The 55473-nt window shown below is 40.9% G+C and overlaps 3 protein-coding genes across 5 annotated transcripts; 1 reads left to right on the top strand and 2 right to left on the bottom strand.

Annotated features, from left to right (window-relative positions):
* Positions 1-9229: 9229 nt before the first annotated feature.
* On the bottom strand, positions 9230-18794 carry wasb (WASP actin nucleation promoting factor b). Its single transcript, XM_083675677.1, has 10 exons — positions 18586-18794; positions 16608-16748; positions 15760-15846; positions 15427-15523; positions 13102-13261; positions 12556-12598; positions 12233-12383; positions 10634-11019; positions 9876-9981; positions 9230-9671 (listed from the first exon to the last, which is right to left on the bottom strand). The coding sequence occupies exons 1-10, from the start codon at positions 18688-18690 to the stop codon at positions 9616-9618; spliced, it is 1332 nt and encodes a 443-aa protein (XP_083531803.1). The 5' UTR covers positions 18691-18794; the 3' UTR covers positions 9230-9615.
* A 676-nt stretch (positions 18795-19470) lies between these two features.
* slc38a5b (solute carrier family 38 member 5b) lies at positions 19471-42793 on the bottom strand. 3 transcript variants are annotated; one of them, XM_083674617.1, is made up of 17 exons: positions 42629-42793; positions 38295-38395; positions 36668-36839; positions 35758-35827; positions 35510-35625; positions 33287-33360; positions 32736-32828; positions 32135-32216; positions 31900-31982; positions 28056-28114; positions 24380-24499; positions 23965-24044; positions 23619-23719; positions 23369-23493; positions 22288-22432; positions 21432-21535; positions 19471-21262 (listed from the first exon to the last, which is right to left on the bottom strand). In XM_083674617.1, exons 3-17 carry the CDS (start codon positions 36724-36726, stop codon positions 21158-21160), a joined length of 1416 nt encoding a protein of 471 aa, XP_083530743.1. In that variant the 5' UTR covers positions 36727-36839; positions 38295-38395; positions 42629-42793; the 3' UTR covers positions 19471-21157. The 3 variants fall into 3 exon arrangements, with proteins under 3 accessions (XP_083530743.1, XP_083530742.1, XP_083530744.1); XM_083674616.1 differs by lacking the exon at positions 38295-38395; XM_083674618.1 differs by lacking the exons at positions 38295-38395; positions 42629-42793 and adding an exon at positions 40112-40245.
* Positions 42794-44440: 1647 nt separating this feature from the next.
* ccdc22 (CCC complex scaffolding subunit CCDC22) lies at positions 44441-55146 on the top strand. Its single transcript, XM_083674336.1, has 16 exons — positions 44441-44860; positions 45356-45533; positions 47369-47501; positions 48484-48590; positions 48909-48993; positions 49417-49586; positions 50089-50304; positions 50807-50998; positions 51480-51599; positions 51890-52006; positions 52103-52204; positions 52312-52419; positions 52556-52651; positions 53322-53381; positions 53553-53627; positions 53780-55146. Exons 1-16 carry the CDS (start codon positions 44811-44813, stop codon positions 53891-53893), a joined length of 1923 nt encoding a protein of 640 aa, XP_083530462.1. The 5' UTR covers positions 44441-44810; the 3' UTR covers positions 53894-55146.
* Positions 55147-55473: the final 327 nt, after the last annotated feature.

Raw genomic sequence — 55473 nt, 5'->3', positions numbered from 1 at the left:
AAAACTGGGCATTGTGAATTGGATCACTCAGTTTGTTGTGTGACATTTTATTTTCATGACCAGTATTGGTCAGCTTTAGTCATTGAAGGGGAATTTATTAGTGTACACAGAAGGTGCTTATCCACCATCATAGTAGTTAAATATGGGATATAATATGGAGATACTGTATTAAAGGGATAGTTCACCCAAATTACAAAATCACATATCCTTACCTTCAAAGGAGTCTATGGACAAGGACAAACTTGAATCCACACTTCTGTGTATCTGGGCAATGTCACTAACAATGAACTGTTTGCATTTTCAACCAAAAAACAATCAAAGTCAATGGACTAAATTTGCATGTCTCAAAAATAAGATTTTATTGAAATGACTTTGAGATGTTTCGGGCATGAAATTTCAAACATGCTAATTTAGGGTCCATTGACTGCCATTGGTTTTTGGTAAATATAATTGTGTGGATTGAAGTCTGTCCTTGTCCATAGACTCCTTTCAAGGTAAGGAACCAAATATAACATGATTTGACAGTATAACATAAAACATTTTTAAATTTATTTGCACCCCCTGAATTCCTCACTTTCAAAAGCAGTGTTTCAAATGTATATTTTAAAGAATTGATGGCACATGGGCAACAGCATTGTCTTACGTCAGGTGTCGTCATTCTAGCATGACGCCGCTTCTCCTGAACTACCTGTCTTATAAATCGTGGACCGATTCTTGATTTTTAAAGATTTTCTGCATCTGCGAAAACATAGTGCCATCACATCAGGAAATCAATCTGCCGCCCATTGCTTTCAGTGGCATTACAACCTAGTTTACAAACTTTCAAAACTCAATTAAAACTGTTGTATCGGATGTAAGGATGATGAGCACCTGTTTCGTATGAAATGTGACTAGCTAAAACAGCTGGCTAGCTGACCAATCTATGCTAGTTCTTGTCCTCATTGCCAAACTTAACAAATACACACATACTGCACACTCAACTTCAAAACTTTGGTTTACGGTATGTAACCCCGGTTCTCTGAAGGAGATGAGGGAGACATCTCAGTCTGTGATATGCATCCCTGCGTACCCTATTCGCTGAAACCCGATTCAACTATGCCTGGAACAGGTCGGGAGCGCTTTGCATGGCTGACCCCGCCCAACTGGGGGAGCCCAACTGGCTGCAGCACAAATCTCAGAAACAGATGCCCTTGATCAGAGCCCAAGATGTAGCAATTCCTCTAGTGGAATGCACCCGGACTCCCAAAGGAGGCTGCAGGCTTTTAGAACTGTACACCGCCACTATACAGTGAGAAAGCGTTGTTTGGATAGTGCCCTACCCGTATGAGGTCGGCGAAACACACACACAGTCGATCACACCCCCTGAATGCCTCAGATCTGTCCTTGTAAATGCGTAGTGTGCGCACCAGGCAGAGTGTTCAGACACCTATTCTAGGACGTATCGTCACCCTAGAGTCGCCTGGTGCAAACTGAGTGCGTGAAGGATTGAACAGAGAGCACACCGCTCTTGACCATGGTCAAGGCTAGCAACAAAGCCGTCTCATATGACAACGGCGACGGTCACCAAAGGCTTAATTGAGCGCTCGTAAGCACACCCATTCCCTGACCTGCCTGTGAGAGTTCAACAAGCTCCTCTCACCAATGTTCCGTGCAACTTTGGTGTGCACCCACCCACTCAGGGCCTAACAGGGCTTGGGGGCTTGCAAATTACACCTGGAACAAACAGTGTGGCTGTGTCACAGGATGTGCTAGGCGTGTGGCTCCTTCCTCCGAGAACCCCACAATGGGACAGGGGAGGTCCCAGCGGAGCGACACCCATGTCCCAGTGTGTCCTGGCGTGGCTGCTGGGTGGTCTGGGCCAGTCCCTGTGCCGCTGCCATCAGAGGTGGCTACGGCGCCTGGGTGATTTTGAAGTTAAGGGGAGGGCTTCATAGTCACCACCTGTGCAGCGCAAGGCATACAAGGTTGTTGAAAGGCTTCCCTTCCCCTCTTCCTGGATTCAACCCTGGTCTATATGTTGACTATGACCTGCCTGAACTGTCCTGAGGGGTCAATGGGTCATCAAGAATACGTTTCCTCTCCTTCTCTGACGGTTTAGTTTTGTCAAGCCAGAGCACTCTCTGACCAATCACCGCCTGGGCAGCATCTCTGTAAATCCTGTCGTAGGTGACAGCATTGCAGCTGTCAAGCTTCAGGGTGGCCATGGCGGAGGAGGAGAAACTTGTCACCTAGGGGTCGAGGTTCTCAGCCAAGGTCTCCACCGGAGGGAGTTCCAGCCCACTTACTCTGCATCATTCATGTCTATGACAATGGTGGTGGAGAGAGGCTTTAACCCTGTAGACTGAACCAATGATTGGCAATCTGGGCAGCCAGGCATATACATCCATGGAGGGCGGCTCACCATCCAGCCTGTTTTTGTATTATTATTGTTTTTGTGGGCGGAGAGGGGGGGGGGGGGGGGAGCAGGAAGCTTGACATAGAGTTTCACTGCGGCCCGTCTGTAATTATGTTGAGCATCCTGCCCCCCCCCCTCTCTGAAACCACTCTGTTGTTAGTTAGCTCTCGTAGTGAATGCTAGCGAGCCAGGTTAATAACAGTGAAGGGAGGGGAGCAGGCTAACGGTTGTTTTTCAATGCTGCAACCAAGTGTTCACTCATGCGGAAAACACAAAGGGGCAAACTAGACTCTTCCTTTGTGTGAGGAAGAATAAGCAACACCCCGGGGGAAAGCTGAGAACTTTCCAGTGGAACAGTTAAGCTAGGTAGCTAGGTTCTATCGTAACACTGCAGACAGGCTTGAGAATAAGCGAATGAAGAGTGAAGCCTGTATTGGCTGGGCTGAGGCGGGGTCAGCCATGCAAAGCGCTCCCAACCTGTTCCAGGCTTGTGATTGAATAGGGTTTCAGTGAATAGGGTAAACAGGGATGCATATCCCAGAGTGAGATGTCAAACCGAGTCAACTGAAAGACAACTCCTTTGCATACAATCATGTATTGCTTGCGAGTTATCAGACAGATCAGTGTGGACGGAGTTGCGTTATCTGTCGTAAGACAGTGGGGCACAGTGATAGTATTCACTGTGTATTGTGTTCAACTGTCAATAGTATAACAGTATCATCCTGCCAATGCCAAGATTCTATTATCAAAATCTTAATAATAATAATTTTTGAAAATCTGCATGGATGTTTTGAATAACGTTGTGCCATGGAAAACATGGACAGATGCTCCTGCTTTATTTGACCAAGCGTATTATTTTCAGCAGGAACTGACCAAATGAGTCTTTGCTTCTTTTTAGTTGTTGAACACTTGGGGTTATGCCTTGAAGTGCTGAGGGCAATTGACTGGTTTAAACCCATTATGGAACCATACAGAACAGTAAACATTCGCTACTAAGATTGCTCAGACCGTTCACCATGTGCTTCTTTCTGCTCAGCACTTCAGTAGTGTATTAAGCTGAGATACATTTTTGGACCAAACACCTTTTTCCAGCCAAGATAATAGGGATTTTCAAAAGGATAAAGAGCAAGTTTGAATAACTATTCACTCAGAAAAATAGATCCAGTAGCTGTTATTTATTGCAGTGAGATTTCTTCTTTTTTGTTTTTTACATGAGACAATTAGTACAGGGGTTTGATATTGTGTTTATTTTGCTTTGGATTTGCTGTTCATATTTCCTCTTAAGGAAACATCCTGACAGCATTTGAGAAACAGCTACAACAGAAACCGCTTCCTAACTGTACAAAAAGGCCCAACCCTGATTTATAGTCCTGGTCATGAATATGTGGGTGATGTTTAATGTTGTTAAGGCCTGTGTACTAAAAGTAGAACATGTAATGCACTATACAATGGAACTAATAGAATATTCTCAGAAGAGCAAAAACTGCAAAGCAACCTAAATCAAGCACAACTCAACTTTTATCAGCCCCTCTCCCCAAAAACTACTGATTAATAGGCACTCACCTGGCTCTATAAACCATGTTGCTTATAAACATTTGTTGACCTCGTTCATAACCTGTGGTCATTTCAACCTTTTATCATGTGTTTTGGTTGGATACCATGCCTGTACAGTGTATTCATATGGTATGCATTTATTAATGTGCATTTAATGGACTCTTGATCTCCCAGATCTATGTGAGGTTTTAAGTTGTTTTCCTGAACCCACTGCTCTCTCTCACCCACCCCATGAAACATATATTTATTTTGAGACTGTACATATTTCTGTAAGTTTGGCACTTTGGTGGTGGGGGTGTGAGGGCTGGGTTGGGATGGAGGAGGGGATATTATTATGTGTATTAATTAACAGGACCAGTATTGACAGAACGAGGGTCTGAGAAGAGAGGTAGACCTTTCTGGAAACTGAAAATACAATTATCCAATCTGTATGGATAGAAATCCAAAATAGTAAAGTTATTACAGAAGCATGCTGAAGGTGAAGGATCCTCCATTGTGATGACAATGTTTGATTTGTACACACTTTTCAAATTTTTAAATACAGATTTTCAGATTTGGCAGTATGTACTGTCAACAACAGAATCTGGTGTTAGTTATTGTATTTAATTATGAGTGTTGTTATAATGTTACAAAAGATATACAATATACTGTATATTGCTTCTTAGCTATAGAAGCTTTACTTCAGAAAGGTTTACCCCTCTGGGCTGTTTCTGTGGAATAATATCATTTGTACCAAAACAGAAATCACTCAAACAAAACAATGAAACGCTTGGTGCCATATTCCTTCCAGAGGAGGTTGGTAATTTCAGCAGTTTCAGATTACTAAAGTGACATTATTCACATTATTAGTTTATGGGAGTCACAGAGAACATACAAAGCTATTTCAATACTTAAACCAGCACTCCTTAATATCTATTTCTGCCCACAGTGAGACATTTGTATTTGTCAACAGTGAAGGTTAGGTCCCTGCAAATTTAACTTCCACCAAAATGTAAGGTTGTTACTTTACTCAATTAAATTATGTCATTCCTAAAAACTTGAATTGGTGTCAGCCATTTTGGCCTTTTACAAAAACATTATTTTACACTCCATACTTAACCAACCAGAGTGGCATACATCCAAACTGTAATGGCTGACTCCAGCTGGAAATGGCATTGTGGCCTCAGCACAAGCCACAACCCCTCTCAGAAGGAATACTGTGTACTAAGCTTTTCGCTGTCTCTCTGTTTTTTTGGGCTTGTGTGTTTGTCGTCAAGCTATATCAGTGGTGATTGTTTTTTTCCTTTGTATTCGTAGTTGTGTTTGTGTTAGCTTAAATTGATATGGTTGTTTGTAATAAATATTATTTTATTATTATATGTTTTGGTCTGAGGTCAATGTTTGAGGTCAATGTAATGTTTTATCAAGTTTAAAATGTGTAAAAAGACAAATCAAATAAGGTAACCTAACATCCTATCATCCCATTGGCCCTAACATCCCAAGGGCCCTAACATCCCGGGGGCCCTAGCATCCCAGGGGCCCTAGCATCCCGGGGGCCCTAGGTGAGAATGTTCTTTTTTTGCTAGGCATATGGCCTGCCACCCACCAAGTTCGCTAGCGAACTAAACCACTTGGTGATAAGAATATCCCACCCTCGCTCTAAACCACGCCCCTAGCCCCATTTGGCCTCATAAAGACCAGGAGGGTAGAGGAGCCTAAATCCCAGAGTTTTAAGCACCGATTCGGCCTGGAGTAAGCCCTGTTGAAGCCCGGGAGTGACTTGGCACACACTGGAATAATAGCAAAACCTTCAGCTTTCCAATGTTGTACGCAACAACAAGTTTTTGGACTTACAGGAACATTTCACAGATTGTCACCACAACTCGACAGCATGTTAGAAGTGTTTTGTAGCCAGGAAATATTAACAATTTCGAGCAAATACTGTAAACTAGAAAATAGCCTTTTAAGTACAACATCCATAGTGCTTTGCACCTTCCAGCCAGCAACAGAGTCGCATCTAAGCTAAGATGCACTTTAGTAAACACAAGTGATAGATGTTTGCACTAGCATGTGCTTATGGATGTAAACAAACCAGGCAGTAGCAAATTTGGAAAAGATAACCTCACTCCTCCCTAAAGCTCCTTGTAGTTTTCAAAACCATTTGATTACCCCCAAATACGTCACTTAGGGTGAAATCCTCAAACTAGTGATACCTATAACATTTGATCTACAGAACGCATTTGGAAGCTGTTATTACATGCCAAAAAAAAAAAGTCACATAGTTGACAAGGGCCTGAGAATACCTATCATACACATGTTAAGCTGCGTAGTTGAACAATAGTGTGAAATCCTTGGAGGTCTTGATAGAAATGCTACAACTTTGTGAGGTGTTACAGGGTGAAACACAAAGACACTTTGGAGCTTTCAAATTTCTAAATGTTTTTTTCCTCTGAAGATCAAATCTGTCAATCTGAAATTGATGACTTGTTCTTTCAATTCTTGTAATATTTATTTTTCCCATAGTCAAGTAAAACCACAGAATGGTTTTGGACACAGTACAACCCTGTTCCAGCTACAAGGTGGAACTCCCCTCACAGACAGATGCATCACATTTTTTAGAATACGGTTTGTGTGTGCAGTGCAGGCAGTAGTATAAACAAACACCCTGGCTGTGTCTGAATATACATCCTGCAACCTATTTAGTAGGCATTTTCTGGATGCAAGACAAGAAAGTTTTGCAGTATGCCCAATTTACTGAAATTGAGTATGTATAAAATGCCAGGATGTCATACTAGCTTTGCCTTCCATGTATTATGAATTCACTGCACACTATTTAGGAAGTTCTTTCTGATTTTTAGTTCCACAAGTCAATGGAGCAGGTAATGAAGACAGGCAGTAGCAAAACTGAACCAATTACCATGAACATGGTTGAGTTACAGATTACAAATTATCAGTATGAATGAGTAGTATGTTGAAATTTGTCACTTAATGCATACATTTTTCCAAAACAATAAGGCCTAAATAGTATGTAGTATGGTTAGTGTGCAGTACATTTATTATATATTACTGGCCTAGTAGAGTGCCCACCACAGGTAGATTTACCCTCCTTATTAAGTCTCACTGCAATCCATGCAAGGAATTACTGCACACTAATTCTGGTAAAGCACTGCAAAACTCACTCCAACACTGCAACTCAATGGAGAAAAGGAAGGCACTGCTATATCACTTGTGAAGCACTCAATTTCACCCCTCAATATAAGACCCACCTTATAGCCCCGCTCTACTCTACCAGCCTAAAGTAAAGTACCCTTTATTAAGGCCTACTCCTGGGGTTAACAGGGAGGGGGGATAGACAGACAAGACAACATGTAAAGAGGATGGGGACAGGTTCTCGATTCCCAGGGCCCGACGAGAACCATATCCCCAAAAGAAAATAGTCTCTGGTTTGGCTCGGCACACTCCAGCCTCTGGTCTGGCACGGCGAGTCTGATCCTCCCACCTCTGGTCATGAAACTTGTTTTGATGTATCCAGGGAGGCATAAAGAGCAACCGTATATTGACAAGCCTTTCCATCACATTAATTATCAGCCACTGTAAATTGCAAATAAACTTTAAACACAGATGGTAAAAGGGCTGACCAGGGCTCCTTTCCATTCCTTTAGTGCATTCCGTTCCCTTCACTCATGGGGGGAATCCCTGTTTTACCTGGATGTAAGATGGCAGGGCTATCAGCAGGGCAATTCCATTCCGTTGTAAGCAAGGGAAGGGGGAGTTCTGTCCCATTCAAATATCCCCTTCACCAAGTCAATAAAAAACATCCCTTCAGCACGAAAAGGGTATCCCACAATTAGTTGCAATTCATTCAACACATCCGAACAGCCGTTAGTGGTTGTTGTTTCATATAAGTCTTTTGACGTACCCAGACAGGCATGAAAGCGACCACTAACACTGTTGGGGCTATCCCTCACTCAATCTCCCTTTGTTCAGGTAGGGCTCACTCACAAAAGATCCCATGTCATCAAAATGTCACTGAAGGGCTCACTCGATATGATTGAGTAAGGAAGGGCACATTTTGTTTGATAAAGAAAGTAAAGAAAATTACTTCTTCATAAACCATGGAGCTAATTCCTATTATTGCGCTTATTGCGCCAAATTTGAGGCTGACACAAGTTAAGTTAGAGTGAAAAAGTAAATATTTCTGTTTAAAAGGCCCTCAGAAATTAACAAGATCTATTAGCTGCCTGCTGCCCTCAGAATACACAGAAGCAGGCAAGTTTGTATTGCTGCCCTGAGGGATGCTTTTTTTTTTAGCTAGCTGAACATTTAGCTATCTAAGTGACTTATCTTATCTTGGTAAAATTTGGCAATCTAGTTAGCCTGTTGTCTTAAATTGGTTGCGAGCTGGCTGGCTGGCTAACTAACCGTTGTAACTTAAGGCTAACATTGTTCGGTAGCTAGTTAACATTAGCTAGAGAAAATTGATTATTAAATGATTAGATAGCTAGGATTAGCTAACCACTACTACTTCCCCCTGTCAATTACATCTGGTTAAGGTTTTGGATCAAGTTGGGGGCCTTTCACAAAGACATTATTTTCCACTCCATACTTAACTAGTCAGAGTGGCTAAGATCTAGTGGCTAAGATCCAACCATGGTGGTTGACTCCAGCTGGAAATGCCATTCTGGCCTTAGTACAAGCCACAAGCCACAAGGAATACTGTGTACTTAGCTTTTCGTTCTCTCTGGGGTTTTTTAGCTTGTGTTTGTGTTTGTCGTCAAGCTATTACATATGTGTTGGGTTTTTTCCCATTGTATTCATAGCTGTGTTTGTGTTAGCTTAAATTGATACGGTTGTTGATGTGGAATTTCAGTAGTGGTCAATATAATGTTTATTATGTTTGGAATTGAACTAAAATAAAACAAAAGGTCTGTCAATTAATATGGCAACCTCACTTCTCATGTACTTTGCTTGTTTTCTCCACAATTACAGTCGCTCTGCTGTTGAATGTATGCAAATGTTGACAGTTTACTGGCCGATTCTACTGTGTGTTTTGTTTGTTTACAAGGATATGCAAAAATGTGCCGCTATTAGAAAACATAGCATATTTATGTGTTTATATCTTTTGTGTGGCCACAATTTGAGGGCAGCAATATTCAAAACTACATGCTTGTCCTTTAAAACACTTAAGACAGCAGCAATGTTTTACCTATCTGTCTCTCACTCTCTCTCTGTCGCATAATGAGGGGTCAAAATAATGAGGTGATTCTGAATGCTCACTCTTTTTTTGTTGCTGTGGTGTTTTTATTATGAGTTTTTAAACATACAGAAGGTCGGACAAAAAAAATATGGATATACATTTACATATACAGTACATATATAGATTCACAGGGTAGTGATGTACTAGTTGTGTTCCCAAATGCTCAGAAGGTCAAACTTGGCCATCGTTTACAACACAAGGACCGGGAGAATCTGCAGGTCGCATGCCATTGGCTTAATCAGCTTAATCTACCAACCAATCATCTCCCACAACATCTCCCCCAGAGCTTGTGCATCACACATTACTGACGGAGCCATGGCTCGCAGTAATGTGATTCGCTGAAATCAAATAATTATAAATACTTAACTCAGTAAATTCACTCCCACTAAGGCCAGGTTTGAGTCATTATTCCAGGTGATGAAAACAGAAGTTAGTCATCCCACTCATCATCATCATCTTCATCCTCTTCCTCATCCTCTTCCTCATCTAACGGTGTAAATAGAAAAAAATTACAAACATAAATTGTAAAGCAGTTGTATATTCTTTTGCCACTTAATGCTAGTCATCTACCATGCAAACTACTCTCTTGCTACAAATCAGAAAATCTACTTTCCTGGTCCTACAGATGATCTATAAAGGGTTGTAACAGAGTTGGCAAGGATGGAAAGCGGTGGTGATAAAATAGTTTACCTGAAGAGTGGATGGCTTTGCTTCTCTTCTGCATAACCGTCATCAGCGCTCCCACAATTCCCTCACTGGACTCGTCTGTAGGGTGTTGGTCTGGACTCTCTGTGACCTAGGACAGGCAGACAAACAGGCACACGCACACAATTATATTCACCCAATTGTTGTTCTTTGGAAAATGATTTAATGTAATTAGTCCAAGAAGCAATACTGTGCAGCTACAGCTATAAGAACATGTCCCTTTCCCCCTGACATTTCCTGAGCATTAGTGTGCTGCATAGGGTTGTTCAAAGATGTTATTTGTGAATTATAAAGGCCCTGAGTGTTTCCTATACCTGACCAGGCCCTAGTCAGGGACGTGCACAAGGGGGAAGAAAGGAGCCAAAACCCTGCTTCTTTGCCCTGCCACTGACAAAGTCATCACATCAACCCCTGCTGAATACCTGAGTCTTAGTTGTACGTGTCTCATAGGTGTCACTTGTCACACATGTAGTGCCTTCAGTAAGTATTAAATTAAATATATTAAATCTATTTTAAAGTCAGGTTGTAACACAACAAAATGTGGAAAAAGTGCAGGGGGTGAACATATAATCATAAAACATTAATGATTGTGATATTTTGTAATTTTTTCAAGCACAAGACCATTGTCGAACCCTACCAAAACGATGTCTTGCAAATAGATGACCATGCATGCCTCTGATTTCCCTGCCAGAAAGGGTACGGTACATTTTGTCGCTAGCCAGGCCAAGGCACAGGTAACTTACATTCTTTAGCTTGGTTCCGTGGCGGATCTGGTCCAGTAACCCCCCCCGTCCAGCTCCTTTGGGGGGCAGGGGAGCAGGAGCTCCAGTTCTTTCCCCAACGTCTGACGTTGGCTTTGACGATGCAGCGGGGGGAGGAGGTGGAGGAGGTGGTGGCGGGGGGGCACCTCCAGCATGGTGGTGACCCAGGGGCTGGGGTGGGTGGGGCAGTGAGGGAGGGGGGGGCCGTGGGAGGCCACCTCTGCCCCGGTTGGGCAGGGGGCTACGGGGGGGAGGGGGTCTTGGGGGGCTTCCTGGAACAGGTGGAAGGGGTCCTGAATGCCGTAGGGGTTGGGTAGGAACAGGGGGGAGGGGACCATGTCGTCCTCGATGCTGGCTTGGCACAGATTCTGGAGAAGAGAAAATAAGTTTGTTTGTGGTCCTCTGTGACTCAGTTGGTAGAGCATGGCGCTAACAACGCTTAGGTTGTGGGTTTGATTCCTGCTGGGACCATATATACTGAAATGTATGCACTCATTGCAATGTAAGTCGCTTTGAATAAAAGCGTCAGCTAAATGGCACATATATATTATATATTAATTGTCGTAAACATCGGTGAATAGCTAGTTCTCCATTAGAGAAGGACATTAATGCCATCAGGTACATTACAAGCTGCCTCACTGTTGACTGAACCGATACAAACAATGTTTTGTCCTCCTATCAATCAAATCACTAAACAAACACAAGGGGGACATATTATAGACATTACAGATGGGATACATTTTTAGATGGGGGCGGGAACTCCATCCTATAGGCAATTTATAATAATAGAATTGTCCTAATCTGAACTCTAGTCACCCAAATCTTCTCCTGGACAAAGCCAGTGGTAGCTGCTGTGTCTTTTCAATGTTGCATGCAACAACAAGCTTTTCTTTTTGTACTTAAGATAGATTAAAAAAAAACGAATGGAAATATCATCACATTCACAGTTGACAAAGGTCTGAGAATATCTATCATACACACACCAAGCTGTAGTTGAACCATAGTGTGAAATCCTTAGTGGTTTAGTTTGAAGTGTTACAATTTTGTGTGAGGTGTTACACTGCATTATGAGACGCATCGTGGCTTGCAAGTCTTTTTTTTTTCTTCTGAAGATATCAAATTGAAATGGTCAATTTGAAATTGATGACTCTGTCTTTCAATTCCCTTTCTTCACCATATTGCTATATTTATGCTGTCATGCTTTTGTCCTGGGGTCAAGTAAAATTACAGAATGGTTTTGGACACAGTACAAACCTGCTCCAGCTACCTGGTGGAACATCCCTCACAGACAGATGCATCACATTTTAAGAATAAGAAGTGTGTGCAGCAGGCAGTAGTATAAGACCCTGTCTAGACATGTGCTATGGTGTGTTAGATTAAATTATAGCCTGAGAGTTATAAGCAACGGCAACATTTACCATTTAATAAAAATGTTTAATAAAAATGTGCATTCTACTACATTTCATGTTCACTGTGAAACTTGTTGGTGTAGTAAAGAGGAACAGTAGATGGACAAGCCTTTCCATTACATGAATTATCAGCCACTGTAAATTGTAAATAAACTTTAAACACAGGGCTGACCTTGTCTTAACTGCTTTTTGACAGCCTCCACCCCCCCAGACTTTTCGATGAAGTCGTAGATGAATTTGGAGGTCTCTGCATCTGTAAGCTGGTCGTCACTGATCCCTGCCCAGGAGAAGAGCTGCTTCAGGTCAGGATCCAAGTTGGCAGCCTGGAATTAGAAAATTGACACACATGACAACTTATTTTTGCTTGCTTAAGCAAAACAGTGAGCAAAGCAAGATTTAACTGTTTTCTCATACACTACATTTTGTGTTATATGACTTATTGGAGACAAAAACATTAATTATTTTACAGACTTGTCATTACAGACATCATCTTACATCAAATCCTGAGTTGGGATCCCATCCGACATGAGTCACATGTCTGCAAATGAGGGGGAAACAGTGAGTTGAGGTAAATTAAACAGAGCGTGTGGTCCTTTTGTATTAAACAAGCATCATCTGCTATTCTTTTGGTCCAGTCAAGTTCATTTTATTTTAAGATACATTGGAATCTTGATATGTATGTGCAAACCAAATAATAAAGATATCCAGAGCAAATGTAAAGAAGGTATTCAGACTGAGAGTGATGAACAGCATTGTACTTACATTATCTGTTTGGAATTGATTAGTTTACACTTTATTTTACAGCCCGCTATTTACCTGGTATATACTTAGAATATAATGGTCATCATGAGAATATGACAATAGTCGTTTGATATTTCAGATACGAACATTGTTACATTACGAACGCGTTATTTCCCTTTAAATACCAGATTGATACCACAGGTACCTACTGTATAAATTGAAGATACCAAATGTACAGTATTCATGGTATAGTTCGTCTAACTGATGCAGTTCCCTAACAGAGCGGCATGAGATACTGACTTAAATCCACTGGGGGCTCCTATATCAGCCTTGGTCAGCTTTTCTCCCCTCTTCTTCTTCTTCTTTCCCTTGGGAATGGGTAGGGAGGCAGGAGTGGGCACTGCTGGAGAGTGTTTCTGGGTGTCCAAAGTGGCTATGCTCCCAGGATGCATTGCTAGGGCTGATAGCACATAAAATAGTTTATAGAGTTTATGCAGTGACTTAGTAGCTGTGCCTTTCTAGAGACCCTGATTAAAGGGATAGTTCACTATTTTACACCTTAGTCAGATGGTTCTGACAGGTTACTCTGATTGCATCTCTGGGCATTGTTTGATTGCAGACTTTTGCAGGGTTTATTCTAAATTGTTTTACTAACTAAGTAACTTCTCACCAAGTGAAAACTTTTTTTTTGTTCCCCAATCACTCCCATTGTTTATTTGTTAGTTGTGGCTAGGGTTAGGGTTAGGGTTAGGGTTAACCCTAACCCTAACCCTAATAGTTTACTCCAAATCTTCTCAGACCTCAGAAGTTATCAAGATAAGTAAACTTCCTACACAATCTGTTGTCTAGATCCAGGCAACTACAGTATGTAACCTGAAAACCATGAAATGATTTCCCATCTGTTTGAGTTAGAGACACTTAGCTGGGTATACTCAATGGATGGCATGAGATATACAGTAGATGGAAAGATAGATATATTGATAGATGAGAGGATATATAGTTGGATAGATAGATAGATAGATAGATAGATAGATAGATAGATAGACAGAGAGATAGAGAGATAGAGAGATAGATGAGCCTGTGGTAAGTCAGTTGAGCAAGGTAGAGAGTCGGTTGGTTGAGTGGTTGAGAGTGGTTTTAGTGGGGTAGAACTGGTAGCCAAAAGAGTGCATTGTTGTGTAATCATTCTAAGAATGTGTTCAGCAGGTCTCCTGTTGTTGTTTTCAATAGTTCCGAAAGTTCCATAGTAGTTGCAGTAACAATGGGGACATCAGAATGTAAGAATAATCTGGAGTTGTTGGTACATTTTACAGTTGGTCTGGTGTGAATATCTTAAAAGGTGTAAGAGTAGAGGTGGTTCAAAAATGTCATATTTTGGTTCCCATAGACCTCCATGTTAAAAAGTGCACTTTCAAGTTTGTGTAGTTTAAAAAGTGTAATAGGTATCAAAACCAAAAGTCATAGCAACGCAAGTTAGACCTCTCTGCACATTGTAAATTTGGACTGTGAGGATAGTTTAAAACTTGTAGGCGGAGTACCCCTGGGAAGAACTGTCTAATCATATCATAATCAAAACAACAAGGACCAAATTACTAAATTAGTTATGTTTTTGTTGTCATAGGAAACTTTGGGTTACAGTATGTAACCCTGATTCTCTGAAGGAGATGAGGAAGGCATCTCACTATGGGATTAACCTTGTTGAGACCAGGCTTCAGAAAGCCTGGGGAAATCCTTTGCAGAAAGTAGCTACAAAGGGATGGAAACCCTGTTTAAATGGCTCTTTGCAAAATAGTCCTACCCAGTCGGAAAAGAGCATGTGGGGGTGGGTTCTTGGAATGTACATCCAATGAAACTGCAAGCACATTCTCCTATCGCTCCGTCCAGTTCAATCCAAACCAGATCGGCTAATCTAAAATTCTCTAGACCTCCAAAGGACAACATGATTTGGAGGTATGGCTATATGCAACTAATTACTAGCCAACCACTCTGTTCTTCTATGCCAGCTAGCATAGTTTCACTTAGTGTGGTAAATGCTAGTTAGCCAGGCTAATAACAGTGAAGTGAGGGGAGCAGTCTAACAGTCTTGTTCCCTAGGCTAGCTAGCCAAGCAATGCTGCAACCAAGTGTTAACTAGTGTGGAAAACACGCGGGAGCAAACTGGACTCTTTCTTCTACTTAGTGCAGTAAAAGATGGGAGCACTTCGATGGCGGTGTACACAACGAAAGCTCACCCACAGGCACGAGAGAAAGTAGCTCTGCGAGTTAGACTCTTGGCAAACCAAATTAGAGAGAACTTTTCTTGGTAAGAGTGGAGCCTGAATCAACAGGAACAGCAACCTAACACACCAGGGAAAGCTCTTTCCAGAGGAACATTTAAGCTAGGTAGTTATGTGTGAACACTGCAGACGGGCGATTGAAAGAGAACTTTGTCAACACAGACACCTAAGCCTAGTTGTGGCCAACATTTTCAACAGTAAATCTCCATTGAGATACATTTTAGTGTAGGATTAGAAACTTCAGTTTCTGTTGGTTCCGCTGATTAAACATAGTTTTATTGATTCCATAAATCCAATCTTGCTCATATTAATGTGTCCAATCTTGCTCATATTAATGGGTTTGACTGACCTTGACGGTTGGCCCTCTGGTTGATCTTCTCCTCTACCGTCACTCTGAATGTCTCAGCCTCCTGTTCACTGGCAAAGTTTAGGCCCACTTGGCAGTCCTGTGGCACCAGATCACTCATTGTTTATTTAATTTCTCAATGGTTTACAAAAGGGCTAACGCTTTTTTATGATGCACACTCATATAGCGCATTATATGACTTATATTATATGACATGACTATATAAAAAACAACATAGTGTACAAAGGTTGTTGTAATGCGCCCCTGCAGTAGTGAAATGTGTCTGAGCTAGTCATGTTGACTTAAATCACGTTGAGTTGGGTACTCTGTACTCACATCAGCAGCAAAGGTGTGGAAGAAGGTTTGAGGACTGTGGTATGCCAACTGGTTGTACAGCTCCTGCTCCCAGATTAACTTTCCCTCCTATACAAACACAAGCATACACACAGAAATTTGTCTCTGACAAACATGGGTATTCCACTCATACTTCTTCCTCCTTTATGTACATATTTTGTACCTAAGTATTAGTTACAGTAGTATTTCTATTATTGCTCTTTGTGTCAGTGCATACCTACACAGAAAAATAATTGACGATGGATGAGTGGATTAAGATGTACATTTACTAAAGCAGCCTTTCTTGCCTACAGATTAGCCTCTATATCTCGTCAACAGTTGTTTGTTTTAATTTCGAAGGACATGCACCCTGATTGGCATGATGCAAGCAACATTTGTTTTTCACTGTGTTCTGTCTCATCTGCAGTTGTGCAATTGGAGACATGGGATTTGTTAAAACAGTAAAAGAAAAGAAACAGAGTGCACCTTTAACAAGTTGAAGACTAAGGGCCGAATCCAAACTTGAGACCTGCGTGTAGAACTCAGACTTTCATGTACAGTAAATCATGCATTGCTGTCAATGAGAGATTAAAGTGAACATTCAGGTTGCACAAGTGGATCTCAAGTTAGGATTGTGCCGTACAAGACACACCTGGATCCAAATAGTATAATCATTTCAAATACTTTGCTGTGCTTGGTTGAGTTTGTCTAGCGCAAAGGAGCTAATGGAATTGTCCCAAAATTGCAAACCCCGCGCCTATCTGGCACTCCAGGCAAACTCGAAAAAAGTATTTGAAAAAATGTAAATACTATTTTCACCCTGCAAGAACTATCTGTATAAATCGTGGAACCTTGATGAGGAAAAGGCGGATGAAGTAGGAGCGACGAGGGTTGTCCTTGATGAAGCACACCACCCCAGTGTGCTGTAGACTCCATTGAGATGAATTGTGTGGCAGGGCCATCCACAGCTCAACCACCGCTGAAGCCAGGGTCTGCAGACACACAGAGCAAACCATTTAGGGGAAATGTTATATGTTATAGATGCTACATGCAAAGGGCTGTACTTTAATCACAATGTAGTGAATAGGTAGCAATGTCCTGATCAAGTCAATAGTTAGCAACGGAAGGTGTACAGCTTGGTGTCTTCAAAGGTCTTTTGCTATATTTAGTGTAGAGCCAGTGTCCTGCGTAAGTAATGCGACAGTGAAGCATTTTTGGAAATCAAACAATTCCTATGAGGTTAAAGCAGAGATTCTCAGGTTTTATTTGAGGGTATTTGTGTATGCATTGGTTTCACCATTTATAAATGAAAACACTTTGTATACATAGTCCCTCTATTTCAGTGTCACTGTCACAATTACTTACGCAGGACACTGTATACTGCAATTAGAATTATTATTAACGTATTAGCGGTAACATCGTAGTATGTATAAGCATTTAGCTTATAGAAATAGACCTTATTCCAACAGGACTATTAAACTTATCATCAACAATGCTTACATGTTTCTTGAACACGCATGCAGAACTCCTGTTTTCGCTGAGTTTACTCTAAAAGGCAGTTGAGATAACATGAACTTCTTACTCATTTAATATTATGCAGTGTGAATTCAGCCCCAATTGAGGGTGAACATGTTGGAATGACCACATTCTACACTCTGCACTGATAGTCACAGAAACCAACACACAGTATCAACAAGATTTACAGCATACCACCTCAACTGTGGAACTTGGTGGAGGGGGTGTTATTGTTTGTGCATGTATAGCTGCCACTAGAACTGAATAACTTGTCTTAATTGATGATGTAAATGCTGACGGCAGCAGCAGAATGTACACTTATTAAATATAAAAGGGTGAGGTAGTATTCAGATTTAACCTGATGATTAGGTACTGAACTTGTTGATTTAAGTACATTAATGGATTTGGATGCTTGTTCATGGTTTTAAAAGGGTAAAATATTAAATGGATGGTCAATTAAATATTAACCTCCATTTATTAACATAAAGGTGACCCGCTCTTAATGTAATGGTTACTCCTCATAAACAAGTAGCCTAACATGAATCTTGAACACCTCTTGTGTAACTTAACTGTAAAATCTAACCAAATAGTGTTGTCTCAGTGGTAAAACTTCAAATGTAATAATAAAATAACAATAATAATGGAAATGCCATCCCCAGAATGCTCTATTTGCATAATTTCATACGGATGGCCATTAATGACATTTCACCTCTTTATTAACACGAAAAATTACTGTAATTAACCATGTGTTAGTGCCGTTACTATGCATGAACAAGTCTTCGTGAATGCATTACAGTAAGTCCTATTTACTAAGGCAATCATTCATGTTTATAATTGTATACATATTGTAAAGTGATACCATTTTCATTAATGCTGATGTCATTAATGGAACTAGGAAATAAAAAAAAATCCCAAATGAGTCATTCCTGTTACAAAAGTCTTGACAGTCCAGAGCCTGTGTTAAATAAATGCCATGTCTAATACAAGAGGTCCTGCAGTACTAGGTTGAGGCTGAGTGTGAGGGAACAGTTATTTTTCTAATGCCAACTTAGGTGGGAATGGGAAACCAGATGACTTTGCCCAATTAGGAATCCCCCCCCCCAATGCACTTGTGGAGAGTTTGAATAGATGTGAGCAACATAAAAAATTCCACCTAACCTACATTCCATTGAAAAAGGTGGATGCACTTCTGTCTTCTAGTACATAGGGCTTAGGTCTAAGGGTCAAATTGGGATTGCATGGTTATCTCAAATCACTTGGAAGCAGGCCTGCCAGCATACAGTGTCCTTGGTGGGCACATGCCCTTACACTTACCACACATCGCCGCCCCAGGAGATCTACGAGGGCCTCGTTCTCCTGGTAGCTCAGAAGGATGCTGAGGTTGTTCTCTTGGGTCCTCGACTTTGATGTTCGACTCATTTCACCGTCGAGGCCAGACAAGAAACCTTCACTTGAGGCTATTTAGTAACCCTCCGATGTTAAACTACTCATGAAGGAGACTCCAGTTTGTTAGTGTGGGGCTTCCGTATTCAAGTGGAGCACAGAAAGAGAGAACAGGAAGTGTAGAAACACAGATGATTGATTACGTAATTGCACTCTGAATAAGGAACCTCTTATCTCTGAATGGTTCATGCTTTGTCAGGGGTCATATATGCCATTTAGCTGACACTTTTTTTAGCTGACATTGAGTGCATACATTCAGTATATATGGTCCCAGCGGGTATAGTAATGGTTGTTTATTAATGGTCATTGAAATCTATGAAATCTATGATGCCCAAGCAATTGTTTTTTTATGTTTTGACCTACTTCCCAAGTGAATGTTTCTTCCTCTGTTAATACAGTACACCATGTGTGCTTCACTTTTTTGTTTTCAGGAGATCCAGTGTTAGCTAGAGGCCAACATTTTGTACTGCAATTACTGTTCATATTGTGTAATAAGGCCTAATAATGATAAAGAATTGTAGTGGTTAATAATAATATGTAACAAGCGAGTGATACTACACCCATGCTGGCTTTAGAAATGACTGCATATGAGGCAACTTCCGTGAAATTGTGTGAAACACTATAGCCGTATTTCATAATGCTTTTCTTCTTTTCTGAGAAGGAATTAGAACTATGTTTATGCATTTTAACAATTTAACTATGTTGTGACAATCAAAAGACACAGAACATGAGAGGCTCAATAAAAAGACATCTCAATGAATACATACAACCATTAATCTTTATTAATCCCCTTATTTTTTTGTCACCTTTTTTTTATAACAGTGTCCCTGAGACACTCAGCCTTGTCCTTCCTAAACTAGCTTTCAGCCGCCCAAATGGGCTCCAAGATTCAGCTCAACATCATTTATTGGTTTATGCTCTCCATACAACATCATGTTTATGCTCTCCATACAACATCATGTTTATGCTCTCCATACAACATCATGTTTATGCTCTCCATACGACTATGCAATTCCAAACATGGCCTTGTGTTGTCTCCAAAATGTTTTACTTCCTTACTTTTACCTCGGTCTCAATTACACAAATCATTGAAAAGCAGGGACTTGATGCATGATACTTAATAGGCAACATGGACACAAATAAGAAACATCAGCATTTCACATTTGACTCTTTATGGCATTTAGGTCTTCATTTTGGCCACATTGCATTGTATTGCATATCTTGTTTCAAAATCAAAGAAATTACTTCTCAGTTCATCTTTCCATGGCATCAGCATAAGAATTGACACAAAAGGATGAATGAAAGGTATGACTGAATTAAATTATATACAAAGTATTTTTGGTTCACAGTTGTATCGATCACTACTCTCTATGTTGGTGGTTCCTGTGCATGTTCCCATATTCATTTATAACATTCTAAACCCAATATTCCAAATTGTAACCGCTTTTGTCCTGCAGATTTAATAGCCTCACTTCCAACATCTTGAAAAGGCTGGCTTTGCTTAAAGTGATGACATCGAATATACAAAGAAATTATATCTTTTCTCCTTAATAAAGAAAAGGTTGACTTTTCCACGATAACCTACATCAGGAAAATACATTATGTAACATGGTGAAATATAAATAAATCATCCAAAAAGGTATTTGATTTATTATTCTTTGGCTCATTTTGTTTTTTAAAGTCTGCACCATCCGAGTTTGATAATAAAATCAGATGATAAGATTATTTATCCCTGTTCCTAAGTGCCACAAATAGAATTGGACACCACCAATAGCTGAACTTGTATTGGTGAGCACGGGTAGAAATTCACAGACAGCGATATGTCATAAATGTACATCATCATTTTACATTTCCTTAAAACAGCTCCATAAACGGCTTTTCTCCTTAAAACTGGTCAATAAAATCACAGTCGAGATTTGATGGAGAAACAACATTGGACAAATTGTTTTGGCACTTGGCTGGCAGCTGAGACCTGATTGTACAAAGATCAAGTCACTTTGCAAAGAGAAAATTAACCCTTCTACTTCTATTTCTGACACCTTTGTTTGACACCTGATGCTCTCAGTTGAAAGCACCGGCTTTATGGCTTTTAGAAGCACAGAGCAAGTAGTGGTTCAGGGGCTCCCATGGTCAACACACTCGTCAACTCCTCTGACACATATCACAAGTAAACAACCTGTGTGCAATCTGTGTCCAGATCCTCTTCCTTAGAGGAAGTGACATCAATGGTTTCCTCAACGACTCTCGCCTCCATGGGAGAGTAGCATGTCCTTTTTCTTTTGAATTGGTGGGGAAACGGTCATACCATTGTGGTAAGAACACGTGTTTACGTGGGTCCAACCTTTCAATGTTTTTTTTTATTCTCACATTCCGAACAGGACCGAGCACATCTGCGGGGCATTCTGCTGTACGCCGTTGGGGCCCCTACATAGATGGACGTGCTTTAATGGCCACCTCCACTTCGTTTCTCACCAGTTGTCCAGTCGATGATAATGAATGTCAGGCTCATGGTCATGAAGATGAAGCCCATGGCTGTGAAACAGGCAGCCTGAAACCAGCCAGAGAATCAGTTGTTGGAAGTACACCACATGGGGCCAGATGGGCCAAGCACTAAGTACATCTGATCATTATGTACATGATCAGTACAGAAACGTAGAGCAATAAGAAAAAAAGGTATGAAGTTGTCAGTACAATGTCAGAACTATGTGAAGACCTACCTGGAGCTTTGGTTTTGAGTTCATTGGCTCTTGTTCGGTGGGAACGATACGAATGTAGAATAACCCTGGAAGGATGAAGATCAGACTAGGAGCAGTGGTGGCCCCTGGACAGAGAGAGAAGTTGGACAGATTATTTTACGCTCAATTTATATTGAATATAAATATATTTTGTTTTAGTCAAATAATTTGTCATTTCTTCCAGCATTGATATGACAATATAATCATTTTGCATACAGTATGAGCCACATCCTCATAGAAAGCCTAGGGTGATTGCAACCAAAAAAACTGAATATACACAGAGAAGCTTGTTAAGATCTGATTAGTTAAACTAGGAGATCATGGTCCCACGACTTACAACTGACAAAGGCTTTATAGATCATTCATAACATCCTCATAAACTCAAAAACAGTCTATAAACCGACAGTATGTCATAATACATAACAGGTTTGTCAGGTACAATGCATATTGTGACAATCCATTTTGTCACATCCCAAATTAGCTGTGCTTTATAAAGGGGGACATAACACCTTCAAACTTAGATGCAATGCTTATAGTGACATTACTTGTCTTAAAGGACCCAGATAGGGCCTTCTAAGGGTCATGGACAGGTATCACACAGCAAATCTTACCACCCAGCTACGTCTTACTCAATGCCAACACACTAACACACACGCGTGCACACACACACACACACACACACACACACACACACACACACACACACACACACACAGTTTGCATGTTTTATGTGACCCTTTATAAAGCACAGCTTTTTGGGGATGTCACATGTTTACTTCCTGGAAAAGTGTTTTCCAGGAAGTTGACATTTTGTCTCCAATGTACATTATAGTCTCACCAATGATGCCAAAGATGTCTCGGATGTTGGGCACGAGGATGACGAGCACATTGACCACGAAGACGAGACACAAGGCGATTACCACGTGACGCACCCAGGAGAAGGCTTTCTCAGGGAACAAAAGCTGAAGCAGGGCTCTGCGAATCTAAGGAGAAACCATAACCAACATGAGAGGAGCTTCTAAAGATAAATTAGAAACAACATGGCTGTTCAGTAGAGTGTCATTTCTGTAACTGAGGTACTGTAAATTGGGTACAAAACCCCACTGTATTTGATAGTTTCCTACAGTGCTTAGGCCAACTACAGGCCAACTACAGTATATTGATGCATCATCAGCCATTCTGAGTGTGAAAGGGAGTGACACTTTATATGAGGCACACACGTAATATGTCTTATAAGTGCATTTATAATGATGTACTAATACTGTATTACAGTATAACACTTGCTATAATATTTCTATAAAATACAAATACAACACATCACTTTAAGGCATCACAGCCATTTTTGTTTGAAAAAAATATGTCACAGGTGACATAATGCATCATAGTAAGTGTTATACCATAAAGGGGTATTTCAAATCTGCAGTATTCATTTTTTTGTTTGTATTTATTTCCTTTACGTATTTTGCTACAAGTATTTAAACAGGAAGAATTGGTGAGAGAAACAAATGGGGAATGACAGGACAGAAAGATTGTGACCGGAAAACAAACCCCGGTAAGACACCCTATAAAAACCAAGATATTAATTACAAAATCACATTAACTATTATCCTTGCACTCAGATGGACTCAATTCAACTTATTGAGTGACTTGTTGAAGAAATATTTGCATTTGAGCTAATTTTAGGAGTGTCATAACAAAGGGGGTGAATACTTACTGACTAAAGACATTTCAGCTGAAGACACTGTGGCACATGTGGCCGGAAGTTGCGGTGGCCAAACCCGCTTGCCCAAAACTCTGGCAACCCCAGCAGTGTTTTGACTGTACTATAGCAAATGTTTTTACTGTGCCGCATGCATTATTCCTTTTTTAGGAACCTATACTGTAGGGATTAGAGCTTTTGAGAGAAGGGTTGTTCTTACGGGAAAGAGGACCACAGGGACAGTGAGCGTGACTGCCACCAGCACGGCCAGACGCACACACAGGATCAGTGTGTCCAGGGGGTCCACTTTGCTATAGGTATGCAGGAGCTCAGACTCTGTGTAACCTATACACAGACACACACACAAACACACACACAAACACAAAGTGTATCACTTTAAATGCAGAAATGGCAATTGATTGGTGTTTTGCGTCATATTTTTCGATATCATCTTGAAGCTCTGGTCTTACCGTAGAAGGTGAGATAACCAAAGATGGCGGTGAGGAGGTACATGACGAACATGCCCAGGATGGAAACATTAGCAATATTCTGCATACGTCTCTTGGTGGGGCTTTGATGGGTAGAGACAGTGGAAAAGAAAGCAGAGTTGCTTCTGATGAGTACAGGGCTTATTGCAATGATATTATATTCATGACGAAAGATGTATGTGTTTAATTACAAAGGAAAAGATGCATGTATTGTCCTGCAAATGAGTACAACACTAAAGAGATTTTTCATGTTCACTAGTCATGACATCCTATGGCGTTGATGAGGGGGACCTGTCTGATTTTGGGTTGATAATGTTTATCCACTTACTTTCGCAGTTCAGTGTAGATGGGAAGCACCTCTGGGTGGCACACAAAGGCGAATGCCAAGATGGGGATTGTATATGCAGTCTGAAAACCATATAAGGGTCACTGAAATTAGTTGTTTGGCATGAGTAATTTGTCATGCTTGAGGACTAGACATGCCACGCTGGTCTTGCACCGCCTCAATACAGACGGTCAACCACTTGCTTGGTAACACAATATGTGTCTGGATGCACAGAGTAATTAGCATATTGAATGACCTGAGCCCCAACTGTAAATAGCTCCTAACCTTATGTGGTGAGACCGCATTAAAAGACTTAAAAGGGATGGTCTAGAATAAACACTAAAACACATTGATATTAATATTTGTCTAGGTCTAGCTATTGCTGTGAAAATCTATAAAGTGAAGAAGTCTCTCGAACCTCCTGGTTGATGGTGAACATTTTTGCTTCACACTCTCCGTTCTCAGGAATGGTGACGTTGACAGAGTAATTGCCAAATTCCAAAAGCGGACAGTCAATGTTGAATCTCTTGTATATGACCTTGGAGAGAGAGAGAGAGAGAGAGAGAGAGGGAGAGAGAGAGGAAGCTGTCAGAAGTAGCATATCAACATACTGTAACTGCTGATTTGTATGGGAGTAACCTGATAGCCCTTGAGCTGATGGACAGCAGTGCTAAAAGGGATAGTTTGACATTTTGGTAATTCATTCGCTCACAAAGTGATGCATTGCTAACTTGTGTTAGCCACACTGAATAGAAGTCTGCAGGAACAACGAGCCAACTCCTTTCAAAAGCAGGGAAATAGACCTTCTAACTATTCTAAATTATGGTGGTTAGCACGTTGTAGCATGTATGTATTGTATTACATATATATATGGAATTATAATATTCGTATTACAGTTGTTATTTTTAACTATTTTCTCAGAACGCATTTCATTCATCCACTGTAACAGTGGGTGCAAGGATAGGCTCTGCACTGCCTCTCAAGTCAACAGAGCATGCTAACCAAGCAGGTTTGGAGTAGTTTATGTGTCTATTTGCCAGCTTTTAAGAGGAGCTAGCTAGTTGTTCCTGTAGACTTCCATTCATTGCGCATTTAGCAATCCATCACTTTAAGAGCCTGTAACTACCTTCAAACTGCACACAGAGACATAAAAATGATATTGACGACTTAATTTGACTCTGGGTAAGTAGAAAATGTTAATTGCCAAAATTATTATATTATTATAACTTTTACCCACCTTTCAAGACAATTTGAGCATTTTGACATTTTTCTAGCATTTGCCCACCTTTCTTTCTACCACTAAATCCCTTTGTGAAAAACTAAGCACTTTGTGACAAAACTGGTTTTGTAAAAAGGTCTATACAAATCAATTTAATTGATTGGTTGATGTACAGACTGGAGGCAGCAGCAAACATTTCAATGTTTCTTTTTATTTATTTATTTATTTTTATCATACTTATCATAATATTTGTATTAAATTATCTTTAAAAAATATATATCTTATTTTTTAGTTTTTTTGGTTATCCTTTTTATTTGCACATTACACCCAATAAACACTAGGCCTGGTTGACAATAAATTGGGAAATTGGAGATCGGATCTCATGAAATGACGTGATGTTGGGTGGCACAATATATTAATATCCACTCATATTGTCAAGGGCACATCAGTACAAGAGACCTGGGAAGGTTTCCTATGAGATGATAAGTTATGTACTGTACATACTGCGTAAGTAATGGGACAGTGAAGCACTGTTTCTTCTTTTGGCTCTATACTGCAAAAGTTTGGATTTGAAATCAAACAATTACGATGAGGTTAAAGTAGAGATTCTCTTTTTATGGTATTTGTATATATACATATACATATGTCCATATTGGTTTCACCATTTAGAAATTACAACTTTTTATAAACAGTCCCCCTATTTCAGGGCACCACAAGTAATGGGACAGATTCATATCATGTCCAAATTAAGCACTGATGCTTTCCTTTGCATGCAATAACTGCCTGAAGTCTGCGACCATTGACCCCAACAGACACTGGGTATCCTCTCTGGTGATGCTCTGCCAGGCCTGTACTGCAGCTATCTTCAGTTGTTGTTTGTTTTGAGGTCATTTTGCCTAAAATCTTCTCATCAGAAAATGAAATGCATATTCAATTGGATTTAAATCTGAAGATTGACTTGGCCAGTCAAGACCTTTCCACTTTTTGGCCCTGAAAAGCTAGTTGCTATGGCAGTATGTTTTGGTTCATTGTCTTAATGTATGATGAATCACCATCCAATGAATTTAGAGGCTTTTGCTTGCACTCAAGCAGACAAGATGTTTCTGTGCACTTCAGAATACATTCTGCTACTGCTGTCAGCAGTTACATCAATTAAGCCAGTTCTAATGGCAGCTATACAAACCATAACACCCCCTCCACCATGTTTCACACATGAGGTGGTATGCTGTAAATCTCCTTTTTTCTCCAAAATGTCCACTTGCAATCACTCTGGTACTGTACATGATAATATTAATCATATCTGTCCACAAGATCTTTCTTTTTCTTCTTTTTAAGGATTTTTTTAACTGTAACCTGACCATCCTTTTTGAGGATGGTTTGGTTTGATTTGGAGCTTGCAGTGAAGCGTCTGTAGTTCGGCTGGTGACATATTCTGCGGATGGTATAAACATTCACGCCTACCTCCTGGAGTGTGTTCCTGATCTGTGGGACAGTTGTTTTGGGGTTTCTCTTAATTATGGTGAGCATTCTTTCATCATCAACAAGTCTTCTTTGGCCAACCAGCCCTTTTGCAACTGCTGAGCTCACCAGTTTTTTTTTTATTACGTTCCAAACTGTTGATTTTGGCAAGCCTAAGATTTGGACTATGTTTCTGCTATTTGTTCAGATTTTTCAGCTTAATAATGGCTTCCTTGACTTTCACTGACACCTCTTTGGTCCTCATGTTGACAGACACCAATAACAAACTCCAAATGCAAATGCAAATCCTAGAATCAATACTAGATGTTGACAGCTCTCTTATGCTTGCAAAAATGATGTGACAAAACACTTCACTTACCAGAAACACCTGTCAAGCCAATTGTCCCATTACTTTTGGCGCCCTGAAATAGGGGGACTATGTAAAAAAAAAAAAGTGTTGTCGTTCCTAAATGGTGAAACCAATATGTACACAAATACCCTCAAATAAAAGCTGAGAATCTCTACTTTGACCTCATAGCAATTGTTTGATTTCAAATCCAAACTTTTGGATTATAGAACAAAAAGAAGAAAACATGCAGTAGTAACTACAGTAGTAAATCAACAATAGGACAGTGAAGAGATCTAAAAACATGATTTACTTTTACTAATTTCTTCATTTTCATTCATTCATAATCATTGGTATACAACATGACAGTATAGCCTGGTTTCTTAATTCTAGTCATGTGGACCCACAGAGGTGCACACTTTAGTTTTAACCTGCGCTAACACACATTAGTTACAATTATCTAAGCATCAAGGCCTTGATTAGTTCAATCAGGTGTGCTAGTGCTGTGCCAGGACAGAAATGTGTACGCCTGCGGAGGTCAAATATCTGATAAAACCCCATTCCCTACTAGCCTGGCTGATAAGTCATACTATTTAGCCATTACTAGTGAGCTACATGACTCAATAGTCTAGGTACCGTATTTTAAAGTAGTCGGCATAATACATAATGAAGGGGCTGTGCTTGACCTGGCTTTATGCCGGTTGGGATACCCCCTTTTCCAATTGAACCTATCAGAATGAACATATATGTTATTGCTGACACTGTACTCTAAGGATGGAATCCTAACTTGAGATTTGCGCTTGTAACGCCAACATTCGCATAAATCTTGCATTGATGTCAATGGAAAATGTGCACAATAATTGTACTTATGCATGTCGATCGCGATTTAGGATTCCACCCTAAGAGGCCTCACATCAACCACAGAGCAAAATCACCCACCTCACTAGATCATAGTGTACTAGCTTGCTCAAGTACTACATGATCTAAGGTTAATTCTCTATAGGGCTCTTTTCAATAGCAGTGCATTACATAGAAAAGTCTGTAATATTATGTAAATATAAAGTGACTCACCGAAGAGAGGAAGAAGACCATGCAGGTGAGGGAGAAGCCACTGGTGTAACCAAGATACCCTGCAGGATGCAACTAAACACTGTTACAACCACACTCTAATGCTTAACACTTCTCTACCCTTCCCCACATTAATTTAAAAGCATAGAATTGGTTTAAGCATGGACTCTTACATCAATCTATTGCTATCTAAATCCATGTGGAGAAGTGCACACTTTAGGGAAATGATGGAGAAATGCAACGCAGCATTCCCCAGCTAACCTCGTCATCAGGCTATTGCGGACAGCACATATATGCCTGGCATAACAATGACTCGAACCTATGCTGAGTGGGTCTGAATTTACTGAGTAAAGTATTTGTCATTATTTGATTTCAGCAAATCACACGACTGTGTGGCTCAGAATCAGAAACGTGTGGTGCTCAAGCACTGGTGGGAAGTGCTGTTGGAGATGATTGATGCAAGGTATACTTTGGGTTATGGTATGTAACCCTGGTGATCTCACTCCGGGATATGCACCCCTGCGTACCCTATTTGCGTAAACCCTAGTCATGCTTGGAACGGGCTGGGAGTGATTTGCATGGCTGACCCTGCCCCAGCCCAGGCTACTGCAATGTGTGTCCATTTCATTCTGTGAACCACCTCTTCACAAACCTGTAATAGAGGGGAAATCTGGTGAGATCTCTCCCTCATCTCCTTCAGATAACCGTTGACTCGGTTCGACATCCCACTATGGGACATTTGCACCCCGATTGCTAAAGCCTGTACAGAATACCTGAGTGAGTACATGGAAATGTATGCGGTTCACCTGACTCAGTTCCAGCACCAAGGACAGTATGCACCAAAGAAGGTGCAGTCACATCCAGGCGGTAGAATCTTATGAAAGTGTGAGAGGAAACCCAACCCAAACCAAGCACAAATCTCAGAAACAGAGCCCAAGGCATAGGAATTCCTGTAGTGGAATCCGCCCAAACTTCCAAAGGGGGCCGCTGGCTTTTAGAACAGCACACTTTTGCAATAGACTCCACTATACAGTGCAAAGGTCGGCGAAACACATAAGCAGTTGATCACACCCCCTGAATGCCTCAGATCTGTCCTTGTAAATGTGTAGTGCACGCATCGGCAGAGAGTATTCAGGCGCCTATCCACTGGAGAAGAAGCGGTGGGGGATGGAAGGAAAACAGTTCCACGACTACTGTACGTCATAAAAGTCATAGAAATGACTTCAGGAGCTAATATGGCATTAGGACGTATCGTAATCCTAGAGTCACCAGGGGAAAACTGAGTGCAAGAAGGATCAACAAAGAGCACATGGAGGTCGCTACCACGCTTGGCCATGGTCAAGGCTAGCAACAAAGCTGTATTATAAGACAGTCTCATTGCCCTGCTAGGGGGCCTCCACGGGACAATAAATCCACTCCCGAATTGAGTCTGCCTGGTACGTGTTGCTCTGAGAGACCGATGGACGCTGCTCCAAAGCAGCAGTTCCCGTGCTATGGCCAGGAGCTGCTTGGAGCACGTCCCTCTTTGGTGGTTGACGTGAGTCACTGAGGACGCGTGAAGCCATGAAGCCCCTGTAAGAATGGATAGTGCCTGAGGGCTAGTAACGTGGTGCAAACCTCGAGAACACTGATAGGGGCAGTGCTCATTGAGTCTGACCATATGCCGCTCATTGAACATCCTGTGTTAACTGCCCCCCATCCCTGTTATGATGCACCTCACAACCCTGCGAGGCAGCCTCTCAGCAGACGGGAGGGGTCTCTCCACCGCTGTAGCGCCATTAGGAGACAAGCACGCATCTGAGCAGATGCAGAGAAGGATCCAGACGGAGTATGACCCATTGCTGGAATTCTTGCATGAGAAAGAGACTGTCATGGCTGGATGAAACAACTTGAAGCATAGCGAAAAGCCTCTCGCCTGTCCACGGTGGGGGCAGCTCCAGCTGAGACCAAGTCCAAGGTTTGTCTGTTGGGTCAGTGTGAGCGAGCTTTTGGCACAATTTATCCAAAACACTTGGACGAGCAGGTGCAATACCAGGAGCACTGTGTGCCCTGCTGCCTGATCCGAGGTGACCACACATATCAACCAATCGTCAAGCCCTTTTCCTGAAGGAAATGTATGGCTGCTTCGGCATACTCTGTGAATGTCCGTAGGGCCAGAGACAGACCGAATGGTAAGGTTGGACATTCGTAAGACACGCCCTGGAAGGCGATCCTCAGAAATCACGTGTGTGCAGGATACACTCTGATGTGGAAATATGTATCTTTGAGGTCTACAGTTGTTAACCATTTATTGGGTCAAAAAGACTCCAACAGAATGCAATGCGTGAGCATTCACAAGCAGTAGGTCTGTAGGTGCTGGTTGAGATGCCATATATACAGGGTGGGGCGCACTCCCCCTTTCTTGGGATACAGGAAATAGCGGCTGTAGAATCCCAGTGGGGCTTTGTCCCTTGACACTGTACAGACAGCTTCCTTGTCCAACAGGGTCTGTATTCAGGACCTGCAAACTGTAGTCAGTACCCCTGATCCGACATATCGGACCACACACGGGGTAGTAGCAAAGACTGAAGCTTATCACCAGGTGAATGGAAATCCCCTAAATGGCTGTGTCAACAGTGTGACTTGTATGCTAGCACGCAAACAGCCAGTAGAAACATGTGTAACGTGTTGCCAGTCAACACACACACAAACTGGAACCTGAAAGGGACTACAAGAGAATGTAGCCGGGTTTATTACAAGACAACCACTCTGTTGTTAGCTAGCTAGCGTAGCTTCACATAGTGTGATTCTATCGAAACACTGCAGACAGGCTTGCGAATAAGTGAGTGATGAGTGAAAAATAATTAAATGGCCACACATTGCATTGGCTTTTATAGACTGGTCTGGGATGGGGTCAGCCATGCCAAGTGCTCCCAGCCTGCTCCAGGCGTGATTGAATAGGGTATCTGTGAATAGGGTAAGCAGTGGTGCATATCTCAAAGTGAGATGAGAAGCCAATGGCTGTGCGACCGTTGGTTTCTCCCGGTCTTTCTATTAGGTAAACAAAGTTTGGCGCGTTAGTCCACCGGACCTTCCAAGCATTTGGGCAGAAGTGTCTGGGAACACGATTATTCCCCAGCTTGCATAGTTTGGTTATCCTAAACATATCTGCCAATTTAAGGGATTATGTTGCTCTAGCCTACAAAACAACAGTTTTTAAAACATTCCAGAAAAAAGACTGGGAACGTTTTCGGAATTCTTAGGGGACGTTTCTCAAACATTGATAAATTACATGAGGAGAATATGTTTGGTCATACGTTATATGGATATTCCCCTACAGAAGGTCGGTACTAGATGCTCAAACTGTCAACAAACAGACAGTTGGTTTAACCTCAATGCAAATCAACCTTTATGGAATGTTATGGGCCTATCCAGATAAAGCATTACTACATGCGTCTCTTTGATGTCAGAACATCTCTGGAACGTCATGCTTGACTAAAAATGTAATTGTGCTTGGACTACATTTTTTTCTAATGTTTTCATGACATTTTTCATTAAAAAATAATTTAAAAAGAAATCCAACTATTACTTAGAAGCCATTTGTAGGGACATTTCTTTTTGCTGGGTTGACACTAATCAAGCATTTTCTTTCGTCACATTACTTCTACGCATTTATACAAAAGCTGGTGGAAGAATGAACCCTTAAATAACTAAATACCTAAACAGTGCTCTAAGACACTATCAACAAAATGGTTCAACTGAAAAAATTGTCCAAAGCCAAACATTTAGTTTTAAAAACATCTGAATCAGGAGGCATAGAGAATGATTGACAAACAGTGAGATAAGATATCAGAGGTCAGTGACATACCGAGGTGCTTCATCAAGGCAAGTGGGAGGATGATGCAGGCACTGACTATGATGATGAGGTAATTTCCATTCATAAACCACTCCCTATGGTGGGGACACAGACACAGCCAATCAAGTTTGACGTTACTTCAAGTTGACTTTGCCAGACTAGGACAAATTAGAGTTCGATTTTGGGAAATCGTTGCACTTATTTGCTTTGGTGGAATGAATGGCAATGCACTGCTCCAAAAACATACCCACTGTTAGAGTGTTGGCCCAGAAAGGCTTGAATGACCAGAGGTAACTCATACTTTACAATAAAGAGGTAACTGGACATTGCTGGAGGAGAAAGAGACAATAACTTTAGAGTAGGAAACATCTTCTATCACAACAACACAAAATACGTACACACAAATCCCTTGCAACACCACACACACATTGGGTTAAATCTTGCACTCAGGAACCACTAAAAAACATTAGGGTTATGTGAGCATGTTAGAGCATGTGTGTGCCTTGTGGTTCTCCTCAAATCTAGATATAAAATGCATTGTCACCTCCTACTTCTGGCTGACTTTCCTTTTATCAACCAAGACCATCAAAATGTGTTTTTGCATATTTGAGATAAAGAGAGCACTATTCAATCTTACACAGTAGCCCTACATTGAGTATAAGTTATAAACAACAACATTGTTCTTGCACTGCAAGTACACAGGATCATGAACTCAACAAAACAATGTACTGTTGTGCCAAACCAAAAAACCTACAATTATACAGACATTCAAAATATTTAAATGCTTTCTTGTTGGACTAAAGTAGTGTTGTTTTTCACGCTATACCCTTTGAGTAGCAGGGACTTACCGCCAATGTTGTGAAAGGTTATAATAACACCCGCTAATATTTTTCCCGGGTGTCCAAAAGCCCGTAGGCCCAGCTGTTCATACGCACGGATACCTAAAAAGACAAATGAGGTAAGAATGTAAAATACCACAAAAGGGATAGGATCTTGAGGGCTTAATGCAAATTGGTAACAGCTTGGTACAAAGTAGTGGATCTTTTAAGTTTCTCCTTCCTGGTTTATTTTGTCTGCTATATCTGGGCCTCATTCATCAACCATGCATACGCACCATTTTGATTTTATCGTTCATATGATTTATCTTGTATGTGTTGTGCAGAGAGTGCTTCATAAGAACAAATATATCACAAACTCATTTGAGACAGGTAAAGAGACCAATTCTGCCCAATATGTGGGCTAAGGACTAAAACAAGTCTATTTTTTAATGATCCTAGATGGTCCTTGATGTGTTTGCTGATTGAAAAAGTTAACTATTAACTTGTTATTTATCCTTGAAGCTCAAATGTGATTAAGCTAGGTGAAGCTTTCTCTAGACTTGTGTGACATGCTTTCTTACCTACAACTTCAGCGCTTTTCAGCAGAAGATGAACTGAGTAGCAGGACAGGCACGCAATACATGTCAACAGAATTCTGTGAAACACAGAGAAGTTATTAATACATTTGCAAGATTAACGACATACGTGATTTCACACAAATTAATATGGTTTCAGTGAATGCTGAAATAATTAATCACATGGGTGGACAACCATTTCACTGATCAAACAATATACATCAAGAAAAACATAAAAATATTTACCTCCCTGTTATTTAAAAAAAGGTCCAGTATGTATATTTGAGCTTTAAAATAGTGCTAAATGGCTATGATAAATTGGTAGCGATCAAGGGATGACATTTATAGCAAACATTTGTTTGGACCAAAACAGCGCTCCTCACTGAACTACATCTGGTGTCATGGTCAAGAACAGGCCTTTACATACCTATTTTACGTTTTGTTCGTTTACTAGGATACACACCCACGATTACGCCAGGTGCACACCAGGCCTTTGCGTTTCATTGCCGTACGTTGTTTTGAGGCAACCCCCTCTGCTGGCAGTGCCGCAACATAGCAATCTGGATGATGTAACCAAAATGAAACTGAAAGACTTCACTTTCAGCCTCGAACCAGTCATGACTATTCAACAAAACAATAAAATCATAACTGATATTGATGGTTATCTCCAGCGAATTCCTTAGTTACATGATTGTATGACTAGCAAAAGAGTTTTGAAGTTGAGGGTGAAGTATTTATTAAGTTTGACAATGAGAATGAAAACAAGCATAGGCAGCAAGTCACATTTCATACGAAACGAAATGGATACTCACCATGCCATTACAAAACAATGCATATAAATACTTCTAATACAAAAGTAGCCAGTTACTGATAGCATTTTGAGGCCATAAGTGTTTGTCTTGATGCTATCCCATTAAAACCGTTGCTGACAGCTACATATTTCTATCTTCTTCGGTGGTTTGACAAACACTGTTGAACAAGTAACTTGCAGTAAATTGCCACAAAAGATGAAAAAATCTAAAGCATGCTGAACACAAGACGCAACACAAGTAACGTCCATCGCCCCATTGGAATTCATGACTTTCGCCGCAATGCAGTCCGTTTTGCCTTAATGGTGTGCACTGGGTGTTAGAAAACTTAGCATATTTACGTTTTTAAATGTTAAGTGTGCATTTTTTGGGGGTTCCATGTAGACCCTTTTGGGTTACATTTAGAACCCTCTGTAGAAAGGGTTCAACATGGAAGACAACTGGGCTCCACATGTTTTAAGAGTGTGGTCAAAGAGGGCAGCAAAGTGCAAAACTACATGCTTAACCTTTAAGACTGATTTCTTTGTATTCACAGTCGGTCCCGTGGTTAGCATTACTACCAACAGTCCACACGCTGCCCGTCCAGCCTGGAGAAGCCCTGTCTGACTACTCTTTCAACCTCTCATCTATCTCCCATGGGGGGGGGGGGTTACGTCATTATGTATGCCCATGTATTTAATGCATTAGAACCACATTATAATGCATTATAATGCATTATACTGCACCTGCTGACTTAAGTGTTCCCAATGCACATGAACGGATACATGTCTGTGCTCACACACCAACTGTGCTTAAGACAGACAAAGATATGTTTCAACTCCCAACTCTGAGCTATATTTAACCCCTGAAATCTGATTTAGGAGAAGCCCTGGGTGTCTTCAATCATACCATTTAGTACACACATGGACACCAACACACCACTCCCCCACTCTTCATTATAGAGGTTTGGTGTGCCTCATTGGTGTCACTTTTGCTCCAGCTTAGCAGTAACAAACCTAATTCAACTCACTGCAAACTAAATTGAAGACCATGATAAGTTGGTTTGAATCCAGTGTGGTAATACTGGGCTAGAACAAAAGTGTGACACCCATGCGGCCATCCAGGACAAGATTTATCCACCCCAATCAATCATTAGATTGACCATTGTTTATATCATGGTTCTTAGCCATCTTCACTATTTTGGTAATATATAGTTTTGGTAATATATAATAATATGTGTTACAGTATGCAGTGCGACTCTAACCCTTTTGGAAAGACATTTTGCCATTGTGCCCAAAAAACCCCAGAAATAAATAATTTCTCCCAAAATGTTGTTCCAACCGTTATTTTAATATTTAACTTAGTGTTGGCATATGTACTCATTTGTCTGTCTTCCTGTTGTGGGATCTGTCTATGTGACTTTGTGTGCTGCGATACTCACAGAAAGAGGATGATGCCCGTGTTTGACATGGCGTACGACAAGCCTAGGATACCGCTCCCCATGATGGCATTACTGAGGTTAAAGACGGACATCCCAAAAGAGGTTTTGCCTTCAAACTGCCAAGGATACAAGGACGTGAATGTCAGTTGTGACATTTTATCATATAGCAACTCATGACATTTCAGCATAAAAAATCCCGCTCCAGTAAGCTGTTGCTGTTCTGTAGTTCTTGTTCTTGACATACTCACATCTGTAAACTGGGACCTCTTCGTCCCATCACTTTTATGTGGTAAAAACTCTTCTTGCTCTGGTGATACGCTAAGTCAATCAAACATATAAAATAAGACAACAATAAGGTTCAACAGCTCCTTAAGAATGTATTATGAAACACTTCAACATGCAAACAGTCCCCCATGCCTGTGATATCATATCTGTCATAGTAAGGGAATAGAAGTCTTTGAGAGGAAAACTTTCTGGGAATCACTTGAAGCTATTAACTCGTTTACTAGCTTAGCTTGTTTATTGGCGAGTGTCAGTAGGCTTAAGGATGCTCCATGGGAAAGCACTGATTTAAAGGCTTCCGTTGGAGCCAAGGTAAACATCAGATCAAATCACCACTTTATAGAACGATAAGAGTAGAATTCATTTACCAAACAAAACATTGACAAAAATAGACATAGATATACATAGATACATGATTGTCACTTCATAGCTATACTATGTTGAATTAGGACTATGAAAAAAAAACTCTAAGCGGAGAGTAAAACATTTATGGACTGTAATTAATGATCTTCTTTGTCAGAAAACAAAAAAACTCCTTGAAATGTATGTAATCTTGGTGAACTCAAAATACTGTCTGTACTGTTCATACCAAACTTTTGAAATTGTTGAATAATACCATTTGTTTTCTTTCAAATACTTAATGCTTGACTTAATGCTCAAACAGACCTTACTTGACATATTGGAACAAATGGAATAGTCCCAAAGTGCAAACTCTGCCCACCTGTTTTGCCGGGAAACCAAAATCAAGCACACCAGTATAGTGTTTGAAAGAAAACAAATACTATTTCAACCCAGGTCTGTGACATACAGCACAGGGGAATGGTGAATATAATAAATGCATAGGAATTAATTAGTTCAGTCAAAGAGGAAACATACCCTTCTTCCAAAGGGGCAAAGTCATGGTGGTTACCATTTGATAGCTTTTGGAGTTCCATATTGGTTTTGAAAGATGCTGTTATACAGACGTCCGGGTGTAACTGGTTCTTGACTGACTGGAAGATAACACAGGATAACACAGGAGTATTCACAAGGTGTGTAGAGTTTAAATCTGAAAAAGAAAAGAGAAGAAAATGTATCCAAGAGGAAGGCATTTCTGGATGTTATTCAAGATGATAACACTGGTAAGGCAAAACAAATATGTACATATATATATATATATATATATATATATATATATATATATATATATATATATATATATATAGTTATGTACTGACGTTTCCTGAACTGAGGATACTCCAACGTGGCAAAATCTAATCAAGCGTATCCGTGGAAGTTGTCAAGATGGCCCTCATGTCACTATAGGAGACCATATGTCTGCTTCCCACAGCAATACTGTATATCCTGGGAAGAATCCAGCACACAGACCTCTCCATGCTCATGTAATTTGCTCTGACCAGGGCCCAAGGTCTGGCTAGATCTGATTTCAGGGCCCAAATTGTGCCTTTGAGTCATGAGAGGTCCTTAGCTACCCCTGACTACTGGGTGACATTATGTGCTTGTTTATGTTAACATCTCATATTACGGGGGGAAAAAAAGAAGAAAAAAAAAAAAAAGTAAAAAGGTATGCTCAGTGCTGATAAACTGAATTAGAGTATCCAGTACCCATGTCCAGAATCACCATGTTGTAATCATCTCGTACAGAACACTGACTTTGTCAAACACTATATATTGGTTTTGCACCCAACTCTTGTCCAGAGTTACTTAAATGTTATTCATTAACACACATGTTGTGTTAATAAATAACATTGAAGTCACTCTGGACAAGTACCAGTGCTGTGCCAAATGATGAGCCTGATTTTTCGTAAGAAGAGAGGAGACAAATAAATATTGGAATTTGTTGTGCAAATAAAGACATCTGAGGCCACTTACATAACTCCTTTTGATGCATTGACACAAGTACCATACAACAAGATAAGACATGCAATCATTTATCAAGCCTAGTCACTTTCAATGGCCCTAGGCAATCACTATTGCTGAGAAATTTATTTTTAATTTTCATTGTACTTCTCTTTTTGTTTTGAATGTAGAAAAGGATGCCATTTGGAGGGTGCAACTTTTTGCAATAAAATCATTCACCCAATTTCAATATTCTGTGCCAAAGAACATGGAAGTACATGGAAGGTTACTTTCTGATAGTTATGTGACCAGAGCTAGTCATTCATCGATTTTATAGAAGGATTTACATTTGAGTTACAGAGTTGACATTGAACTATGGTACCCAGGAAATTCACACAGAATAGAATCCAGCATTATTTCATATTAATTGTATTATGCCACAGTGGTTGGACTCAGATAGCTGCCGTCATAGAAAGCAGCCATCATAATCATATTTGAAAGTTAGCTTTTGTTTTCGACCTTTACCTTACTCTCTAGAACATATTCTCAACTATCAAAACAGTTTTGAGCTGAACTCAAAGACCCTCTTGAGAGAGCTTTATAGCGCTAGAGATGTGGGACGTTGGAATTCACATTTAAATGCGAGCCAGAATTTTTCCCTCACCCCTGGGATGGATACGTGGCTCCACAGTTTGGAGCAAGTCCAGCTTTCACCAGCTGCAACTCCCCCAACAGTTGCTGGAGATCTCAGCCTTGTAGCCTAACCTGTCAAACGTGAGTTTGATAAGAGTTGGCTGGTACTGATAACACGTGATGCATGTAGAGGACATGAGACTTTTTTAATAGAGACATTCTGGGATTTGTTCGACTGTTCATTGGCCATTTATGTTCATAATATATACTGTACCTACTGGTCCCTCCCTAAAATGAGCTTTGTACAACAGTCTTACCTCATCATAACTCAAAATATAAGGTTGTTTGTAAATAACATCTTTGTAGAAAAACAATGTAGCTTTGTTTGAAACATGTTATGAACTGTAACTGTGGTAACTTTTCCCTGCACCATCTTTCAAATGAACGGGATTTCACGCTTAATTTGTATGAATTCATACAAAAAAGCAGAACACCAAATTCGTATGAAATCTTATGACCCAGGTTATATGAAAAGCTACGAATGCGACATTTCTACTGGCAGTTCGATTTGAAAGGCAGAATCTGGCAGTTCAATACAGAAGGCAGAACGCCTTTTGCAACCCGATTTGCAATCCCAATCCCGCTGGTTCCAATCCTGGTTGGGGACACATTTTTGTTTGTTGTTGGGACACATTTGTGTTTGTTTATCCTAATTCTTGTTGCTTCTGCTTATGTTTGCTAATGCGTGGTCCTGACAATTTACCCTAACTTAATGCCTAATACTGTCTAATCGTCACGCAAGTCGCATTTGTAGCTTTTCATACGAACGTATATGGTAGTAAGATTTCATACGATTTCATACGAATTTGGTGTTCTGATTTTTGTATGAATTCAAATTAAGCGTGAGGTCCTGTTGCAACGCTCAAATTTGTACTAAAAAAAGTGGCGGGCCGGGCATTTGGCTGAAAAACTAATTGAGTTTAAAACATCTTATGACCCAGATGATCTGGGTCAACTCTATTTATTTGTTTACATCGAACCCATTACGTTTCCCAAATGTAATAAATACACATATGACATATACTGTATGTACAATGGAACATACACTACTGTATCATGTAGACATACATACTACCACAGATGGTATTAAGACGCCATAGATAGTATTAAAATATATACAGTCAATGTTGCATTCCATATACCTATTCAGGGAATGGTTCTTCTTTGCATCAACATTGCACTGGACAAACAAGTGAAACATTGTGATTGCAATCAAAGGCCATAACTTGACAAATACTTGAATGTTTACATTCCAGTCTGCACAGTACACTGTACTGAATGGTTCACTCTTTCTTTAACACATTTGTACTACATATATACAAACTAAAAGAAATGATTTGTGTCAAACTTTTGACAAGTTAAAAATATTTTAAAAAGACAAATTACCATAATTTACATTGTCTCAAGCAAAAGATGAGGTGAGAGGGTCAGGACTTTACAAAAATGTAGTAAAATGCCAAAAGGTGATGACTTAGATAGAAGTAGAAAACTATTTCCAGAAGTAGAAATTAATTTGCAAGGACAACAACATTTAAAAAAGCCACATGTGAAACCACACCAGCTCACTGGAAAAAATAACTCCATAACCAAACATAAATTTCAACATGTCTACCACAAAATGTCACACTCATATTTCTTAGGAAACAACTTAACCCCTGATACACCTTCCAGGCTGAGCTGTAAGAGAAGAGATGATGTACTCTCTATCAACACCTACCCTTAGAGCAACACTGGTGACACTAATGTAGTCACAAAAGAACAGCTACTGTATTTCTCAGGATGACTTACCCCTTTTGAGAACAGTTGATAGTTCAACATGAAGTGTCTTTCATTCCTATTGTACCAAGATTGGCTGCAAGACAATAATCGCTCTATCCACTCAGTCTGTAAATATATTATTTGCTTAACCTTTTGAAAAGACAGTGTGTGAGAACACGTGAGAGATAGGGAGGGAGATAGAGAGAGAGAGGGAGAGAGAAAAATAGTGGGAGTTTTCGGTGAGAGTTTATGAGGTAATACCATTTAACTATTTATTTTCCTAAAAACATTTGAATATTCCCCATTTCAAATGTCTAGTTAGCTTTTGCTGTCCTCGTTCCACTCCTATTGGCTCCTACAGTTTAGAGAAGATGTCTATCTGCTGTTCCCACACCCATTCCACCAACATTCCTTCTTCTGTCGGTCTTTCCTTTTCCCATTGCTGAATTGCTACATGTGGGATTTTTTTTCCCGTCTGAGTGAGTCTCTCCCTATGGTTAAACACTCTATTCCAATATATTATGAGCCCATGGCAAGACGCTTATCACCCAACCCACCCAAAGAAAATGCCATTTGTCATGACAGGCACCTTGTTGTGTGTGAACTGTCAAGCAAGCCCCTGCTTGCACTGAGGGCTTGGGAATCAGAATATATATATTTTTTTTTACTATGCTCTCACCGATAGAAAATGTCTCTGATTGAATTGACATACCTTCACAATCACCACTACCAAACAAACGAACACACACACACACACACACACACACACACACACACACACACACACACACACACAGACACACACACACACACACACACACACACACACACACACACACACACACACACATACAGTAGGATATGTTTGTTGGGTGTGTTGAGTGCTTTTCCAGACATAGTGGTTGTAACTCAATATGGCCAACCAGGAAATCTGCCCAGAGTACAGAAGGAAGTCTGGTTGAGTGTTTTCATTAATCCAACACACCAACTCAAATGGGTGTGTTAGACACTTTATTAGTCATATCAGTTCAAGTACAAACTATGACAAGGAATGGTCATCGGTTTCTTACACTAGATTACTTGCTGAGATATAACAAGATAATAACAAAACTGATCATCTGCAATGATTTCATCAACCAGTCCTGCTCAGTTGTGTCTGAGAAATGATGTTGGATCGTGCGGAAGGCCAACAAGAGATCGACAAGAATGTACCACCATGTGACGCTAATTTGGAACTGTGGACAGACATTCTCTTCACAAAAACTGAGCAACAGTGTGAGCGGTCTCTTTGCACAAATGTATACAATTCTTCTATCTGGACATATGTCTGTTGAATAGAATAGTGTGAGTTTATGAATCTTCATATCTGTGGTTTTCAGTGGAATAATCCAAATATTATTGTGGCAATCTCCCTCTCACATTTGATAAAGTATAAGACTGGCTGGGTGAGTGAGGGAGGAAGGGAGGGAGGGAGGGACACAAATGTGCTTGAGGCAAAAGGGAAAGGTAAAGCACAGGTATAGCAGTATATGTAATATCCCCTTACTCCTGTTTCTGTGGCACACAGGGATGTATAGCATTACATGTTATGTAATATGTTCTTTTTTCATGCTTTTCATTGGGTGATTGTTAGGCTGTGAGGTCATTTAGCAATAGTTATGAGGTCTGTAATTGCACTGTTGGACACTTTGGGGTTTAAGAGTGAGCTTTAAGGTTATCTTTTGGAATAAGTAAAAAAAGTTTGCATTAGCCTTTTTGTTTTGTCCCCCACAATTCTTAAGATTGTAAATACTGTACACAATGCATTCGATTAGGTAGGCTTACATTAGATCACTGTCTTCAGTAATCATACAGATAAAATCCTTATTGAGTTTGACATTGTTACTTTTAGCAATAGAAATCAAAATAATAAAAACGTATTACAACTGAATAAGATGAATAGGATTATTATATAAGCAACTAACATAACTACTGTTCTTTCAAATGTATCAAAGTGTTTTTATGTCACAGTGACAGCAATCATCTTATTGAAAAGAAAGTACATTTTTGAAAATGGTGGATCTAGTGTTTTGCAACAAAACTATTAATACTGTTGAGCACAAGCTGTGTTTGGTTTTGAACCATTTCTGCTCAATAATCTGTCATTTATACACACAAAGAGACAGTGGGTTCTTGTCTGGGCGTACTAGAATTATCACACTGTGACCTTTATGAACTGGCATGTTCAAACCAGTCTTCCAACTTGCCATATGACACCACTCCATTTTGGTATTAATAGAAATCTACTACAGCTAACACTGTAGAACTGACTACATTAAGTACAGTACATAAAACGTATGTGGAAAACACACTAATCATGTATGACTTGACTTGAATACATATTTAAATAGTTGAAATAATTTTAATTTGAACAATTGTGGCTAGTACCACAGCAGAGCCCAACACCCATGGCATGTTAGTCTTCTTGTCAAGACCCCCTTATAAGACCCATATATGACCGACGTGGCAACATCTAGAAACCGTGAAGAAAGTAATGGTTTCACTTACCTTTTAATGCAGAAAATGTAGATATATATTTAAAGCAGAAAGAGGTAGTAAGGCATGTCCTAAATTTGATGTTTTCTTGGCCCAAGGTGTTATTGTGCTCAAGAGTTGTAATTGGCCTGGAGTTTAGAACCAAGTTGAGAGAACAGAAAGTGGTCTGCTGAAGGGAAAGGGAGAGGGTTGGGAAGGGAGCACATGTGTGAAAAAGGCACTAAAAGGGAGGGCTGTTCAAAACGATGGTCTCAAGTTTCTTGTGATGTCACAGAGTCACTCCTAGTTCTCTGGTCTGTTTCTCACCATTCTGATTGATAGCTCTGTTGGGATTCCATGGTTCTTTATGGCACCGGGCCTACTGACTTGTTTTTGCCCTATGAGCAGACATTCTTTTCAATCGCCCCTCCTTTGAAATCGAGAAACATTAGAAATAAATATGGTGAGGTGATTGTGAAAGAGTCTGGCTCTGTGGTATGAGGCCATCTATCAGGCCCCCTGTAAGAAATACACGAGGAAGAACAAATACCACGAGGCACCACATTCTGTATGTTGGCTAACTATATCCAGAGAGTAGTCACATATACAGTATAGTCATTTGGACAAAACTGCCAAAATGCCAGATTTCTTTTTTTTGTCGTTTTTTCAGCCTAATGTTGATGTCCATTTTTTACTTTTGGGGCTGAGAAAATGTGACCTCACTCAAATTCATACTGTAGAAAGCTCTGGATGCAAGGACTAGTACATGATATTGCAATTATAGTTGAAAACATAACAATAACAAGTTCCTATATGTCGCCAGTTTTCCCTTTTAAGCTATGGAGGAAAACCCTCTTCAAATGGCTCTAAAAATAACATTGCTCCCCTCAAGTTTTTCTTGTGTTATTGGTGAGAGACTTAAGTTGACTGTGGTGCTAGAATTCTACAATAGTCTATTATTGGGAAATCATATCACATTACAGTATGGTGCTAGACTCATGTTACAGACTATGCCAGACTCATCTGATAATACAAAAAACACTGCCACTTGGAGGGCACTTAGGGAAGCACAGCACATTACAACTAAAGCTGCAAGATGCGCACAACGACAACCTAAAGTAGGTGGCTATATCAAATCCAAGTGCAAAACAACTATAATAGTGCATTATAGTCCTCCTCGGTAGATCAGAGCTTCCTAATTGGTGACATTGGTAAAGTCGTAAATACAACATGAGCGCGAAATACATCTGATGTCGGAATAACTCTTCAAATCCACTTTGTGCTCCGATTTGGAGGCTCGTTCAAGTGCCAAGTGGGAACTCGTATTTACAACATTCGACATGACTGGAACGCACCATAAGATGTAAATAGAGAGGGGCATCCCTTTATAAGTGTGCAGCAAAATCCTCCAGAAATTAACTGAGCCTAATAATACAGTTTACAGCATCATGAAAATATTTCATTAAGTACACTACACAATCTAACTAAAAACGTGAAAATACACAACATTTCACATTGGACAAGAACACATGGCAACGTAGAGTAAAGCAAAAAGGTATTTTTGACGAGGTATTTTTGACCAGATAATAGGTATTTTTGACCGGTATAATTGACCAGATATTGACCACATGATGACACGTCAAATACGAGGTCCCGAAATGCACGTGCCAAAACGTTGTGCCCAATCATGCGACTGCAACAGTGGGAGCATGACGGGTATTAGTGTTTCCCTTGCGCACCCTCTCCTGCTCCTTCTAACACTGTTGTACAATATTAAAACTCCAAATCCCAGAAAACACCACAATGAACTACTCCTCCCATATGACTTCCTGCCTTATTCACAGATACGGAATTTCTGTTTTTACGAATGTGAATTTCTGCTATTACGTTTTTGGCAATAACCACATCGTCTCCTAGGATGGAAGGCTGTTTGCGGGACATTTAGATAAACACGAGAAAGTATTCCTGAAATAGCCAGTGCCTTTTTAGTTCATGCGCTGAGGAGAGACTGTCATCCAAAGCTTTGACAGCTAACAACAAGCTAGCTAGCTAGCGTTCACCCAAAGCCAATGGACAAGCCTGAGAATTGGCTAGCTAGCTAGCAAGTCAGCAATAGAAGCGGATTGAATCGTTTTGATTTGTAGCGGAGGCTACCCTTTGTAAAGAAAGTTGCCAGATCGGTATCGCAAGGAACTGCAAGACACCTCTTACAGTGATGGAGGAAGTTGATAGGATTTTAATTCACTCGCTTAGACAGACCGGCACGTAAGTATCAATTAGTTATTGAATAGCCAGGGGGTGTAGGGTATGGGATTGGTGACTAATTTAACATTTTATGCGTCCTACTTTGGTAGTGGATGTTTGGTTATTTATTTATTTTTCGGGGGGGGGGGGGGGGGGGGCATCAGATAGTGACATTGCACCATGACAGAACAAGCCATCATGACCATGTCTAATCGTCAATCATCAGTGCCAATTGACAGCTACAGCAGATTGTTCCTCGTAGTCCGACTGAGACGGAGAGAAACATATATTTAATGACAACTGCTGAATGCCTAAATTGCCATAGATGAAAATATGCGAGAACTACACAACAGCTCTAATTGTGATTTGGAAATGAGTGTACCGATCATATGGTGTGTGTGAGTGAGTGAGAGAGACAGACAGACAGACAGACAGACAGACAGACAGAGTCAGTCAGTCAGTCAAGTGGGAAGTGATCCTGTGTGCTTCCACCTCATGTTCTCTCTGTTTGCACAGGGACGTGGGTGAGGATGTTCAGAGCGTGAAGCAGTTCACCAGTGAGCTGATTGTGGAAGCGGTGGTGAGATGCCTGCGAGTGATCGACCCCGCCCTGGGCAGCGGGCTGGCCCCCTCACTACCCCCTGGCATGTCTGCCCGCTTCAGAGTGGGCATGAGCTTGGCCCAGTCCTGCCAGGTGAGGGATGCTAAAGGAGAGGGATAATGTTGTCATGGTTTTCCTTTCTCAAGATGCTGATCATTCTGTTGCCCATCCACACACACCCCACTCCCTCCACTTTGAAAATTACGTTGAAAATACGTTACGTATTTTGGTGTGCACTGTTGTCAGTACTCAACTTCATCACGTCATAATTACAGTAACACCATTAGTGGTGACATAGGGTATTGTCTGGCGATACTGCCACATTTTTATGTTGCTTATGGGGCTGTTATATCCAAAGAACATTTTGAGCTTAACTCAGATGGGTTGCTTGATTTGTTTTGTAAATATACTCATACTTCCCAAGTTTCACTTTTCTTTCTTTACATCATTGGATACTATGGCTTTTAAGATGTTGGAAAAGAGGTGTGACAGGCTAAATGGCTTAGCTGGCCTACATGCTCTCACTCTCGTATGTTGGTCACATGAAGAAGATTAAGATATTGTTGAATGTTCAGTTGTAATAATCTACCATGAGTTCTCTTTGACACACCCATATGACCAGTGTGCCCCTGGGGCAGGGTTGAAACGCTAATTGGTGGTAGCAATGTTTACACAGTATCTGTGATGCCACCCGCACACAAAGCTCTCCATGACGGGGAGCATCCATCTGTGAAGGAGAGTCGATTTCACATTAGCAGGACGTTGTCATGGATAGACCACAGTGTGGGTCTATCTGTGATTGTTGGAATGCATACCCTAGTCTAAAATCAATTTACTATCGTCAGATCAAATTCGGTTATTCATTGGCCATAGAACATGAATTTAACTCTATTTTAAGGCTATTGATGTCTGAATAGAAGCAGTTCAGTGCTTAATTTGACCTCCTGATATAATGTGAAGTAATGCCATTCTTGTTGTTAAGTAATAGACCAGTTCCTTGCATGAGTTTACCAAAGTCATCTTCTGAGATAAGTAGAATTGTAGGCTAATAGAGGATTAAATACGTAACATCGCCGCTTTGTGGTTAAAATGAATGATACAATTCCTGCTGCCATATTGTATAGTGGCAAAATACATTGTGAACACTGTCTTTTTCATAACCTGTTTGTGTGAATTCTGTTAAGAATTAATTAAGAAGATATTGACGCTAAACTTATGGCTTATGAAACCTGAATGGATTGTTTACATGACAAGCTAAATGACCGGTATTTGCATGACACGTCAATTATGAATCTATATATTATTTCTCTCTTGAGGGAGAAATTGATCACATCTACACAATTGCTGATGTTTGTCCTTGGTTTAGAGCAGGCTAGGGGACAGTTGAATTTCAGTTTGTTCAGTTGAAATGTCAGTTCACTAGTTTTCCACAGTTGGACGTATGCCGTGCGTGCCAGTGTGTGCCAAGGCCAATTGCTTTTCCACAGTCACTCCCGGACTTGAAACTCTGGCTTTTAGCCTCCTACCCGCTGGTCCTTATGAGGCCAAACGGGGCTAGGGGTGCTGTTTAGAGCGAGGGCAGGATATTCTCATCATCCAAGCTCTTTAGTTGGAAATTCAAACAGGCTTGTTCACTAGGCTCGAAGCACCGGGCTTTGAGCACTCGCTGGTCGCTAGTAAGCTTTGGCCACACACTGGCACCACTGTAAAAAAGGAATTAAAAAAAAAAAAAGAAGCTAATGATTGCAAAAAGGGCATGGGTTTTCATTATTTCTCTCTACATTAAAAAAAAAAAATAGATGCTTTGTACATCCAAGGTTTTTCCAAGTTCCATTGACATTGAATTGACCCCAACCCTGGTATTTAGCCATGAGTATGATCAGACTCTGTATCGGGGCTGACATTGATAAACACCTATTTGTTTGCAGGACCTTGGCTACAAGGGAGAGATTGGCTACCAGACCTTTCTGTACAGTAATGAACCAGAGATCCGCTCCCTGCTCATGTTCCTGGTGGAGAAGCTGCCCAGGGAAAGTGCAGAAGCTTCAGACCAGCCAGCAGGTACACATCTAGACACTGTCAGGCCCAGATTTAGCATGACCGTAGAAATGACCCGTGGATTTATGCAGGGAAATGGATGTCATTTCACATTCGAAAACATTGAATGCCCAAACGTCACCACACCTGAATTATTTTTTGCTGGAGTGTAAGCCAATCTAAAGTTCAAAGCATTCAAGCAGCACAGCATTGGAATGCAGGGACATAATAGCTTACGCTGTAATAATGTCTTGCTCAATCAGTGCTTTTTTGCTTATCGGTGCTGCATCACAGAATGCAGACGTCTTCATCACTCACCGAGGTCAAACTGAGTGTATTCTCAGTTCAGAGTTGATGTGATATTTGATTGCACCGTCTGATCATGTTCAAATGGATAAATGACTACAGTCAGTTCCTGATCAGATCAGTGGTCCTCTGTGGCTCAGTTGGTAGAGCATGGCGCTAACAACGCTTTGGTTGTGGGTTTGATTCCTGCTGGAACCATTCCTGCTGGAACCACCACCCTAACCCTAACCATATATACTGAAATGTATGCACTCACTGCAATGTAAGTTGCTTTGGATAAAAGCGTCAGCTAAATGGCATATATTATATTATTATTATTGTTATTATTATTAGATTAGAGCGTATATGCATTTGATAACGAGGGCCTTTATCATTTAATTTGACCAGTTCTCCTTTCTTCATTATTATTATTTTTTTACCTTTGTTCTGCTCTCACTTTACATAGTCCAAGATAGTTTTATATTAGAGACTTCAGAATGTCATGAGCAGTAATGTTGTGGTTGCCAACGACAAGCCCTTAATTAGCGAAGTAATGACTTGAATTAGCACTTTATTCATGCTGGGCTCAAACCCAAACGTGCAGTCACTGTAGTGGTGGAGAGACGGGCATTCTAATGAGAAGTTTGAATGTTTTTGTACTGCTCATTTGGTCTCTCAATGAAATATCTTTTTCTCACCGATGCATTGTACCCTTTAACAGGCAAGTCAGCCCTCCTCCAAAAGTCCATCGCTGCCCAGATCAAAGCTCAGATGGCCTTGCCCTGGCTTGCTCCATCCTGCAGACTGCCCCTCCTCTGCAAAACACAGGTACTGTACACACTCTGAAGGTCAGGGTGGCAAGTCGCAAAGCACTCAGTGATTTTCAAATCAGTGATTTTGCCAGCTTAACTTTGATTTGAGTTTTGGGGTTATCCAGCTACCGTTAAAATAATTATTGATATCCTAGATCGCTTTGAAGTTACCGTTCAGGGCTGGTTAGTGAGAATGAGACATTAATGCCTTTTTCGTTACCTGTAAAAATGAGCTGTGTGAAATATCCCAGAAGCACAGTCTGTTTTTACACGCCTATTGGAATCCCACTTTGTGTGGACAGCATTCCCACTTTGTGCCTGTGTTCCATTTTAGAACCCAGGACCGTCCCACAGCTTCCACTCTCAGCCTCTTAGTTTACCGCACTGCGTCAAAGTCCTGGGGGGAAAACTATCCAAAGGTAAACCCTTACATAATTCTTTATACTGTGTTTAGGAACATAAGTTGTTTTTCTGACCATGTGACCTGAACAGGAAAACTCCAGGCCCTAGTTTGTGGATATGTGAATGGGCGCAGAGCTTTTCCTGGTCAGGTCGCTTAGTTCCAAGAGTTTGTCCTGACCACATTGGGTATCATTCTGTCATCCAATCCTCTTAAATTCTGTAAGGTTTCAAATGACTTACACATGTACACAGGTGCTGCACTGACATTACAAGTTCTACTTTGCCACTGAAATATGGGGCTGGTTTCCCGGACCATGATTAAGATAAATCCCCATTGAAAGGGTGATTTAGTCAGGTTTAATCTCTGTCTGGAAAACCACCCTTTGGTGTTTAATCTTGGTATTCCACATCAATGGGCTTTTGCGTTGTTTCTATGACAGAGGTGAAGGACTACCACACAGACTTCCTTCCCCCTGTGACCGCCCAGCCTTCCCAGCATGCCTCTGTGCCTGCCTCCCTGCTTGAGCAGCATGCATCGGAGCTCAGCGCTGCCCAGGAGTGGGAGAACGAGTGGAACAGCCAGGGCCTCCTCTCCCGCCTCACCCCAGAGGTGCACTTTCAATAGGATAGTTTACGTAATGGGCTCACCAATAGACCAAACATAAATTGAGACCTAGTGTCAGTATGTGAAGTATTTGTATTTAGTGTACATAGGATTTATGTATTCATTAATTAATTCATGTATGGTTGTCAAATGGTATGTATGGTTGTGGGTTCATGTATGGTTGTGGAGCTAAGGCAGTAGCAGTAGTTGTGATGCACTTCTGTGTCCAGGTCTTTGTACAGTCTGTGGACAGTATTAATTCCCTTGCCTAGAAGCCTCAGTGTTAAATTCATTACCCTGGTCTGTTGATCTTTCTCATTACCCTGGTCTGTTCTCTCTTTCACTGCTAAAAGTTTTTTTTTCGGTAAACTAGACACCTAGATATTTTACTGTCTCTATTTGTGCACCAAGTAGACACGATATGACAATAGAAACTGATTCAGTGAAAAGTCGGATGTCTCTTTCTTCGGAACCCCAGTCACCTTTGACCCTTCTGGCCTCTTCACAGGAGTATCGCTCCAGGAAGCGCGCCCGTCTGCAGAAGCGGATCGAGGAGCAGCTCCGCACGGCCGCCCAGCCTCGCCCCGACACCGCCGGTGGCGCCCACCGGTCCGGCTCTGACCTCACAGAGCTGCTGCAGTCCTTCGGCAGCTCTGCTCCCGGCGGCCATGTCCTGGCCAAAGGCACACGCTTCACCCACACTGAGAAGTTCACCTTCACCCAGGTGAATAGTCCATCTCTGCCATCCTAACTCCTCACAGCAATCACAGGAATTGGGGCTGGGGGCATGGGGGCATGGGGGCATGGGGGCATGGGGGCATGGGGGCATGGGGGCATGGGTATTGCAATACTATTTGTGGCCCTAAATTCATTTTGACAATTTTGGTCCTGGGCTGCACATTTCTGCTCTTGCGCAGTAGTTCTTGCACACCGATTTAAATCACACCTAATTAAACAAATGAACTGATCATTAAGCCTTGGTTTGTTGAATCGAGTGTGTTGGTTCTAGGCTGGAAAATGAACGTCCACATCCTCGAGTCCTCAGGACCAGGATTCTTTTTCTACATTGTGCTGAAGCGACGCAATATTGTAGTATTTCTCCCAATGCACATTGTCGTGATGTGATGTCATGCTGTGTATCATGTAGGCTATTTTATTATGTCACGTCATTGAATGTAATTTGTGAATATCGTTATCACGTCGTCTTAAACTCTTATGTGTTCCAGGAGCCTGAGAAGGCGGCCCAGCAGATGGCGGCAGCAGCCAGCTCCCTCCCCAGCTCCCGGCAGTCGGAGGAGGACGTGGCGGCCTGCCAGCAGGAGGAGCTGGGCGCCCTGCAGCAGCAGCTCCAGCAGGTCTCCCTCCACCTGGAAGAGCAGGGAGGAGACATGCGGCAGCTCACCGTCTCCATTCAGCAGGTGACTGGACTTCATGCTACATGTTAAAGGCACAATCTGTGGATTTGTTCTGCTGTTTCAATGGTCATCAAAATTCCTGATATACCCGTTCAAAAACATCCAGAGCTCTGTTTATGAATTTGAGGGGTCACTTTTCCCCATCTCAACTCAATACCAAAACAAGTGGCGGGGCACAAACTAATGTAGGATTGCATCTTTAAATGTTCCGTTACATAGGCCGTATACCAGAACAAATACAGTGGTATTACCTGTATGAACATTTCACTGCAATAACTTGGTAAACACATGCAGTTCTATAATAGCCACTTTTGTGCTCATGTCCCTCTACTTCTTGGAAAATAGTCATGTGAGTTGCGGTGGAGGCAGAAATCTGAGGACGGACTCATTGAGCCTGTCCTCCGATTTCTACCTCCACCAGCCTCCCCTGGTGAGTTGATTTAGTCTCATGGGGTTGTGGCTCACTGTTCCTCTCTGTATGTAGGTGTCAGATGTGCTAAAACAGAGAGAGCTGAGCAATGCAGAGAAGGAGGACTCTGTGCGGGTGAAGAAGCAGACCATTGACCTCTTACCAGATGCTGAGAACAACCTGACAAAGCTGCAGGTGAGAGAGATGGTCCCCCCCCCCCCCCCCCATCATCATCATCATCTATCATTTCTGCTAATAAATGTTGTATCTATTGTAGTTTTCCAATCTTGTTGTCTATTAATACATTCTGGGATGACACCTGCTTTCTGTCATGCGATGGTTCCACACATGTTAAAGCATCAGAGAGTGACTCCATTGAACACTTCTCTCTCTGTGTGTGTGTGTGTGTGTGTGTGTGTGTGTGTGTGTGTGTGTGTGTGTGTGTGTGTGTGTGTGTGTGTGTGTGTGTGTGTGTGTGTGAACAGGCTCTGGTAGAGGGAAGCGCCAAGCGAGTGGTCAGCCTGGCCGCCCAGTGGGAGAAACACAGAGCGCCGCTCATTGACGAGCACCGCAGACTCAAGGAGCTCTGCAGCAACCGAGAGGTAACAGCCATCCCACCAAATGACTAGATTGGTTACGTTGAAAGAGAGACTTTGTGTTGGCGAGGGCCATATTTAAACTCCCATCCTCTTCTGTAGGAGGAGTCATCCAGGAAACTGTCTGAAATCAAAGACCTTCATGACAAGATCCGGCAGTCCGCGGAGGAGGCGAAGAAGAAGGAGGGATTGTATAAACAACTGGTACTGGAGTCAATCAAAGTGTTTAGGTGGTAGATTTCCACATTGTGTTCTGTTGGCAGTCCCAACATGGTTGAAACTCTTCTGTGGGAATGTGACTTACCCTTCAGATAACCGAGTTCGAGAACCTCCCCAAAGACGTCTCCCGCTCAGCCTACACTCTGAGGATTTTAGAGATTGTCGGCAACATAAGGAAACAGAAGGAGGAAATTACAAAGGTACATTAAGACGCCTTGTGTTTATATAGTCCTGTGTAATTCTTCAAAACAAGGGAATAGAAATGTGTTAATTAGTTTTGACTGACTGGATAGAAATATGTTATTGATGAGTGTCTACCTCCCCTTGTCTCTGCAGATTTTGTCTGACACTAAGGAGCTGCAGAAAGAGATTAACAGCTTGACTGGAAAACTAGACCGAACATTTGCTGTGACTGATGAATTGGTCTTTAAGGTTGGTCTTGAATTAATTAATTAATTAATTAATTAATGATGAACAACTCATAGCTCCACTATTTTAAGATGAGAGATTTTTTATATTGATCTGCATTTTTTTGGCTAAAAGATTTTAGTAATATTAATAATCTGACTCCATTTAATTTAATTCACACAAATAATTGTTGAGTTTGTGTTGTGAGGCTTTGATAACACTGTAGACGAATACACCTATTACAAGGCAAATACATCATAAAGAAATGTTACATTCTACCCTCATGGTGAGCAAGAGGAAGAGCAGAGAGAGATGGAGAAAACAGACCACATGGTATACTCACAGACAAAGAAGACGAAGATGACAAAGAGAATGATATGTTCCTCAACCTTCTGTTTTATATGTATACCCGTCTTTCATCCCTGAAGAGTTGGACTGGATGGAAGAATGGACCAATCAGACTTATCAGTTACAGTCAAATGAAACTTAGTATGCAAACATACTCAACATCAAGAGTCACTCAGTCAAAGTGAGACAATTCCTTTGTCTCAATGAGTTTTACTATGGCCATTTGGCCCATCTAGGAAAGGGTCGCAAGAAGGGGGTCAGATTTGGGTTTTCCCCCTTCAGATTCAGGGATGAACAGTAACCATGTATCTTCTTAATTATCTATGTCTTATTTCATACTTTGCAGGATGCCAAGAAAGACGAATCTGTCCGTAAATCCTACAAGTACTTGGCAGCCTTACATGAGGTAAGAGCTTGTTTGCATATCATAAGCTGCTTTTATAAACCGAAGACTGATGCATAAATATATCCTTAGGTATGTATGTCTGTTAAATCCTGGGCCTCTATTATCTCTATATGGGTAAATGGGATGAACAGTTGTGGAACTTGATCCACTTTGCCGTCTTCTCTGTTTTAGAACTGTACTCAGTTGATCCAAACTATCGAGGACACGGGCACAATCATGAGGGAGATTAGAGATCTGGAGGAACAGGTATGTCTGGCGTTCTCATTATTTACAAACTACTGTTTATTCACACACTATTACTTTGCTAATCCAGACAAACTTTGTCTGGTAAAATGATAATGGCTGGTAGAGTTTGCATATATTTTACACTGACCGCCAAAGTTGCCCTCTGTCCTCAGATTGAAACCGAGAACGGTAAAAAGACTGTGAGCAACCTGGAGAAGATCCTGGAGGACTACAAGGCCATTCGACAGGAGAACTCTGCCCTCGCTGTCAAAATCAGGGAGGGCTGACATGGGCCTGGCACCCTCCACAGTGCCCGTCTGGTGTTTCTGCTGGGCAAACTGACCTATTGCGTTCTCTTAAGACTGCCTGGCGCCTGTGGGGAACCAAGAAAGCACACTCCATCTGCAGAGTTTCAAATGCTGTCAGCTGTCCGTCGTCACCTTGTTGCTTGAGAAACCTACAGCATAGGGGGAGACCGATTTTTTTGTACCGAAATGACATTTTTTATGCACAAACAATAATGATGGATGTAGAAATGAGATTCTCTCGCCCATTACAAAGTGATGACTTATGCTGTACATCCTTGTATATCTGGTGTCCATACACTGGTTTTGTATGGATTCCATCCAAACATAAAGAAGAAAGGAGGATTAATGAAGCTATGACTTTTTCTATTTGAAATTTGTAGTAGTTCTTATCTTGATTGTAATAATTCCTCCATCCGCAAAGATCAAATGTCTTGATGATCAAGTTACAATAACACGAACACTGATTTGCACCTCTCTGAACTTGAATCAATCATTCCCTATATTCTTACTAGAATTTCAACTGGAAATGTACACCTGATGGGCTAGTTAAGTTTCCCGAGCCTTATCCTAGGTTGAACAGCATCTTCTATGGAGTATCCATTGAAAGTGCGATCCACGTTTTACTAGCAGTCCTTGTTGCTGTAAGAATCCTCCCCAGAAACAGTTGCCGTAGCAGTCTGAATGACCAGCTCCATGCATTGATGGGCAATACTTCAAGTTATCTTGAGATACTTCAAGTTATCTCGGATGCACCTGAGTTAATGCTGTCCAATGAAATTGTTAGTGTGGAGGGACCTCCGTTCCCCCAGGTGAATGCAATAGCTAGGTACGGCCTGAGATTCCATTGACTTGTGCATAAGAGTTCCATGCCACATGTTGTCTTGTAATCTGATCAATATGGAGATTGCAAAGTGTGTCTTTTGTAGCTCATTCTCATGCCTTGAAATCAAATGCTGCTTTTGTCTGTGTCTTTTTCTCAGTGTTATTTTGCTTAGGGAGACTTGATGCAAAGTAATTTGCCTCATCATTTGGGCACTGATCTCCTAAATGGTCAAATGTGGTCTAGGTTAGTAAAACTACAATTATTGATCATATTGAATATGTGGATTAATCTGCTCATCGGTCAATGGACCTGTGTAAAATATATTGGTTAAATACCTAATTGTTGTCATAGCAGACAATTAACATAATAATGAAGACTCTGCTGTGTTGTGTTTTCTTTCTAACACACTTTTGTGGTTTATTTCATGTTGAAATGCTACAAATCACATGTTTCCTTGTACACTGTGTTTATGTCCTGAACCGGTACGGTCTCTCTTTCTGAAGCAGAGCGGTTACTCAACTGTGGTTCTCTTGAAGACCTTTAATTCCAGTTTAACAGAAGAACACATTTCCATTACACAGTAGTAGCAATCAATGTCATCATTCATAATTTCCCCACATAGCCAGTGTATTTTTTACATTTATCAGACGCCTTTATCCAAAGTGACTTACAACAATACATTTGTTTAAGTAAGTGAATTATCTATCCAACAGTCATCATAAGACAAAGTAATCAA

Source organism: Argentina silus (assembly GCF_951799395.1).
Source record: "Argentina silus genome assembly, chromosome: 8".
NCBI lineage: Eukaryota > Metazoa > Chordata > Actinopteri > Argentiniformes > Argentinidae > Argentina > Argentina silus.
The sequence above is the reverse complement of the archived record's forward strand: the minus strand, read 5'-3'. Positions and strand labels throughout refer to the sequence as shown.

What these genes read in the sequence shown, in the direction of transcription:
- wasb (XM_083675677.1), bottom strand. Translation starts at nt 18,690, where the DNA reads ATGAGTCGAACATCAAAGTCGAGGACCCAAGAGAACAACCTCAGCATC. An exon ending in TCCGCCTTTTCCTCATCAAG is followed by an intron (nt 15,847 to 16,607) that starts GTTCCACGATTT and finishes GTGTTTGTATAG; the next exon opens with GAGGGAAAGTTAATCTGGGA. An exon ending in GGAGCCCCCAGTGGATTTAA is followed by an intron (nt 12,599 to 13,101) that starts GTCAGTATCTCA and finishes CCTCATTTGCAG; the next exon opens with ACATGTGACTCATGTCGGAT.
- slc38a5b (XM_083674617.1), bottom strand. Translation starts at nt 36,726, where the DNA reads ATGGAACTCCAAAAGCTATCAAATGGTAACCACCATGACTTTGCCCCT. An exon ending in TTTGCCCCTTTGGAAGAAGG is followed by an intron (nt 35,828 to 36,667) that starts GTATGTTTCCTC and finishes TGATTGACTTAG; the next exon opens with CGTATCACCAGAGCAAGAAG. An exon ending in TGGTTATCTCACCTTCTACG is followed by an intron (nt 23,494 to 23,618) that starts GTAAGACCAGAG and finishes GTCTGTGTATAG; the next exon opens with GTTACACAGAGTCTGAGCTC.
- ccdc22 (XM_083674336.1), top strand. Translation starts at nt 44,811, where the DNA reads ATGGAGGAAGTTGATAGGATTTTAATTCACTCGCTTAGACAGACCGGC. An exon ending in AGCTTCAGACCAGCCAGCAG is followed by an intron (nt 47,502 to 48,483) that starts GTACACATCTAG and finishes ACCCTTTAACAG; the next exon opens with GCAAGTCAGCCCTCCTCCAA. An exon ending in AGAAGGAGGAAATTACAAAG is followed by an intron (nt 52,420 to 52,555) that starts GTACATTAAGAC and finishes TTGTCTCTGCAG; the next exon opens with ATTTTGTCTGACACTAAGGA.